Source organism: Phragmites australis, chromosome 4, assembly GCF_958298935.1.
Source record: "Phragmites australis chromosome 4, lpPhrAust1.1, whole genome shotgun sequence".
Lineage (NCBI taxonomy): Eukaryota > Viridiplantae > Streptophyta > Magnoliopsida > Poales > Poaceae > Phragmites > Phragmites australis.
The window spans coordinates 14,653,239-14,714,186 of record NC_084924.1 but is presented as its reverse complement, the minus strand read 5'-3'; the positions used below and the strand labels follow the sequence as shown (position 1 = coordinate 14,714,186).

The 60,948-nt window shown below is 41.2% G+C and overlaps 2 protein-coding genes across 2 annotated transcripts; one reads left to right on the top strand and one right to left on the bottom strand.

Annotated features, from left to right (window-relative positions):
* The first annotated feature begins 16,642 nt into the window (after positions 1–16,642).
* LOC133915792 (uncharacterized) lies at positions 16,643–21,658 on the top strand. The gene is made up of 9 exons (XM_062359097.1): positions 16,643–16,944; positions 17,030–17,090; positions 17,193–17,325; positions 18,048–18,171; positions 19,239–19,295; positions 19,384–19,480; positions 19,937–20,144; positions 20,978–21,038; positions 21,158–21,658. Exons 1-9 carry the CDS (start codon positions 16,681–16,683, stop codon positions 21,209–21,211), a joined length of 1,059 nt encoding a protein of 352 aa, XP_062215081.1. The 5' UTR covers positions 16,643–16,680; the 3' UTR covers positions 21,212–21,658.
* Positions 21,659–22,533: 875 nt separating this feature from the next.
* On the bottom strand, positions 22,534–27,715 carry LOC133915791 (uncharacterized). Its single transcript, XM_062359096.1, has 4 exons — positions 27,008–27,715; positions 26,125–26,277; positions 25,357–26,037; positions 22,534–24,367 (listed from the first exon to the last, which is right to left on the bottom strand). The coding sequence occupies exons 1-4, from the start codon at positions 27,362–27,364 to the stop codon at positions 23,282–23,284; spliced, it is 2,277 nt and encodes a 758-aa protein (XP_062215080.1). The 5' UTR covers positions 27,365–27,715; the 3' UTR covers positions 22,534–23,281.
* Positions 27,716–60,948: the final 33,233 nt, after the last annotated feature.

The window sequence follows — 60,948 nt, the reverse complement described above, 5'->3', positions numbered from 1 at the left end:
AACATCCCGCATGACATCCTCGATCACCACGACCTCAGTTCCTTCTGAACCTAGTCGCCGAACATCAGTTCCTCCCTGAACTTAGTTCGTCAATTCGTCATCGATCACGTTCGCCTTCGAGCAACACCTGCACGAATCAAACAACAATTGAGTACGAGCAGAAGTCCTTCCTAACTTGACTCAATATCAGTTCACGTAACACCACGCGAACTCTAAGCAAAACCAACATGCTAACATAAGCATACCCAACTAATTATAACACATCAAACCAACTATGTTATCCAAGCATATCTTAGCAACTCATGAATATCAACCAAATGTCATTATGCTAAATCACTTTGCTCTGCCAATTTTATCAAATAAACCAATTTTTTATCACATGATCTCACACAAACTATTGCAAAAATTGAAAATTCAGGTGTTACAACGAAGAAGAAGAAGGGCATGGCCGGCATGGGGAAAAAGAGGCACGCGGAGGATAGCGGTGGAGGGAGGAATGACAACAGTGGCGATGAGGCGATTAGGAGGTGGGAACGCGGGGTAAGGCGGTGTTGGTGCTTGGGGGTGGCGATGATGCTAATAGAATCATGAATGGATGAGTACGATTAGAGTTAGGAATCATATATTAGGTGGAGATTGATCTGGGATGCTGGAATTGTGAGTGGATGAGTACGATTAGGGTTAGGAATTGTATATTAGGTGGAGATCGATCTGGGACGCTGGATGAAGATTGAATAGAAAGATTTGGTTAGGAAAATATGTTAGATGGAAAATAGATATACTCAAAAAATTATTACAATGAATTGTACCTAGACATCACCTACAATCCTAGGAATGTTATTACACCAAGTTGCACAAATAGATAGACTAAGGGTCTATTTGTTTTAGCTTTAGATTATGAGAATCCAGTCCAGTCTGTAAAATCTGTAGAACCTCATTCCCATTAGACTATGGATTGTGAGATTTTCTAGTATAACTTGGCTTGTTGATTGTTTTTTCTTTTGCTTTTGCTTTTGGGCTAGAATCCATAATCAGAATAAAAAAACAAATAGGATCTAAGAAAGTTATATCAAGACATTATTGACGATGAATAATAGATAGTGATGTATAATGGATAATTATCATACCCGTGCACCCTAGGATTTCTCGTAATTCTCAGGACATATCTTTATCTCTGAGAAGGGATCCTTAGAAGAAAGGAAACTACTCGCAAGCACCTAAGGCGTCCTGTAACCGGGAATGTCTATCTCCAAGAATAAGAAAAAAGAGTCCATAGGACATACGACACCCCGTACGTATATGGAACCAAGGGGCCCTACTGAGGAGGGAGAGTCCAACTCAAACCAGAGCACCACAAGCCAACAAAAACAAAGGCAGAAGTCACCGATTAGGTTTAGATTCATTTTGGCTAGCTACACCCCCTTTGTAACAGACTCAAATCTATATAAGACAAATAGAACATAGGGTTATTATCCCAGAGAGGCCCAAACCTATCTAAAAGCTCATGCGTGTTCCCCTTGTGATTCGTCTGCTCAAAGCATTTCCCTATTCTTCAACAAGTTTATTAGATCGGTGATTTACCAATCGTTGACAACTGGGATCATAATAAAAGGCGTTGAAGAGTCTACACATGACATGACATCGACATTGCCCAAAGCTTTGTCAAAAACTGGGTTTTCGGATGAGGGGTTATACGACAATTTTACCTCTGTTCCCCAAAAACCGGTGATCGATCAGGTATATTTTGGTGATGAACTTTCTGGCGATGATTTAAGCGATGAGGTAAGCCGATTTATGGATCAATGCACCAAACATTACAATATCAAGTTCGAACCACTCGGTTGCCAAGACAACTATGGATGTCCGATTCACACCAAGTCGGGATCAATCCCCGTAACTTCTGACAACATAGATTATCAAGATACCAATCCGAAGCAATCCGATGAAGCATCTATGATGGATTTAGACATCTCCTCCAGCTGAGGTTACCCTTGAGATGTTTTTGCCATAAAAAATGGGGGGTGATGATCTGGATCATTATGACGACGACTGTGTAAACGCTCGGGGTCCTCCAGCCCCAGCGGCAGGTAATGGTCAGCCTCATGTGGATACATCATCTCTAGCCCTTATCGGGGCCCCGGCATACAGTCTCCTCATCATCAACAGGGGGCTAACCATTTTAAATCCGCAATTGCAAAGATGATCCTCCTTCTATAAGAGGCCCTCATGCGCCCTCTGACCATAGATCTGGCTACCCCAGCTGGTAAGGATTAGGTAAACGCGACAGTTAACTTGACAAAGGAGATCATGCTCCAGGCCGAGAACTCTCATCTGGCCATGGCTGGAAATAGTACTAACCAAGGCAGGCCAAGCAATCCTTCATAGCATTTGACCCAAAGAGGTGTAACCCTAGGAATAGGGCTTCCTGAGATGACAATTAGGTAAATAATCACTGCCGTACCTCACTGGTCAATGGTTATCTGATCAATAACTTGCGTTAGTTAATTGACAACCAGTGAAGATGCTCGGGGGCTTCTGAGGAGGCTTCTTCTACCCCTCATCGATTTAACCGAGAATCGTCCCAACATTGATCAAATTGGGACAGGTCTCCGATCACTGTGGAAAATACTCCCAGGGGTTCTGGAACCAAGCAAGGCGCCATCAATGATTGCTTGGTCTTCTCTCTAGATCTATAGAACGTAAGCTGGCCAGCAAGGTTCCACATCAGGATGATCGAGAAATACAATAGAAGCATAAATCATATTGAATTTCTCCAGATATATACTACGACCATCCAAGTAGTTGGTGGAAACGAGAAGGTAATGGCAAATTACCTCCCCATGATCCTTGAAGGGGCAATCAGGACATGGTTGACCAATCTATCGCCAGGAATAATCTACTCATGAGAGCAACTCTGTGACGTGTTCCGAGCTAACTTCCAGGGTACGTATGTTCACCCTGGCACAAAAAATGATCTCCATCATTGTGAACAGATGGCGAACAAAACCTTGCGCGAGTTCGTGTGATGCTTTAGCAACACCCAAAATGATGTCATCCAAACGTTCACTCAAAGGGTTAAGAGCCGGCGTTGTGTTAAATATATCGCTAGAAAGGAGGTTGAAACAGTTAAGGAGATCATGCAGATAGTAGACAAGTTTGTTAGGGCCGAGGATGCGCTCCTCTACATTAAAGAAAAAACTCAGGGCAGCAATCATCCTCAACCCGGGCTCGATAACGACAAGGTCTAGAACAAGCGCAAGAAGAACACTAAGGGAGGTAAGGGCAAGAAAGCTAAATATAGTGAGGTTCTTGCAGATATGCCCGATGTTCATCCCGACCAGCGCTGTAGCTCTTCTCGGAGCAGAAGCTTTACACTAAGCTCCAGCGAATATGACAGGAAGCCTTGGTGCGACTTCCACCAAATCGATAACCACGACATCTATGAGTACCACCTCTGGAAAAAGCTAGTCAAGGCGGAAGTCAAAAAAGCAGCTAAGGGAAAGAAGGCCTAGGTTGTGACTCAAAGTAGGGACTCTGATTCGGATGGCAGCGGGGATGACGAGCCTTTTTCAATATATCTGGTCTTGACCAAATATTCCTTCTAGTTTAGTCAGAGTCGAAAGAATAAGGTGCTACGTTACCGTTTTGGATCTTCTTAGGTCATGTAATCGTGCTGGGTAGGAGTCCAGGTTATGTATGCCTCTCTCCACGGCTACACAACCCTAGGGCGACTTCCTCACACCCCTCCCCATATATACACAATAGTTGTTGTAGTTTAGGCTTAGATTTTGCTTAGATTATTCTGTTTTAGACAGTTTTGTCATTTATCAGTTTGTAGAACCCCAAACTCGACTACTTCATTGATAATCAGTAATATTCATATTGCATCTACATGTTCTTGCTTGTGTTCTTGATTTACTTATAGGAAAAGTCTTCTTGGCAAGCTCAACTGCGTCTTGGCACGGTTGATAACCATGGAATAGTGGTGTAGTGGTTGTGAGGGTTCTCGATCTGTTCTGGTCGGAGCCTTTAGATCATCAACATTGAAACTCCACCAAATTGACTTATCATATTACCTTTGGAAGATCGGACAAACCCACATCACCACACATGCATGCTGGACGAACTTGAGCCTAGCCACAGAAACATCACATCGTCCTTTGTTGCCAGGGTTCATAATTAAAACAATTGAGGAGGAGTACAAGTACACTATCAGCTACAACAATGCATGGAGGGTGAAGAGTAATGCAATTATGATGAGGTTTGTGACCTACAAAGCATCATATGACCATCTTTCACGCTTGCTGCATATCATTTCTCAAAGGAATCCATGGACGTACTACGATATTAATAAGTACCCATTGCTATTTCAACCTGGCACATATGTCCTGAAGCGATTTTTTTTTTTTGCATTAGGACCATGTATCAAAGCTTTTGAGCATTGTCAGCCTATTCCCTGCAACAACAGTACTTTTCTTACCAGCATGTATAAGAGACACATCCTAATTGCTATTAGGGTTGATAGAAACAACCAAGTGTCACGGTTGGTCTTTGCATTTGTTGAGAGTAAAAACACCAGTAGTTGGTTTTGGTTCCTGAATCGTGTCAAGAAGATAATTATGGATGCTCGTCCGGATGTGTGCCTTCTACATGACCGGCTTGCAGGAATACTAAAGGCTATTCAAGATATGCAGAAAGGTACGGAGGATGGCGTGATGGGTCCTATGTGGCTAGATCTGTAGAGTAGATGGTGTATGAGGCATTTGAGTGTAAACTTCTTTCACCAATTCAATAATAAGAATCTCATGAATATGTTCAAGAGGTTGTGCGGTCACAACCAACAACAGAAGTTTAATGTTCTTTGAAAGACACTGGATAAGTTAATGAAAAAGCAAACACAAGAGCGTGCGCGTAGGCCCGTGAGGGGACCGGAGGATGAACCCATATCTCTTAAGTCCATGCTAATGGACAATGAACCTAGCATAACGCGGACAACTGGATCATCTACCAGGTCATTTAGCGAGTGGATTGAGAATGAGCCGATAGAGAAGTGGGCTCTATTCTATGACACAAACATGATAATGTATGATATTATGACTACAAATTTAACTGAGGTGTACAACTGGGTAATGAAATGTGTGAGGGGCTTGTCGCTGGTGGGGATTATAGAGATCATACTTCAAGGAACCTACAAGTATTTCAGGGACCATTATGGATTAGCACACCCGACGCTAAATGATGCTTATCTGATTTATGGGATGAAGATAACTAAATACATGGAAGACAAGATGGAGAATGCAAAGATACACCGGGTGAAGACCATGGGAATTGCACAACACATATATAAAATTCTTTGGAGGGACAAAGGAATGAGGGGGGGGGGGGGGGCAAGCGTGAGAGAGTTATCCAAGAGTGCACCGTCTTCGATGATATGTGCGTTTGTAGCTACTACAAGCTGATGCTACTGCATAAGCCATGCTCACATGTGATTACCATGTGTGCTGTGATAGGCATGAGAACTCGGAGGTACATCTTTGACTACTTCAAAAAGGAAGCCTTGTTCAACACCTGGAACCATGAAGTCTACGATTTTAGGATTTATGGTTCTTTCACGAAGGATCCTAGGCCCGATTGTGTATTCATCCCTGATCCCAAGAAGATGAAGCTGAAGAAGGGACAACATAGGACGAGGAGGTTCCATAATGACATGGACGAATAGAAGCCAGTCATCGCGTGAAATGGTGTAGCAAGTGCAATGGAACATGGTACACTTACAAGAAATGCATCGTTGGTGTGCCAAGTGCCAACCCTGCGAAAGCAGATCCTTCTGGCTCAGCTGCAGATGGGAGACATCCTTGTGCTCATCGATCATTGGCTTTGTCAAATCATTGAGTTTGATTAATGTTGTAATTCATGTTGTGATGTATATTCATATGTGCAACATTGTAGTTTGCTATTGTAGTACTGAGACTGTCACTAAGTTTGAGGTTGTAACATGTTAAGTTGTGATTCGTTAACATATTTGTGTACACTTTGAGCAATATATTCTCTCATGTGATATGTTGCATACTTATTTGTTACTCTGTATTTGTTTTGCTTATCAAACTGTAAATAACTTATGAACATGCAAGTATGACACAACTGGAGTTGCTTGACCTTCAGCTCGACGTGAGACACCGTTCATACCGCATTAGCGTGCATGCTGAGGAGTTCCTGGTACTACTATCTTGTGTGTCAGATGAGATCATGAGGGTTGACGGTCGCTGGATCACGAGGTTTGTACCATTTCAATGTAACATTGTCTACGACTTGTTGTCATAATGGTTAGCTAATTGTATTTTGTTTGCAAGTTGCGTGTTGCTGGGCTTCTTCCATTGTGTCGGATGGTGGAGGTGGGTGCATTGGCAGTACAAATGTGAAAGTCACAATGTATAATGTTTTAAAAAAGGATACAGATGGTCATGGTGATCTAGTTCTCACCCTCCCGATAGGACATCGGAAGAATCGACGCCCCCTATGAATGCTCCCATCATACATTTAAACAACACAGTCATAGCCATGTGAGCACTTGGTCTAGGGCTCATTTGAGTGCTCGTAAATCCTTAGGTGACTTAGATGACAAAAAGCACGCATATCCAACAAAGGTAAGTTGTAGAGAGGCTTGTCATACTCAGTTGGACCAAACGAATCCTCCTATCTCACCGCTAGTTGCCCCCCCCCCCTTCAACCTTGCCCCCTCCTACCCTTAGCCTCCATTGATCGTTGTGGCTTCAATTTGAAAATACATGAGCCTTTTATATATGCTTGGTAGCACCATAGCTCCTTTTACCGTGACTTAATAGTTTTCATTGCATCATATACAACTTATCTTTAAATCTGAAAGGACTTCGCATACTGCAACTATTTTTGGTATCGCATAATCCATCATTTTGCTTCATAATTGTCTAATCTTTCCGCCTCAAATAGGTCGTCATGGATTCTTGGAGGAACCACCCAATAGGAGTGCCACAATAGCATGAGTGTCCATTGTGATGGTATGGTGACCAAGCTCGAATGTCTATGCCCTTCGAGGTTGAGACTTTTGGTAGGAGGTTCTTCATATGTTCGGAGCTTGACGACAATTTCATTGCACGTCTCTCTCTCTCTCTCTCTCTCTCTCTCTCTCTCTCTCTCTCTCTGCCTTTGTCCACACCTCCCAGCTATACATCGAGTATATTACTTCTAACTCTGGGTTTATTGTCCTAAGCCTTGTCGTTGCAAGGAATGGATCGACCTTGTCGGACCACCATACGGTGGGGAATACATCAGAGATCCTGAAACCAAACATGATTACGAGATTAGGATGGAGGAAGCACGGCTGCAGCAGGTTGCATGGCACGAGCGCCAACAAGAACGTCAACACCGAGAACAAGAATGCAAGCGACATGCCAAGGAACTTCAGATGCGTGAGGAGGAACATCATCTCTGACAGGACATTCTAAGGAGGCAGGAGGCCAAGCTTCAAAGGTGTGAGGAAGACCTACAAAGGCGTGAAGCATTCCTGCACTGCAAGAAGAGGTTGAGCATGAAGTAGCACACCAATGAAAGGGGAGACATCCACAGTCCACCCAGTAGAAATATTTTTCTGTCCACATCAATGCAATATTACTGTTAACTTTGTTTTACCTGCACGTATGCAATTGTCATAATAAAATTGACGACTTATACTAGAATTGGTCACCTTAGTAAATATGTATTTCATTTTACAGACCTAGCCTTCTCAGATCTAGCCATTTTGGACCTAGCCTTTTTAGAATTAAACTTTTTAGAATTAGCCTTTTCAAACATAGCCTTTTCTAAAGTAGTCTTTTCAGATGTAGCTTTTTTAGAAGTACGTTTTTCATAAGTCGGTTTTTCATAATTAGCCTTTTTAGTTGATACGACCAATCCTTACTGCAGAATGAACTGCTTTTGTCCGCTGTATAAATAGATGATCTTCTGGCCACATGTAGAACCAAACCACTAGTCTCAACCTCCACAACTCCGATGAAAATGGCGTCCGATCCTTTCCCCAAGAAATAAATACCGGATACTATGGCTGATAGGGTCAAAGTACTCATGTGCTGGTGTGGAGATCTTTGTAGGGTGATGAAGTCATCCGAGTTCTCCTACACCTACGGATGGAGGTTCTTTATGTGCTGCAACTACAAGTACGATCTACCCAAGGAAAGCACCAATGTTGGCTCTCGCCGCTAGGTAAAAACTTATGAGCATACTACTCTAAAAACAATTAAGATTTACCACTTAACATTTTAGTCTTCTTTGTAGTTGCCGCCACTACTATGTAACTTCTTACAGTGGATGGATACTGAGCAGTAAAAAATGGATGTGTTTCTCCTTCACACTTAGCACCATGCTACTAGGAGACGCTTCAATGAGATGAAAGTCAACGAGAGGAGGGAGGCTATGCGCAAGCACATTCAGGAGGAGTAGTAGAAGATGAGGGAGCAGTATAACTGGATGATGGCTGAGGCCCATGAGGCGGAGAGAGAGGGGAAGTGCAAGAGGGCACGTCGGATGCGTGAGACAGGACGAAAGCAACGAGGAAGGGAAAGTACACACAGTGCACTTAGTAAAATAGATGTTGTAATTAGTTGTTTATATTCCATAAGGCATGTTAGGTTTACACGCGGTACATATTTGATCGTGCATCGTACATGCCACCGTATATGTCACAGCTCCTATTAAAATTACCGTGTTCAACTTTCTGTTTCCCTCAAATCCAGATATCCAAAATATTGTACAAACATCTAATGACACTGGACAACTCCATAACAAAAAATGACGGCGCACAGAAGCCTATTCTGCCATAAACAAAATTGAATTCAGACACAACAAGACGTCTCCCGTTCATTGGGTTGTTGCCCTAAGATTAGGCAAGACCAGAAAAGTGTCGCCCCACTGGCATGCCATGTCAAGGTATGCTCATTCATAGAATGAGATCTTACTCTCGTTTAACAAACGAGTGACGATAAAACGAACATGTAATTTTGTAAATATTATATATATATATTAAAAAATTGCAAGGACGGTAGGTGACGGTTGCTTTTTTTTTTTGGTCAAGTAGGATTCGATAATGGCTTTGAGTCAGTGATTCGGAAATTGACTGAGTCAGTGCCAACATAGGCAAGCTCGTCCGTGGCTAGATAAAAGTGTAGTTTTTTTTTTCACCTTGAAAAGCCCTTCAAAAAGTGAATCCTACGTTTCAAACAAAGTTTCATCCCAATAATTGCCTATCAACATGGTATTTAGGATTAAATGAAGCTCCTAATTAAAATGTTGTCCCCTTAAAAATAGCTTTGAAAATATGATATTACAGTATGTCCCAAGGAAAGAGATTGGTACCAATATTTTTACCCTAGAGAACTAACAAAAATCAACTTCTTTTATGAGACCTAACCAAAAATTTAATTTATCGGCTAAACGATAATATTTGTAAGGGACTAAATGGCTACGCCCTCTGATTTTTTATTTATATTTTAAATAAAAAATTATAAATATATGTGACCATTTTGAAGGACCATGCAAGTCAAGATTTACAATATTTTAAAACGGACGCATATAATTACTAATTTTTAGTTTAAAACATATAAAAATACAAAAGAAATCGGTGCCTTTTCTCTAGAGTTTTTTTATTTTATATTTTTTCGATTAAAAAATTAAATAAATATATTTCTCGTGAAATTTTTTGCAAAACTAGGCGCCTGCAGCCCCCTAAGAGAGCGGTTAGGCCTCCTTACAACACTCTGAGATGGCAGGTGGCCTAACCACCCCCTCAGAGAGTGGCTAAAGCCTGCTCGCCCGCGCCGACCCCTTACCGCTCCCGAGAGGGCGGTTAGGGCCCCTTGACGGCCTCTCAAGGGGCGGTAAGGAGGCTGTCTCGTCCGCCTCCCCCCTCCCCTTGTCTATAAAGGAGAAAAAATTGAGGGTAAATCCTCATTTTAATCCGAAAAAAGAGAAAGCTCTGAAGAGGGAGGAGAGGAGAAGAGAGGAGGGGAGAGGAAGAGAGCACGGCGAAGCCCTGCTGCATTTGATCCACAGATTTGAAGATCACTTTTCGGTAAGTTCTTGTATACTTTTATTATTGTTAATTAGTACAGTAGCATTGTATGACATAGCGTTTCGACATGTATGATCTAGGGTTTAGAAAATACTGTATTTAGTAGAAAATTTTCAATATTACTTACGACATGGTAGGATAGCAATTAAATACAGAATATTATTTGTAGTATGGTAGTTTTGAATATGTAGATTGTACAGAGTAATAATTATATGGTAGCATTGTGTGACATAGGAATTAGCACTGTATGATAACGGTATGACCTAGGATTTCGTGTTTAGAAAATGGTAGTATACTGTGAATATTAATTCCAACATGGTAGGATAGCTTTTAAATGTAGATTGTATAGAGTAATATTTCTAGGTAAGTTTGGTTAGGGGTATTATTGAAGAACCTATTGTTAGGTATAAATCGGTATCGGTAAATTTTTTTAGTTCCGATACTGAGAAATATAGTTCGTCGATCTTAACATTGGTTATATTTGCAGATGTTTCCAGGGATGGCAGATAAATTAATTTTTCAGATATATTATGGTGAGGGTGAAATTAGGTATGGTCCTAACGTTATAGATCTGTCTGGATTTCGTCATGTCATGAAGGGTCTTAGTAAAGCTAATGAGAGAACCATTGCAGGTGTGTGCAAGTGGTTGATGCGGTTTTTCCAACTGAATCCGCAGCAACATGATCTTAAACTGAAAGCTGTCCTTAGTCGTGCTAGTTAGGGATACTTTGGCGAGCTTGTTCCGATTGAAGCCACATCAACTTGGAGGCAGTATATAGATATATCTTGTGAACGTAGTCTGCCTCTGATTTTGTTAGCTGAGGCATACCTGAAAGATCAAACAGAGGTGAACTCTGCAGAAACAGTAGTGGGACCAAGTGATGCAGTGGAAGATGAATCGGACCCGGTAAATGTCGGGACCAAGGCAGATGTTGGGGATATTCCTGATATGCAACCGATGGGTGTAGCCGATGAGGGGGAGCATATCCCTAGCATAATTGAAGAGATGGAGTTGGAGGATCAAGAGCTGGAGGAAGCCGTTGCCGATGAGGATTCATCCGACGAGGAGGGTAATGCTCCAGTGCCTGTAGAGTGGAGGGATCATGAATTTTCAAAGCTGCTGGTTAGCGAGGCTGATCAGACACCATGGCAGTACCATAAGAACGATGTGTCCCATAGTGCTATGTACGCTACAAAGGAGGCTGTTATTGATCCAGTTAAGTTCTGGTCGCTGTCTCTTCGGAGGTAATTCAAGGTTGTTAAATCCAGTAAAAGGGAGTATGATGTGAAGTGTTTGGTGCCTCAATGTCCTTGGCGGGTGCACGCATTCAGAGGAAAATTGGTAGACTACTGGCAATGCTCAATAGTCAAGGAATATAATTGTCACATTGAGGAAATAGAGTTTTCCCGCCGGAACCTGTCATCTGTCTTTATTGCTAATGTTATGTATGGGGAGATTGTGGACAACCTAAGGTATGAGCCACGATCAATAATCCGTGCTATTGAGCAAAGGTTCCAGTACACAATGAAACAGGTCACACGTACAAGTATTGTCCTAAAAATGCACCTGTTGTGTAGGTGAGTATTACGACGCGTTCTAGTGTGATTGTATTTAGCGTAGCTTGCTATCTTAATTGTACTTTGCTGTTTAGCATTTGAACCTTTCATTTGTAAGTACATGTCACAATATATTCATGTTGCATATAGTTGTAAAGTGAATTTGCATTCAATATATATTGTTCTTGTCTACATGTTGCAATGTATTAATGTCCATGTCGTTCAAATGCAGATATGGCGGACCCTGCGACCCCCGAGCTTCTCAACCCTGCAGTGGACAAGAGGCACCGCAGCTTCTTGTCCGCCGAGCACCAGACGGAGTTAGGAGTGTCCCGTCCACGTGGACCTGGAGAGCTACTTACGATCGACGATCGGTGGAAGCACATGTACTTCGATACTTTCATACGCATTTGCCATTTCATTCATGTATTGCATTCCCTAGTTTATTTATGTTCCTAATGGTGTAGGTTGGCAGCAACGGGACTCCTACCGCTTGGCCGTTTGGTTGAGGCACAATCGACGGAGAACCCCGAGGCAGCGGCGCATCGTTTCTATTTTGACCGCTCGCTGATAGCAGCACTGGTTGACCAATGAAGGCTGGAGACACATACGTTCCACCTCCCCTGCGGTGAGATGACCCCGACCTTGCAGAACGTAGCCTACCTCTTAGGCTTACCCTACGCGGGAGCTGCGGTTGGGGTCATCAACATGGATGCTGACTGGATCATCATCATGGATCAACGCTTTGGCCCAGTTGAGCGGACGAACGACGCACCCCCTACGTGCCTGAGTTCTTGTCCGATGCACAAGGGCCAGCGAAGAAGTGGATTCTACAGTTCCAGGTACCGTACAATGCAACCTCTCATTTAGTATTCGAGTATCTAGTTATGATCCTTATTACCACCTGTCATACTTGCAGCCGGCATACATGCACCCGCTGGCCAATGCGTACTCGGTGTCCAGGCATTTGGAGGCCTATCTGCTTTGGCTGTTTGGCTGGGTTATGTTCACCAGTGGTCAAGGCCACCTAGTTGCGAGGACCCTTGTGTCGTACGCCAGGTTGATAGCGGATGCTGATGGCAAGGAGGTATCGTAGTTCAGTTGGGCTTCTGCTATCACTGCTACGACTTATCGGGCGCTGTGCGACGCGTGCACGAAGAAGGAGCCACTTGCCACTTTTGCTGGGTGCCCACTTCTTCTGCAGCTGTGGTCCTACAAGCAGTTCGCCATAGGCTGGCCAGTGGTGGATCGCTCCCCATACCACTTCTTTTGCAGCCCGAGGAGGACGCGCCTACCATGGCCTCGCTTTGGTGTCGACGCCGGGTACGTACTTTTTTTAACACTTTAATTGTCACATGTTATTTCTAATGAATTCTAACGATGTTTGTGACACAGCCACACTGGGCGCATGAGTAGCATCGCAACGCTTATGAGCATTTTCGGTCGTAGTTCGACTGGCTTCGTCCGGACGACGTGATATGGCAGCCATACAGCTTCTTGGCCGTCCAAGGCCGTACGGGTTTGGGTCTGTCGCTGTTGTGTACCTGAGACGATGTGTATTGGCTTACGAAGACAGCGCTTGTCTTCGACATCTACGTCGAGGAGTACTCACCGCACCGCGTCATGTGGTAGTTTGGCCGCCACCAGGCTTTCCCTCTCGTCCACATTCGCACTATTCTAGTGCACATCCACAGGTAAATATAAAGAATTCAATAATTCATAACATTCGTCTTATTGTCAATTATATTTAACATGGTTCACTTGTAGGTATACACGCAAGGGCCAGCCAGCTAGCAACCTCTGGTCAGATCGCTTGGCCCCGTACGTCTCAGCATGGGCCCAAGCGCTTCAGGATGTCGTGGAGGAGGCGCGTCACTTCGACGCACGGAGCTTCAAAGACTACCTACGGTGGTACGTGCCACGTACACGCACACGGGTCACCTATACCCCAGAGTGTGTTCGGCCCCACGTCGCGTCGACTACGGAGACGTACCCGATCCATTGGGACGAGGACGCTGCATTGGCAGTATTTGTAACTTTCAAGTCATTTCAGTACTCCATACTCGCGTAACAATGACTGTAAATTAAAATTGTTATTCTTGTTTGTTTCCACAGGCCAATATCATTATGATATCTATAGGGACGTAGCTGGTACCATGGACTATCTTAGGTAAGGGATGCACCTCAGTGCGTCGGATGTCGCGGGGTTCGTCAAGCAGGTTTTCGACAAGACCGCGTGGGTCTTGAAGATTACCTCATGCCGATCCACCACAGATGTCATTGGAGCGCCTCCCAGGTCTAGTGGGGTCCACGCCGAGTCATCCAGGAGGTATGATGTGCACCGTCGTTCATCGGTGTCGGCACCCGCACGACCCCTTTTACCACGCCATGCAGACTCGGACCAAATAGGTACGGATTTTTTATTCGCACGGCGTTTATATATATTCGTTTCTTACTGGTGCATTGATTTTAAATAAATATTAGGTGCACCCACACACGCCTCGACGCAACCACGTAGACCCAGCCCTATGCCTCCACCCTCAGGTACTGTGCGACACTACAAACCCGTGTTCAATATATTTAGCAATATATCTAATGTTATCCATAGGTTATTTCAGTGATGAGGCCGGCCCATCTTCAGCTGCCCCGTGACCAATCCCACCATCACCATTCGAGCCCTACTACGGCACGCCCGCCTGGCCATCTTCTGCTGCACCGGTATACCCCACAGGTACAATTGTGCATTTTGTACAACTACTTTCATTTCCACATTTTCCATATGTAATACAATTATTTGTTCGTAGGCCCCTCCAGCCAGTACACCTGGACTCCAATGGATCCTTCGCAGTCTTCGTATCCTAGTCAGGAGGATGAGGCTGGCCCGGATCCCGCGTACGACCTCGTTCGGGACTTCTTCGGGGGCACACCAGACTACGACGTCTTCCAACGGTCCCAGGTACCAAGTGCTCCATTTCGGACTAGCCTACGCAGGATGAGTCCTCGACACCGGTGCTCCCTACTAGGCCAACTAGGCAGGTCGGTCCACCCGACCCCCTCACCTACTCTAGGGGCCACGTGAGGGTCAACCAACGGCACCGGCAGCGGACCATGATGGGGGGAACGGCCGACGGCAGCGGGGGAGACAGTAGTAGGATTGCACATTTGTTTTTGTAACTTACATATGCATATTCGATTCGCGATATACTCTTACGTATTCAGACGCTTGTAATCTTTATGGTCCACTTACCATGTCGTAACTGTGTTTCTTATTCCAATGTGATGGCGCGCTAATTGCATTTCTTAATCCAACATGACCACACGCTACTTTCTATCATCCTCACCCATGTATGAATCGTTCACGATAGACCTAGAAAAGTATATCTTACAAAGCTACTTATACACGAAGTGACCGCTCGATAACTCTGTCGGGAGTCTAACTTTAATCACGAAGTGACCACACTACTGAACTTCAACCATTAAACGACATCACCTCTTTCCTGGCATAATCTGTAGAAACCATATGACCTCTCAACTTTAACCATGAAATGACAACACATGTCTCCTTGCGTAAGCTTTAGACAAGAAGTGACAACACGAGATAGCTTGTACCAAAAAATAAATAACAACACATGTTTCAATACACATGGAATCTCTGTCCAGCATCAATGCCACAACTTTCCCATCCTTCAAGATGAAATCCAATGCTCTTGCCACCCTCTAAACCCTTCCATTCACTCCTTTCTTCAAGATGGAATCTAATGCTCCTGCCTTCCTCCACCATAAATAGCCCAACCTTCATACATTAATGCATCACTCATTTCTCAGATCTCTCAAGTGCAATATCTTCCTCAGCTCCACCAAACCCATCAAAGAAACATTGGGGGATTTTCATCCCTCAAGGGATCAAACCCCCGATGTGCTTCTGTGGTGACCGTTACAGGCTTCGCGAGTCGCAGGATATCTTATACACCTATGGGCTGCGCTTCTTCATGTGTGTCAACTACCAAATATAACAAGCTTCAACATGGAACATATGAGTATCTACTGGTATAGTAACAAATATCAGCCACATCTTTGCCTATTTCACACCCTCTTTTACTAACCTCTCATCTTGTTCTATTTGTTCAGTCCCCTCTACCGCTCTGTGATTTTATTCAATGGCTCGACATTGAGCAAAATGAGGAACAGAAACAGTGGGTCGACATGACCATGAGGTGGAGAAGGGAAGCTTACGCACGTCGGAAGTACGAGCAACAGCAAGAAAAATTTCGCCTGAAGCGGTAGAAAGAAGAGTGCATGAGGAAGGAGACGCATGACCATACCGCGGCTTAGGCTCAGGAGGCTGAGAGGGTAAGGAAGCGGGAGAGAGCCCGCCGTGCTAAGGCGGCAGGTCCCGATGCCCTACGAAAGGGAAAATATTCTAGATGCACTCAGTAGAGAGTATTTAATGTAACCCGACATATTTTCACTCCCTAAGGAATGTTATGATTAGGAGCAACGCACTAATAAGTAGGTCTTTGTGCGAACCGTACATGCCACCTTTTTATTCTCGTCGTGGTTACAATCTCATGTAATGTTTTTCACCATATATTTAATCTTATGTTTGTCGCCGTTCGTAACCTCATACCCGCATAGTATGCTGCGAGTGCTTCACATATATAATTTATTCACAAATATTGATTTTTTATCCTCCGAATATTACGCATAATCTACTCCAAATTCTCGCTTCCTCAATATACCGTTTTCAGTACTCTTTAACTCTTCAGTACTCTTCAATATTACGTAATTCCAAATTTTGCAAAATCCGTATTTCAAATTTTGATCAAATACACTAAATTTTGCAACTTTTACAAAATAATATGCCATAACCGCCCCTTGAGAGGGCGGCAAGGCTGCTAGTTTTGTAATTTTTTTCACGAGGAATCTATTTATTTAAATTTTTAATCGAAAAGATATAAAAATAAAAAACTCTTTTCACGACGCCCTCTTGGTCCACCGACTGAGCCCCAGCCCACCATTCGGAAATGCGGCCCATGACGAGCCCGCTCCTGCTCTCGCCGTCCCCGTGCCCTCTACTCCTCCGTCTCCTTCGCCTAACCCGCGCCCCTCGCCGCCGGAACCCTACCGCTGCGCCGCCCCCTCCTCCCTCCCTCCGCCGCCTCCTCATCGTCCCCGCCGCCATGTCCTCCTCTTTCACCACCACCACCCCCGACTCCGTCGTCGCCGACCCCGTCGCCCTCGCCCGCAAGGCCGCCGCCATCCGCGCGGCCGGCCCCACCAAGCTCCAGGCAGGCACCCCTTTCGTGCTTAATACCTGTGGTATATGGCTTCTTTGAGCTGCGAAAGCGTGACTAGGCGTTGCCATTTGCGCAGGTCATCGCCGACTTCGACGGCACGCTCACGCGGTACTGGTACGACGGCGCCCGCGGCCAGAGTATGCTGTCGTTTCTATCAACTTAGTTTCCCTAGGAAATTAGTTTTTTCAGGGTTCTTGGGATGTTGAGAGGCGTATCTATGTCTCTATGTGTGGTGGTAGCTAGCCATGGGCTGCTGAGGCAGGCGAACGAGGAGTACGACGCCAAGAGGGAGGCGCTGTACGAACACTACCACCCCATCGAGATCTGCCCCGACATTCCGCTCCAGGAGAAGGCCAAGCTCATGGAAGAATGGTGAGTAGTAGTACGAGCATTTCTTCTGCAATGTGTGTTAGGCAGTTGCTGATAGCAATTGTAGTTTTACTTCACAATGCGGCCCAGGAATCCCATTCTGTTAAGTAGAAACGAACATCTTCTTGCAGTTTGGCTGGCATGCATGTTGGGGTCGAGTGAGTGAAGTGTAAGCTGACTGTTTGCCGCGTAGGTTCTTGTTGATAATAAAATGTTCTCCGTTGGTCGAGCTGTATGGATAGCATTTTTAGGGGTTTGCATGGCTGAAGCATTTGAAATTTGAAATGCTTAGTGCTTGGCTTGGGGGTACAGTAACATGGATACAAGATTGTCTAATGCAGAAGTCTGGACTCTGGTGTTGTCAAGCGATGGTGAATCTTCATTGGTCATTCTTTAATGTCTTCTAGCTTTGTGACCCACATGGTTCTAGGCATCATAAGCCTATTATTTATATTTTCATTATTGATCATTTGGGATTCTGTATCTCGCAACAACCAAACAGAAGTTGAATCATGGGCTTTTGATGTGCATGGTACCTGAACTTTTACAACAGAAGTGAAAAGTTTTCTGCAAACTAGTAGTTTTCTGGATCAGCTTGTAGCTTGTGCCATCAGAGGTCTGTCACCTGGTTTAACTTTTGAATGCAACATGAAGTCATGAATCCTAAATTCCTGGTTAGATGTTCAACGTCGATAGCTAACACTTGAAGTTGTTACATGATATAGGTGGGAGAAGACTCATGGTCTCCTTATTGAAGGTGGTCTTACATACGAAGCTATAAGGAAATCTGTGGCTGATGCTGCAATTACATTCAGAGATGGTGTGGTGGAGCTCTTTGAGTTCTTGGAGGTTCGGTTTCCACTTCTCATGCCCTCATTATAGGTACTTTGGATATTGTTTAGTAAACTCCTCTGGAACATGCCTAGAGATCCATTATTTGCGTTTGGTACGAGATAATATCAGTAATAACTTTAAATATGCTACTATAGTAATAGAACTAACTGTTAAGCCGCTATATAAAAAGTTTGAAACATGCACAACCTTCTCTTTCTCCCTCTTTCTTATTTTTCTTTTGACGCTGCTTTAAACATTTCTGATTTCTGTGTTGTCCTGTTTGTTTTAACTTGATTTTCATTTCCATTTCTATCGCTGCTATCAGTTTGTCGAATGAAAAGGCTCCAAATTTGTGGTGCTCCCATTTGCAAAGTATTTTTTGTGATAGTTTTGAATGTTTGTTTTGTAGAATTTGTTAGCAGATAGTTTTGGATGTTTGTTTTGTAGAATTTGTTAGCACATGTATCAGCAAGCATACTGGTATTGATTGAAGTTTGCTAAGTTTTTACCTGTCTTTCTACAGATTTTTTCTTGCTACCATGTTTAAGTGAGTTTTGTTACGCCTATGAAAAAGTAAGCTAGTTGGGATCTCAACTTTCGATGTGTCATTATGTTCCAGGCATTTATGTAATCCGGTGAGCGAGAGTATATTTCTATAATATTATAGTATATGCATGAGACTAAAAAAGTAGTCTTGTTCCTTTTCCATTGTTTGATTCTTGTTTTTTTGTCTTCATTTTGTGTTATCAGATGATTTCCCTACTTTGTAACTGTTATGAATCTGGACATGTAGACTCATTTTGTTAATTCGATGGAATGCACCACATTTCGGATATGCTTCATGATCATGTTGTGTATGTCTCATTCTAGGCTGACAAATAATATATGTCTAGTGATCTGATCATAATTCCTGCGATGCATATTTCTTTTTCATCCTTTGTTTCCTATTTGTAGTTGATAATGTGATATTATGACTAGATCAAATCGGACTTACCTTCAATGACAATATGTTTGAGGAGATGGAGAAGAACTAATTGTTATTTAGGTGACAGTCTAATAAAGACTTTCAAATGTAATTTCAGGAGAGAGATATTCCAGTGCTAGTATTTTCTGCTGGACTTGCAGACATAATTGAAGAGGTAAACTATGAAAAAGAATGACTCCACATATGATGTGATGAACTTAATTGCTGACTGACACTTGTCACACATCCCGCTGTTTCCTTAGGTCTTTCGGCAAAAACTACCCCGATCGTTCAAGAACATCAAGATTGTCTCCAACAGGATGGTCTTTAACGAAGAAGGTTGTCTTGTAGCATTTAAAGGTGATATTTTCTTATCATGAACTCTTATTGCAGTGATGTTCATTCATCATGAATTGTATGTAGCAACGCATGATTTTTTATAAAAGAAATCAGTGCCTTTTCTTATTTCATGCAGTTGCCCTACACTAGGGAAATTCTTGGCCTTGCTGTTAAATGAATTGCATGTACCAACGCATGATTTTTTATAAAAGAAATCAGTGCCTTTTCCTGTTTCATGCAGTTGCCCTACACTTAGGGAAATTCTTGGCCTTATTGTTACTTGATTGTAACATGAATCTCATGCGTAAGATTTACTTTTAATTGGTATATATCTGTCCATGTGGTTGGGTGGGTCCCTTTTCATTTACTATCTATTGCAACTGAAGCTATAAGTAACTGATTGCTTGTTTACATCATCAGATAAAAGTGTGTGTCACTGCCTATCTTCTCATAGAAACTAACAATAGTCTAATGCAGGGAAAACAATTCACGTCCTAAACAAAAATGAGCATGCCTTGGACATGGCAGCTCCAGTACATGACAATCTGGGGGATCCAAATGGATCTATTGATGACTATTCATTGGTGAAGAAAAGGACCAATGTGCTGCTACTTGGCGATCACATTGGGGACTTGGGCATGTCTGACGGTTTGAACTATGAAAACAGGATTGCTGTTGGATTCCTGTTAGTAAATTTTCCATCCCCTTGCTTCATTCAAAGTAGCAGTGATGTTACCATCTTGAGAACTGCTATTTTTAATTCTGCTCACGCCAACAGTCAAGAGTCAACTAAGTTGATTATCGCTCTTTTGATGTACAGCGCAATTGCTTGAAAATCGTAGGCACAATTCTTAATAACAGTGAAATATCATTAGTTATTGCAATTATATATTACTAAATGACACAAAGATACGATGTTTCTCTTTTCTCTCTTTTTTTTAATCTAATTTCTGTCTACTGTAAGGTCCTAAGAAAAAGTTCTGAGCATGAAAAATCTTTCCTTTCTCGGTTCTTTATACCATCTAAGTAGCTTATTTTGTTGACTGAAATGTGACTAGACATGTTAATTTCATAACTCTGCATTGCTAGCAATACTGTATGCAAGTTTAGGTAAAGATATGCTTCATGTAAAAAGAGAGTTTCTTTGGTTCCAGAACATGGTTGGACAATCACAGGAAGTTCATGTTTCTATTGTACTAGTTTTCCTTCTATCAATGCAAAGCAATTTTTGAAACACATGCATCATCTATGTGACTATTCCAGACTAAAATGAACCAGAGAACCCAAGGAAATCTGGATATTTTTTATTGTCATGCTGCAGCTGAAAATCATTTCTAAAACCTCAATTGATGCTGCTGAACTGTACATAGACCAGGAAGTTTTCATTCGATTCTCATTTTATAGATGTAAATGATATGATTCTTTCCATGTTGCACTGTTCCCTCACATAATCTACCACACATTACTTTTATGTCCATACAGATTTATGCATCAAGTAATGCAGACTTGGTTTTACAGGAATAGCAACATTGAGAAATCTCTGAAGGATTACTCCAAGGCATTTGACATTGTGTACCTGGTGAGATATGGCGTAGCACATTGCAATTGTGACTGTTTCCTCCACTTTATCGTGACTTTGCACCTTATTCAATGTCTGCTTTTTACATGATCTGCTTTTGACAATTCAATTAAATGCAGAATGATGCTCCAATGCGGGGAGTTGTTGAGTTTGTCTCTGAATTATGTCCGTAATCAAATGACTTTTCACTACCCTTCAGAAAAGGAAATCTTTTCCTGAATTTGGCAGCTGCCGCAATCCGCTCACCTGGAAATCTGGGGATTTCGCTCCCTCAACTTGCTAACCATCCAAGCTTGCTTCATAAGAAGCAGTTGTACAGGCTAGAACATCACGAGTCCAAAGAGCCCTTGGATCAATGATCATGTGTGATCATGTGCACAATGAAATTTCAACATTGTTCTTGCAAGCTTTTTGCTGTCATTTTTCTATCTCCAGTGATGACTTATTGATCCTTGTTTTTTTAAAAAGTAACTTCGTGGGTGAAGCAATGCTGTGATTAGTTGGCGAGAAAAATAGCTGCAGATGGAGGTAAGATATATTGAAGGCACTGAATCCATATTCTTCCTGAACCTACTTTACGTTAATGAGAATCCATTGTTCTATCTCGGTGCACTCATAACGCTCTGGTTATTTGGTGCGCTATTTCCATACGACTTTCGTTTTCTGGTCAAGTATTTTACACCTTGCAAGAATAATGAGATCACATGAACTCGTATATCATGCAAACGACTCGTACATCACAAGATGCGTCAAATGATATCATGTACCTGCTGATTATCCTGGTACTCAATTTTATGGATTTTGCCTTATGATCTGGTAAGGGCTAAAGACACATTTAAAGAATCTGATGGTTCTTCATGCTCATGTCACATGACAAAATGGTCGGAGTCGCCAAGGAACAATGATTGCCAGCTCAACTCATGATATTTAAAGATTACAATAGGAACATTTGGCCAAAATGGCAATATTAAATATTATATTCCTAGTCCAACGCATGACGAGCACTGATTGGATTCTGTTTGGCTCCACAATGCGTGCCTTGATGGTTACATCCTAGATGAACTAATCATATTCTGACCAACAGCTTTGAACATGTATACTACCAAAGTATCCAGCATTCTTTTATAACTGTTTCTCCTTAACAATTTACCTGCCAACGCTTTTTGGTATAAAAAAATCATCTGCGCTTTAGAAACATCAACGGTTAGAATTCGGCACCTGAAAGCTACTGATCAGAAGTTGAAGAGGTGCAAATAACCATCATGATGCATCGTAAACCCAGCTCGTGATATCACACGTCAATCCCTCAAAAGAAAAATGGATATCGTGTGTTGTTCATCAGACATCAGGCAGCAGGTCCTGTATCGCTAGCATTCGCTGAAAATGTACTTCTCGTTGCCACAGATTGGTTCAGATAATGAAACACCTTTTATGTGCTCAAATTTTACAGATTTTGACCCAAAAAAAAAATGTAGAATGAAAAAGAGACTAACAATTAACAGCATAACAGTCAAACTTTTGGCCAAAATAGATTCAGTTATGTCCAGAGACAGCATCACAGCTCTGAGAAACACGTTAAATCAAAATATGTGAACATATGCTGCTTCCAAATAGCAGATTCAAAATGCCAGCTCGATGTTTGTGGGGAACATATCGACAGGTTAGGCTAGTCCCAACAGATTCCTTTCGGAGACCAAAATCCCATCGTGAAGAGATTTTCATTCCCTTAACGCTCCAACGATTTCTCTTCACGGTTCCCTTCACGACGGAATTCTCAGAGTCATTCCCTTCGAGATAAAATTCTCTCTCCTTTTGTTTCACAATTCCTCTCGAAAGGAAGCTGTTGGAGATAAAAGAAAATAAAGAGAATAGGAACGAAAAAGGGAATTGAGAAGAGAACGAAATGAAGGGAATATAGTTAGAGATGATCTTACATATATAAATAAACAGGACCTGTAGCTAATTATAACACAGGTACATTCCTCATTAACTAGTCATACAAGGGTCCAAAAGATTACAACCCAGCAGATGAGAGAAGATAGGAGCATACACCTCTACAAAAACCAGGCAGAAGGCTCCAATGATACTATATGCCTGGGAGGAAGACCTATAGTAGTCAGTTCATATTAGACAGTAAATCTTCATCTCGGTTTCCCTTCATGCGGTGGCCCAAGGAAAAAGAGGATCTTCGTGTTAAACATCAGGGCAGATTGTCATCGTGTCTCAGCCACCGTGGTAGCAAGTTATACAACAGAGACAGCAGGTGTTAGTGAAAATTCCATTGTTGGTGGTGGCTCAGGCCATGAGAACTCAAAAGGGGCATCGACAGTAAGGAGATGAGGGGGTGATGCAATCTCTTTCGGGGATGATTGGGTGTAGTGGAACTCAATTTGTAGGCGGTGGTGCAATGGGGTTGATACCATCAGTCCTTTCTTGATGTCCACCTGTAGTTCCCGGATTGGTATGGCTGCCAAAAAACTCTTGATGTATTCTTTGCATGATTCCTTGCCCTTCGACACAAGTATGTTCTCTTTGATGCCATTCTCACTGTCCGGCTCGGTTGAATAGCTCTCTGAACCTGAAGAATCCTTTAACGGTCCACTTGAGTCAGGGCTTGATGGTTTCTTTTTGGCAGGTACCTTGTGAATCGTGGTGTTGTTGTCAAACCTCAAAATGTATGCCTGGCTGCACCCTTCGTAGAACCTTTCTCCAAGGGTATCGATAATGTAATATGCATCACGCTCAACCTTGAGGAGAAAAAAGTGGTCATTCCAGCTCACTATGTATAGATTAGGGTTATCACTAGATGCGAACTCTGCTGCCTTGTTAATCTCATCCCAGATGTTATCAAATGACATGGTGCCATTAAGAAAGTCAAAACCGCTCACGTCTTCGTCGCCTTCAGGCTGGAAGAATCCAATAAAAGATTTGCTGGGGGAAACTGTGAGTGGGCGGATCTTGGCAAGAAGGACAGTTTCAAGATCAAAATGCTTGTCAGGAAAACACTCACGATATGTCTCATTCTCGCAAAGGTTTCTCCACTCTAGTGATCCTTCATGAATAAGGCTGTCAAATTGTGACTGAATAGGCATCATATTCTGATTTGCTTGGAACCAGTCTGCAATAACAGCCACAAGTGCTGTACATGCACTCTCTCCGGCAGCTCGCTCACTTCTCTGGTCTATTGATGCAAAGAACACCTGGGAAGAAAGCTTCATATGGCCATCACGGCTAAGTATCTCCTTCGACTCCCAATTCCCCACAACAAAATTGTCATCGCCAAATTCTGACACCATGCCATTAGCTGATCCATCTTTGCCTCTTGATCCCTGCAATTGAAATATGCAGTTAAAATAAGTATCATGAACATTCTGAAACTGCTCTATTATCTAACAAAAAAGCTGTTGTTTGAGTATATTCCTGAAATATGCTGATATTTTGCTTTAAAAAGAATTAGCAAGGTGGCCTACGCTAATAGTGTGGCTAGCCTCGCTGTAATATTTTGTTACAATAATCTTTAGATAAAAATTAGTCTCTTTAGTTTTTTACGAAGTTAGTGTCATTTAGTTACAAAACACATAAAATTAGAAAAAAAATTATGTTAGTGGAAAATAAAACTATTTATGCTCCAAACTTGTATCTGAATCATATACACACATTGGTTCGATTCGTATACGTTTTAATCAACTGTCAAAATCGTATATCAGGTGTAGACAACCTAACCAAAATAAGAATATATTTGCCTTGCCTGCTGCCTACTTAATGTGACAACCTTAAGCTACACAGTATTTCTTAATCTATCATTTTAGTAAGTATTTTGAAAAAATAATTATTTTTTATTATGAATTTTAGCTATTGATTAATTGTATTTTACATGGACACTTTATTTAGGTATTTGGTTTTTATAATAATTTGTTTTTTATAAGACTCTGATATGGATCCTTATTTTTTCTATTCTAACCCCAATTTTAATTATTATTAATTTTATTTTACTTGAACTCTTTATTTAGATATTTTGCTTCCCAAACCGTATGAAAAATCGAACTGCTAATTTTTCATAATTTTTAATTCCGAATTTAGGTATTTATTAATCGTATTTGATATAGACTCTTTGGTTTCCAAATTTAGCTATTTATTAATCGTATTTGATATAGGCTTTTTGGTTTAATCTAGACCGTTAGATGTTCATAACAATAAGTGGTCTAGATCCTTTTCTTTTTTTGGATTAACGTGGTAATTTTGTGACCGTGAAAGCGAATGTGGTGACTTCTTTTTCATCTCAAATAATAATATAATAGATAGATGAGGGAAGACCTACCTCTGAAATAGATTCATCAGAAGACGTTAGCAGGCGTCGATCATAGTCAATATCATCACCTCCCTCTTCTCCATAAGCCTTTTTTAACAGAGGTTCACCTTTAGCCTTCAGTGATCGTAAACTCAACTTCCTCTTTCTCCAATGAAGGATACTCCGTTTTGCACTTGGCAACACAGTTTCCTCTGCGGTCGATGACAAAACTTCCTCTACATGAGAACCAACATCAGATTTCCGGTGACTATAATAGATCCAGTCCTCATGCTCTCCATCAATCTTTGCATGGGCATAAACTAGGCCACCAACATAACTGGAAGATTGCAATGAGCCGTAACTGAAGGACTTTCTGATAGTTGAATCCCCAATTTCATCTTCATGTGCTCTGTCATCCAGATCTTCATCGAGAGACTCAGTATCACAGGGATATTCAGCAACATCACTGTTAACACAGCACTTATCTTCACTGCCTTCATCATCTTGGCAAGTCTTCTTGGACCTTCGTGTCGACACTAGATCTGTGAGAATTTTCACCTTTCTCAGCCCTGCTTTAATAACAGAAACCTCATCTTTTCCTCCTGGAAGAGAAGCACTGGATGATGGGGACAATGGCAAGGTTGCAGCAGGTCGTTGTGATGCATCGGATGTTTCATGAAAAGCTCTTAGCTCCACCATACTCAGAGTGAGCTGCACAAAAATAAGGCATGAAGGTCTCACCAGATGGGAATTCAAAGGAGAATTGTTAACCAGAACTTTTTCACATTGCAAACTCACATGAAGCGATGGGGCCAGTTCACGTGCACCTTCAGGCACAGACAACGGGAGAATTATCTCGATCTCCTCCTCAGCTGCTGATGCATAATCTGCTAGGTTAAGAGAAGCAGTTCCCAGAATTGATGGTTTATTCTTTGTGCCTTTGCTCACATCCTGTGTTGAGGGAAATAAAAAGAAGGAAGGTCAGACTCGCTTGCAGAAATCAAACAAGCTACCTGGATAAGCGAACATGCTAAGGGATGATACATCCAAAGCTAGCATATGAAACGAAATGTTTCTTATTGCCTTGACAAAGAACTATCTTGTCCAAACTGTTGTACAGATCACCATAATACTTAGCTTCACAAGGAACAATGTTACTATCGAGAAGCTGAAGTTGCTCCATATTAACAGGAATATGGTTACACACAGGTTCCTTTCCTATGATCAATCAACTGACATCCGGAAACTACTCATATATTAATTCTTCTGAAATTTAAGTGTACTATTTATCCTTTTCTACAAGGGAAGTAAAACACATATAATAAACAGGATAGTCCTAGCAAGTGAAAAACATCAATCACCCCGGAGAAAAGATAACTCAACAACAGATCGGAAAAATTAAATGGACTAAACAAAAATCACAATATCAATTGCAAAAAGGGCAAAGAAGAACAAAAATAAAAAAGTAGAATGGAAATGGATGAGCAAAATACCTTTCATCAGAATTTCTTAAAAAGTAGGGGCATGTTTGGATATGGGGATAGGAACCCAAAACATCTTAGGATTTAGCTCAATATTGAACTAAAGCTCAAAAAGTAATAGCGCAATTCTCTATTTCCAAACAGACCATAAGAGGAAAAAAAAAAAGTAAAACCAACTCTAATAAGGAGGAGATGCTCACGCTGAACACGCAGAAGGCGAGCTCCCAGGGCTGGAACGCGGCACCCTCCCGTTGCGACGCGGCCACGAGCGTCACGACGCTCTCAAACTCCTCCTCCCACGCGGCCGCCTCCTCCGCCCGCGTGCGGTTGCGCCTGACCGCGCTGCGCCGCAGCGAGCCCAGCGCCGACGCCCTGGCCCCCTTCCACCTCACCTCCGCCGCGACGACCCTCGACGGCTTGCAGCCCGCCGCCTCCTGGTCTGGCGAGGACGGCTCCACCGCGGGCGGCGGCAGCCCCTCGGCCCGCCGCACCACCAGCCGAACGCGGAACTTGCGCGCTGCCGGGGGCCGCGGCCACCGCATCATCCTCGCCACCATCAGCGGCGCCCAGTTATCGCGCACGAACGGCCAAGAATCTCGCAGAGATCGGCCAAAACCCGAGCTTTGCTCCAAGAAACTGCCGAATGTGGAGCAGAGACCACGCCCACAGCTCCAAGAACCGCTCAAGACCGGGATTTGGTGGCAAAAATCGACGACCAAGAAGGCAAGAAACAGACAAGAAATCCTTAAGGACGCGGTTTCGGAGTCAAATCAGCCTGGGAGCGAGGAGACGGCGGCGAGGTCGGATTCTGAGGGCGAGCTGCGAACTGGGATTGGGATTTGAGCGTTCGGGGGAGAGGCGGACTGGGGGCGCGGATGCACGAGGGGAGAGAAGTAGAGCGCCGAAATAAATAGGGAGGTGAACGTTAGGTCGCGGGAGGGAGCTGTTTCTAGTCGTCGTCTTGGTTTGTGTTTTCTCTCTTTTTTTTTCACCCGGAGATTAAAAACAGCTACAGATTATAGATAGTCAAAAGTTAAATTATAAAAATTAAATTGTAAAAAATTTAAATTACAGATTTTAAAAAATTTAATAGATAGTTTAGTAAATTGGCTTTTCACAACATGTGAAAAGTTAAGGAAAACTAGTTTTTTTTTTAATTCTCACAATTTAACAAGCGAATTGTAAAAAATTATGGTAAAAAGTATCTATTTATTTCAATTTTTTATTGTAAAAGGTGAAAGCATAATTTAAAATCTAAACAAAGGTGCCCTTAATCCCCTTCCACCTTATTGTTAGATTTCAAGATAGGGCCCACTACTGAAATTTCTAATCATTTTATTATTATATCTTTTCTTTAAAAGTCCATTTTATTCTTGTCTGGATAAACATCTTGACATTTCTTCTCACTTTTATTTCTGAAATCTGAACTATTAAAACCGAACCACTTCATTCCCTAATGATATTATCTGGTTTTTTTATACAAAAGTTGTTTGTAAGTTGAAATTATGTAGTAAGACTTCGTACCCTAGGTTATGAAATACTTTAACAAATTTGTTCGGTTATATGTATTCTATTTTCATATCTCGAGGGCTATACCTGTCTCAGACGCTCCTGACTAGTGCTGGGCCACGACACTACCTATAAGGCATCGTGTCGGGCCACCCTAAGCATGACCAAGGCACAACGGGGTGAGGCGGTAGCAGAGCGGCGTGGCAAGGCACGGTGGGCCCGTGTTAAGGCCTTAGCCCAGACACGGCCTGGCTTATCGGGTCGTGTTGACCCGATCCATGTACTATCGTGCTGTGCCTTGTTTGGACTAGGCCAAAAACCTCGTATCTCGTACCGACCTATTTTACTTGACTCATTTGATCAGCACTACTCCCAACCTATGTAACTAGTTATAAAAATTCTAAATATATTTTTTAAGCATAGGTGATGCCATCTTCTACAAATTTTCAGCTCAAAACATAGCTTGTGTATGTAGAAACAAAAATGACAAATGACATCCCTGGATTGAAGTGACCCAATTTTAGTAGTTTAAGGGTTAAGTGAGAAAAAAGTTTAGGGGTTCGCTGAACAACAGAAAAATATTAGAGTAAAATGACTTTTTTTTCTAGTTTTCTGAAGACGTAGGTTGTCTTTGTAAAGCCTTTCCTTTTGAACATATGGCGTACTAGAAGTTGACACCGTACTGCTACTTGGGAAAAGCCAATTTTCTACCAAAACTATTTTACTATTAAGTTTGTTCACTTAACCCTCTATATTTTTTTTTGTCTCATTTAACCCGAACGATTTAAACTAGGTTAGTTCATGCTCTGATGAAAATTGTCTTTTTTCTTCTTCTTTAGCGTTTTAAGTTCAAACCCCATGTTAGAAAAATAATAATTAAATTTATAAATATCTATGCTATGGAAATATTTTTCCTGATATATTGAGTGATAGTATTTTAATATGGTCAATGCAAATATGTTTTCAAGTTAATAGACACCGTAACAAAATTTTTACTGTGCATTATTAACAGACGCGCGGCACTTTATCTAGGTTTCTCCAAAATTACCTTGTGACTTATGTATTTTGTGATGGCCAATGGCCATGCATGTAGAGGTGGGAGTGCGTGGCGTGATTTTACTATGCATGTGAAAGTTGCAAGGTTGTAGCGTTGAAAAGAAGTGCATGCCTGCCTGCCTGCCTGCGACCGCGTGCGTTTCTCTATGCCGCGTCGTGTTGTTTGAGAGAACAAATTTTACAGGATGTGGTTTTTTAAAAGACTTTTTTTTATGAAATAAATAAGATCTCACAACCCAGAAGTCCTGGTTTCGCTTGCAAGACGGTGTGGCGTTCGCCTTGCTAGCGTGCTCCGTGGTCGCCGAAAGCCGTGGCCACCGCCGGAGACTTTATTTTAAGGTACCGTTTTCATTCATCCATAAGTTTGTTCATTACAGATAATGATCCTGATCTCATCAGAAGACTCATTAAAACAACAGGACCTAACATCATGTTCTGCTGATTTAGCAAGAATATGAGCTGTCTCATTACATGAGCGAAACACATGCATAAAGAAACAAGACACAAACTTTGTAGCCCAACACTTAATATCATGAACTATGGCTCCAATAGGAGATCTATCCAAAGCTGAATCCTTCACCTTATTAATCAGTGATAAATAGTCTGAAGTCACAATAATCTTCTACACACCTACATCTTAAGCGAGGATCAAAGCCTGACATAATGCAAGGGCTTTTGCAATTTCAGGACATCAAACTCGATCCCAACGGCTTGCCGCTTGCACTCTCCCCTGGTGATCACAAACCACCACACCAAATCCTGATCTTTTAGATTGGGTAAAGATCGCTACGTCAACATTTACAAGTATTGACCCCTCCGGTGGTGGAGACCATCTTCAAGTTGAGCTCAAGGTCTCATGTCTGGTGGAGTTAGTCAAACTAAAAAGATGCAGATTGATAAACTCAATATAAGCCTTAATCTTTCCCACAACACGAAAAGGGTGGGACATAACCTCCCCATTACGGCAGCCATTTTTGTTTTCCCATATGTACCAAATAGCAATTGCCAGGACCATGAAATGAAAATCTGAAGCTTCTGCTATCTAGCCCAAAAGCCATTGCCTGATGTGAGTAAAGCCTTTTAGATTTAGGCAAATCCCATAATCATTTTTCAATTCCTTCCAGATTTCTTTCACATATTGACAAAGGAGAAAATAGTGTTCAATATTTTCCTCCCTATTAAAAAAGAGCAATCATACCTTGTGGGGATTGACTCACTTGAAGTTGAGTTCATGTAGGAAGGCAATTATGAGCTATTCTCCATAATATCACCTTCATTTTATTAGGACACTGTATTGCTCACAATTTTTTTCAAATATTCTCCATAGATTTCTATTCTGATGTAGTTCCTTTGCCTAGAGCACTACGATCATGAGATGTGTTACTTCGGTGAAATACGCTGTCAAAGTCAATGGTGACTTAACAGAGCCTTTTAAACTCACTAGAGGTATTCGACAGGGGACCCATTAAGTCCTTATCTACTTTTATTATGCACTAAAGGCTTGTCTCGCTCATTGCAGAAAAAAGAAGCATCTGGTGATTAAAAGGAACTCGAAATGACAAAAAAGGTCCCTCCATCTCCCATCTTCCATTTGCAGATGATAGTGTTTTCCACCGCCGGAGACTTGGGCAGAGGCAGTCTTGCATTTTTTTACTCGCCGCACGAACCGGCCGGCTACGACGAATTTTAACGGTTACGAAAATTTTGGTTCAATTACGATTCAGCTCAATTTTGAACCAACCTCAAATTGTTTTATCTTCTCCTTCTAAAACAGTCTCCTGTTTGAGACACTTTAATTTGTTAATCCAGGACCAAGCAACCTCCGGGTAGAATATTACACAAGAATACGATTGATCCAGCAGCTCACAAACCGGCCGCAAACACATTTCATCTCCAGCTGGAACGAGGAGGACAGCTCGTGTTATTATTCCTTCGGATCGGAATAGATGCCTCCGAATTTATAAAACCGCGATTCCATCCAAGCACAACAAAGACATTCCACTTGTCTCGATCACAGCAACATTAAGCATGCTACACAAGAAGATCCCTTGGATAAGATAACATGTACTGATAATTCACCCATTATATGTCGATTAAATATATATATAGATGTAATGTAGTTTATTGTTGCATCACTCTCAAGTTACGACTAGAAAAATAGTCGATTACAATGGTATAGATAGTTGAGTTACAATCACATGACAAAAAGTATATAATTACAAGGTATACTGTAATTTACTATTGCGCCAACCCAGTTACGACTAAGAAAATAATCAATTACGATGGTGCAGATAGTTGAGTTACAATCACATGACAAAAAGTCAGTTACGATCATAACTATACTATATTTGGGATCGTAACTGGGAGTGTGAGCAGAAGCGAACAAATTAATCACATGATAAAAGTGCAGAATTATGACTAGAGAAAGTACCGAATTATGACTATATATATTTATAGTAACTAACCTATTTTGTGGATAGTAACTCTACTATTTTTGGATCGTAACTGGGATTATACGTAGAGGTGAATAAGTTACGATCACATGATAAAAAATATATAATTACGATAGAGAAGATACCGAGTTACATAAAAAAATATATAATTATAATTAGAAAAGGTATCCAATTACAACCATATATATTTATAATAATAACTGACTTATCTTATAAATTACAACTATGCTATTTTTAGAATCGTAACTAGAGATAAATATATAGTGAACTATATTGCGCTGGGCATATAATATATATAACTTCCAAGAAGGAGGAGAAGGACAATTTATTTTTTAAGAAGCTGGACACCTTGTCACATGGAAGAAGACAAAATTGAAGATTTATTAGTTAGCCACTTGGATTCATATGCATGAACATGATTGGTTAGATTCATGTCTTCTTAGCTTGTGAGGGTTCCAAGGGTGACCGACCGACCACACATAACCCAAGAAGATTCCATATGATTGTAAACTGGTTCCAAGTGTGTTTGTTTGTGCTCGTTTCTCAACGGTGCATCTTGTCCAGATATATTTGCTTGATGCATTTTATAATTAAATAGGTTGATCGGGGTGATATACACACAATTATGACTTTTATCTTATCGAACTTAAACCGCTAAATGTATCATCCAGGTCTAAAATTCCGAAAATACATCGACGTTGACGAGACATCACCCAACACGCATCCCCCACCCTATACGAGCTGAGTTGAAGCTGCCTTGAACAATACCTACATGCCAATGAAACCATGTCACTCTTACTCACTGTCTTGTCCTCCTCTCGTGGTGGACATGTCAACTCCTAAGAGTCAAACTCGCACTACCACGAGTCTACTAGCCTAGCTCTGTCACAACATTGTCCTTCGACTCACTGTGTATGCGACCAAACTCCGACCATTAGTGATGGATGTATGTATGCACACGCGCGTGTGTTGATAACTTATTTGCTGGCTAAACACGTAAGCCTCCTCCTTTCTTCTTTTTCTGAAAAACGCAAATAACTGTGCAAGAGCTTGAAATATCGAGAGCGACATGTCTTGGAAATACACTTTTCTTGGTAACTTCTCTTCTCTATAGACGGTCCATTTCTTCACTACGCACTACGGACCTCCACAGGTAGGACACGCAGATGCTACAGTATTTCGGGTGAAAGTAAAGTATATTTGCAGTTTTCACTGTAGCGCTAGTAGCGAGAATACTGTAGTACGCAGCACTGTAGCATTCCTGATTTTGCATGACAGAGGATACGAATCCCCACTGGTGCTGCCCCACGTACGAAATAAGCACGCACAAAACTCAAATCTTTGGTGAGATTTTTTGTGGGTTATGAGCACGGACACTCGGACAGCACATATATATAGTAGTGTTCCACTAAGCTAAGCTGTCCGCCCAGACCCACTCGATCGTATCGGTCCTGGCCGGAGACAACTCATGCATTATTTGAGCTAGGAGCTAGGTTTGGTCCTTGTTAAAGCTAGCTCTACCAAGAGTCAAGTCCTTTCAGACAAACCGACATTTTCTTTGACAGACCTCTTGTGCAGTTGTGCGTCACCAGCCACATATGTACAGCCGGCATCCATCTAGCTACTTATTGATGTCCAATCACGCACTCACCAAAAAGTCTCGTAGCTTCTGCTGCTATATATACTAGCTAGATTTAGGGATTCTTAGAAATTAGAACCTGAATTAAAGATATTAAATAGATCGTATCTACTGGGTTGATCCGAAGCACAATACTGTAGGTACGGTCTAAGTACGGCCTGGCATGAGGTCTCGGACCATGCCTGAGTTGAACGCGCGGCACGACGTGCCGGTATGACCCGACCCGTATTTTTCGACCCGGCATGCACGGCTTAGCCCGGGTAAGCATGAGCATGGCCCGAACCGGTTCGAACACGCAGCGGCTCAGGAGGCACCGAGGCACGGCCGGTCCGGCACAGCACGCGGCTACCCAGGCGGCATGGCGTGGCACGGCGCAGCGGACACGCCTGGATCAGCTGTAGCCGTTGTGCGTGTGCCCAGTATGCGGAGGCACGCGGGGGCAAGCGGGTTTAAAGGGAACGGCCCATTTAACCTATTAACCTAGTATTTTTGAATTTTTACAGCCGTTTTATGACCGTTTGAGCTCAAAAAATTCAAAAAAATTGCAAAAATGAGTGCTTTCCACTATAAATAGAGGATCACCCTGCCCTTCCATTGCACACCAGTAACACTATTTGCTCTCTTATTTCCTCATCTCATTCTTGTCTCAAAATTCTTGAGAAATAACGATAATTTGGCAAAATTAGTTTGAATTGTTGCCAAAAATCCGAGTAATTCCAAAATCATCATCCTGTTATCTTGACGTTGAAGAAATCTTAGTGATTTTTTTCATCGTTGTTCATTCGTATTTTATTATTAGTTTTATTAATTGATTATTTCTAATTCTGAATATTTGCATTTTTTAGTGCCATTCGACATTGATCATGGATGTCGGTGATCATGATCATAATACATCCATCGATCATGATTTTTTCCTCCAAGGACGTACAGAGAATTATGGCTCCTTTGACCAGTGCTGCAGGTGATGATAGACCTGATGGTGAACCTTCCGTTGGTTCACATGCAGGTGATGCAGCAGCATCTCTATCATCAGGCTCTACAAGTTCACACATATCAGCAAGCACTGACACTAAAAGGTTAAGAGTCGGTACTTCCGAAGTTTGGCAAGACTTTGAAAGGTTCTATAGAGAGGAAGATGGGGTAAGTGTCAGGTATGCTAGGTGTTATATTTATAAACATGGTTTATCTGCAAAGCCCTAAGGTGGAACGAGAGAAGAGGCATGCCACAACTTGCAAGCGAAAGAGTGGAGCGACCATGAAGCAGACAGTGTTGCAGTACAACCCTGATAGCTCTGTTCGTTATTGGGAGTATGACTCTACCAATGCTTAAAAAGAGTTATGCTGCTTTATTGCAAGAGCGGATCTACCACTCAATATTGGTGAATCTCCTGCATTTAAAGATTACATTAAGCAAGCTCATAATTCTAGGTTCACGCATGTTTTTAAACAGACAACTAGTAGGAATATGGTAAAATACTACAATGAGTGTCATAGCAAGCTTAAAAAAAATGCTCAGACATATGGGCAGGTAAGATTAGAGAGGATTATCTTAGTGTTGTTACTCATTTTGTTAATAATGAATGGGAATTAGAAAAGAGAATAATAGGTTTCAGGTTGATTGACAACGCGCATACCGGTGAAAATATTGCTAAAAAAGTATCTCAGGTAGTTGAAAACTTTGGTCTGACAAATAAAATATTTTCTATCACTTTAGATAATACCGGTGCAAACTTTAGAGCCATAGATATTCTTACTCTGTTGTTTAGTATATCTGTTGAATCTTTCTTGTTACATCAACGATGTGCTTGTCATATTATCAATCTTATAGTAAAATTCGGTTTGAAGAGATTGTCGCAATACCTAGATGCTTTTTATACAGCAATATCTTTTGTAAACTCCTCTAACCAATGAATTGTAGCATATAAGCAATGTTGTGTTGCAATGAGTGTGCATTCATGTAAGTTTGTTGTGGATATATCGATAAGATGGAACTATACTTTCATGATGCTTAAAAATATTGTACCATATAAGAGCATATTTAGTGTGTTTATTCATTCACACTATCATCAGCATGGGGTAACTTTAGTCATGGAAGCGCATTGGTATGTTGCTGAAAGGATACTAGAGTTTTTTGAATTTTTTTTATGATTCAACTGTATATTTATCAAGAGTTTATTATCCAACATCTTGTTTAGTAGTGTATAATATTGTTAAAATTGCTACTTATTTAAACATACATGAAAATAACAATATTCTAAGAGATTGTGTAGTTCCTATGAAATCTAAAATTTTAAAATATTAGAAAGAAATTCCTTTATTGTATGCATTTGCCTTTATTTTAGATCCTAGAGCTAAAATTGTAGGTTTTTCTAGAGTTCTCACAATTGTAGGTGATGCTCTTGGTCATGATTATTCTACTTATTATACTAATATTCGTACTAAATTATTCGATGTTTATAGTAAATATGAAACAAAGTATGCTGGAGTTCGTTTGCAACGACCTCCACTAGCACCCACAACTAGTAAGAAGACGACAACGTGGGGAAAAATATTTGATGGAGATTCTTCATCAAGAAGTTCAGAATCTTTGTCACGATCGTCTACGACTACAAGTGCTGGAATTCCAACATCCAGAGGGGAGCTAACTACCTTCATCGATAGCGACGTTATCAGCTATGAACAAAAAAATTTCAACATACTGCAATGGTGGCATGAGCAGAAGACGAATTATCCAGTACTTTCACTGTTAGCATGAGATTTGTTAACGGTTCCAGTATCTACAGTTCCTTCTCAGGCTGCCTTTAGTCTTACTAGAAGGATGCAACATACTGTAGAGAGCACTGAGCTTGAAGCTTCATTCGAAAATTTGTATTTAGATGTTGTTGACACTTGAGAACGTGTAATTTCTAAATTTTTGAGCTAGGTTGTACTCTTTTTTCCTTTACTAAAAAGGTTTTTAATACCTATCTATAAAGCTCATTTTTAGAATTAATTATGTCTTCCTATTATTTTTGAATTTTTTTTATGATTTTTGTTTATTTTTTATTTTTTCCTATTCTCGAAGTGTTGTTGGGCTGACGTAGCCCAACCGTGTTATTCAGACCACCCATGCCTCCGGACCGTAATCATGTCTGAGTCGGCCCGGCAAAGCATGGTGACCGACGGGCCGTGTCATGGGTTGAGGGGGAGGCACGTGGCCCAACACAGCATGACCCGTTAGAGTAGTCGGGCCGTTCGGGCCGTGCCGAGCTGGGACTGTGCTGGGCCGGCCCGAACGACCCAATTGACCATCTTTGCTGTAAATGGACTCTCTCTCTCTGTCTCTGTGTGCGTGCGTGTGTGTGTGTCTATATATATATATATATATATATATATATATATATATATATATATGCTATGTAGAATAGTTATTCTACGTCCTATTTCGCAGATGGTTTTGATTTATACAGATTTTTTTCACAGACGGTTAAAAAAAATGTCCCGCATAAGGTTTTCGAACCATCTGTATAAATCATTTTTCTACTAATGATAGCTAGCTAGGTTTATGTGTTCTGAATAATATGTGATCTGCATATGTGTGATATTCTTAACATTTGTGATATATATGTAAATGCTTGTATTTTATGTTCTAAATAATGTGTGATCGATGTTCTAAATAATATGTTAATGTGTTTAATTTAAGAATTATAAAGTATATCTGTATGACCATTTCCCTCTATCAGAAAACAAATTTGCTTATAAAGGTGAAAGTGAGGCACATACGTTTTTTTAAATCAACTGATAATAAACATAGATGGATTCAAACAAAACATAAATATGACTCTTAGCAATCACAGACGGATTTAAACAAACACCGTCTATGACTCTTACTACGCTATATGGTTGTTTAAAAAACCGTATGTGCATAACTATATTGCAGACGATTCATAAACCACCTGTAACAAGTTCAATATCACATACACTTTTTACTAAAATGAAATGTATAATTATTTATGACAGAATTTAAAATCTATGAGTAAATATCTATTGTGAGTAGTGCTCAAGAGAACCACACAAGTCGAACGAGCTAATCTTGTCATCTTCAGGGCCTTGCCTCATGCACATCATTGCACGTATGGTACAGTTCTCAAGTGATGAGATGACTTACACCTCAATTACAATGGGCAGAGGGCCGGGACAGGTAAACGTACAGCTTCTGAAGTTGTGATGATATCACTGGCAATGGAGATTAGTGGAGAGTTATTTCATAATCCAGCTAAAGATTTAGTTAGTAGGTGTATTACCTAGATATAGGAAAGTTTGCTTTCTCATGTGCCTACCATGCATAAAGAAGTAGTTACTGAATAGATGTTGCATTTGATACTAACATATGAAAATCTTGGCCATATATGTTACGCAGACGAATCCTCTGGTATTGTGCTTCAATGTCAGTGGCATATAGTAACATAAGTCTACTGACAGTACAAAACAGTGCCTCTCACGGTATTGGTCACGAAGTATGGTGGAAAGTTACTGCACATTAAAATACTGTATATATTTACTGTACATCCAGTTACTGTAGCGCCACATCTGATCCATCGCTCCTCAATGGCACGGCTGAGATGGAGCTCAGTAAATGGATATTACTCAGCTTGACCGACTATCTATAATCCCATCTTAAAAAATACTATCCATGTCACATACATGTGTAGGCTTATATACCGGTTTTTTAAAAAAAACATCTTTGGAAAAACTCCGAGTAGTGTCTTGCCGATGTCATCGAGAACTACCAACAGTAATAGCGTATCATTATATTCTCTGGGCCCACAGGAGAAGAAAAGCTTCAGGCTCTGTTGAGTAGTAAAAGAGACTATCTAGCACCAAAGGAGAGATCTTCCGTACTGCAAAATCACATCCCACCTCGTCATGATTGAAGCCTGCCGTCACGTTCGTCAGAAATTAATCCGCAATTGTGGAGCTAACATGGGGATGGCAAAGCTGTTGGCGTGAAATTTAGTAATCCTGTGCAACATATAAATCCGTTCTAAATAAATATCGTTTTTCACAATGATATGTGATTTATTTAGAGTAAATAAGAAATTTTTTTTATCGGCAATCACAAGAGCCACCACCGAACGATTTACAAGCAAATCAGCAAAGAACTACCATTAAACTCACGTGAATTCGAAGTAACAGCGAGAAATTAACCCTAAACTGCCCTAATATGTAGGAAAGAATAGAAAAATGAAAGTAGATGTAATTTTTGCGATTAACTGATATGTTGCAATCGGCTTCCACCCTTGAACTATTTATATGGGCGATTAGACTTGGTCCTTATAGAATACGACCATAACCCTAGTCTACATGCGTCATGTTCGGCCGAAAACACGAAAAGAATCCTAACATATCTAAAATTACAAGTCGACTCGGACTTGGACTAGATGCTGAATGTTGTGCTGAGAATAAAAATGTGAACATCAGACCATCCGATGAGTTCAATCAGACAATAAACCCAAATTCTATTTAATGAACATTGGATGGTCTGACATTATAAATGAACTCACCGGAGGTTTCCATCAGAACAATTTTTTCGAGAACAACTTCTTTGCAAGAACTTCCTTTGAACGCGTCAAATAATTCGGCAATTGCCAGGTGACTCGCGAGACTAGTTTTTTCAGAGAGCAAAACTTTCTGTAAGATTTTGAGCTATACTCATCAGATGGTTTGGCATTTCACCAAATACATCACCAGAACAATTTTTTAAGAGAGCAAAACTTTCTATAAGATTTGTGCTATACTCACCAGATGATCCGGCGTTTCATCAAATGCATCACCAACGTAATTTTTCCAGAGAAATCCTTTCTGTACAAACTCTACCATTCCAGACACTTGATAGCTCAGCGATGACACGACCTAGAATACCGGACTATCTGACGTGTAAAAAAATTTGGTTATGTCATTTTTCGCTATCAACACATGCTCCCTTATTTTTTTTTAAAGCTTGCATACCAAAAATACTTTAATACATCATAATCATGAAAAAAATCACTATGTATTTTTGGTTATGCATGTATATGCTTAGGACAACGATAAACCTTATCGGCCATGTGTAGTTATATGTCTTAGGGTGATGTCAAACTACATCGGCTAAGTATGGTCATGTATCTCTTCTATGTATCTTTTCACACACTAGGATAATACTTTTTCAAATATTTCCTATTAAGAGCTTTAGGTAACTTATCTCCTTGTAAATATTGTAATATATATGAATTTCCAGTACAATTTCTACAACTTTATAAGGACCTTTCTAGCTAGGAGACCACTTCCCTTCATTTTCTTGTGTGAGGATAACATCTATCACCGTATCTTGTGCAACAACATATAGCCAAAACAGGATCCCGGCTTTAGGCGTCCTAAGTACGGGGGAGTCGATAAATATTTTTTGATCTCCTCAAAGGCTTGTTGCTGTTCTGCCCCTAAGTAAAATCGACTTCTTTCTTTAACTGAAGTATATGAGTAAATGAATTAACCTTGCTGGACAAATTAGATATAAACCACCTCAAGTAATTAACTTTTCCTATCAACTTTTGAACATCTCTTTTTGATTGTGGCACCCCTAACTTGTCTATAGCTACTATCTTTGTAGGATCTATCTTTATGCCTCTCTTATGTATTATAAAACCTAAAAATTTACCCACCGATACACCAAAAACGTATTTAAGTGGGTTCATCTTTAAACCATACCGACACATCATTTCAAAAGTTAAGCGCAAATCGGCGAAATGATTATCCATAGCATCCGATTTGACAATAATATCATCAATGTATATCTCTAAGATAACACTAAACAAATCATGAAAGATTAAATTCATAGATCTTTGATAAATAGCACAGGTATTTTTTAATTCAAATATCATGACAACCCATTCAAATAAACTAACAAACCCGGACAACGAAATACCATTTAGACATATCTTTCTCGGCCATAAAAAATTGATCGCATTGCTATTCAAAAAATTAATGACTCTATGACCCGAAACATCATTAATCAACATATCGGCAATAGGCATAGGATATTCATCTTTAGGAGTAGGTTTATTCAAATCTCTAAAATCAATGCATACTCTCAACTTACCACTACTTTTCTTCTCAATTGGGATAATACTAGATATTCATTCAGCATATCTACAAAGACGAATATACCCCGCAATGAGCAACCGGCTTATTTCTTCCTTGATTCTCCCATACATACTAGGATTAAACTTTCTAGCCAGTTGTTTGTGAGATCTAAAACCAGATTTTATATGAAGCCGATACTCCACAAACTCACGATTAAGTCCCGACATTTCATGATACTCCCAAGTAAAACAATCCATATATTCTTTGAGCAATGCAATCATTTTAATCGTAAAATCAGCATGCATGTTTCTATTAATAAATGCCGGCCTTGGTGCAATTCCATCACCAATATCAATCTTATCTAATGGGTTGGCTGACGAAAAACCTTGTCCTAACTTCTGTGTCTCATCAAAATCATCAATAGTCTCACACGTTGTTGCAACCAATCTAAATTACTTTGTTTATCTATTTATAACATTACATTACCATGTCGAGATGTAGAAATTGGCTATAAATACACGGGTACAAAACTATCTCTAGTAATACTAAGAAAATCATAACTTGAAAGGTCTTGACCAGATAGACATTGTACATTCCCATGTTAGCAATCTACCGAAGCATCGGCTAAAGTAACAAAAGCCGATGTGTCCGCATGGACAATCTCTACTTCATCATCTAACCATTGAATTAAGAACTGATGCAAGTTAGAAGGTACACAATGGTTTGTATGAATCCAATCATGACCTAATAATATGTTGTAGTTACCTTGCACATCGATGACAAAGAAAGCCGTAGGCCTCGTCTTGCTCCCAATAGACAACTCCATAGAAATCATGCCCTTGGCCTCCGTGGGATCGTTGGTGAAGCCATTAAGCACTAAGTTTGTCTTCATTGGCTCGCTTCTTTTCCTAATTTCTTGAAAACTGAATATGGCATTAAATTCAACGTAGCTCCACCATCTACTAACATCTTAGAAATCATCCTTCCATCAATATGGCCTTTAACATACAATGGTTTCAAGTGTTGGATCGATTCTTTAGGCTTTTCAAATATAGCTTCATTCCAACCAAGATTCAATTGAGCAACCTCCTCATCAATAGCTAAAAATTCTGAATGTAAGACAAAAACCATATGGACCATTATGAGACAGAGAATAATCTCTAATCACCTGAGAGTCATATAATGTGTCATCCTCATTACCACTAGGTGACACGACATGTACTTCAACTTATTTGACTCTCCATTCTTTCTGAATAGGCATCATCGGCTTAATTTCATTGGAAGCTTCATCTCTCATCTTTTTAGCTTGTGTTTCTCCCAATTCTTGCTTGCGTAACCTTTGTAGCCATCTCTTTTGGGAGTGTGAGAGACCTCGAGGACACCATCGGAGCTATGGTTTAGTTCCGGGTAGCAAGGTCACCTTCCTTTCAACCTTCTGTTGCCCAAATTACCGATCGGCTTGACACTAGAAGTAGTTTCTTCAACTTTTGGCACCATGGACTGCTGCACCAACGTAGGGGTGCCAACTTAGTCCCAAGATCAGTACTAACCACCTATATAACTCTCTATTAGTTGATTATTTTTGTACTTTGTCTTCATCAACAACTGGTTGTTTTCCCTTCTGTTCTAGATTTGATTTTTCAGTAGAAACACCCACATTCTTCACATGATACACCTTTTTACTTTCCCTTCTATCCCTCCAATCATTTGACCGGTATTGTTTAGGATGAGATAGCCTGTCGAATGCCGAATGTTTAGGTGCTGTCCATCCTAGATGGAATGGTGCAAACGACATAGGAGGTGGCACCCAAGGTCTAAATCAACCCCACGGCGAACAGGATGGACACATCATAGGAGGAAGCCCCTACATCATAGGCATTAGCGTCCCAAATGGAGGAAAATGACCTGCTGTAATATTACTCTCCCATTGCCTTTTCCTCCCTCCAAACTCATGCTTCAGAGGTGACCTTGAATGCTTAAGAGTATTTGGCCGGTTGCCTCCCTTTTGGCTGGTCTTGCTACTCTCATACTTAGCCAAAAGTGCACTGAATGTGGGTTTCAGCTTTTCAAGCTTCTTAGTAGCTTTGTTTTTGTTTTCATTCACTTTCCAACGATCAATCTCCAGGCTTTTAGGCTTGATCATCTTTGGTTGCACATTATCCTCACCAACAACATCCTTGCATTTAGTCGACTCGGCTTGAGATGGTTGAATCAAGACTTTGTTGCCTTCAAAATTGGCCTTGTTGACAGGGAATGGATCACTATCTAGCTTTATATTAGAATTTTCAGCAAATTTCAATCATCCTTCATTAATGGCCGATTCAGCCTATCGACGGAATATATTGCAATCATTAGTAGCATGAGAATAAGAATTATACCATTTGTAATATGCATGCTTTTTAAGCTTTTCAAATAATGGAACAACATGATTATGAGGCAAACTAATCTAATTTTCCTGTAACAAAAGATCAAATATCTTATCACACTTAGTAACAGCACATGTGAATTTTATCTCTTATTGCCGATTTTTTATGGAGTCGGCTTCAAAGCGGAGCATACAAATGGTTTAGATTTAGATTTCCATGCCCACTCAGCTATACACATATCAACACTATCCTCATCCGATGAATCGTCCTCATATTTGACTACATTAACACCCAAACGATCCACTTTGTTCTTCTCACTAAATTTTTGGACTTTTCTATACTCTTTGGTACAACTTTCTTGAGTTAGAGCCCGCTACAAGACTTAGTTCACATCTGAAAATTTGCCCCTCTAACATTTCTTTTATGTGTGCGTGTAAACCAGCAAAAGCTAATTCTGCAAGATCTCTATTTGATAGTGCTACATTAAACATCGGTTTTTAGTATCTCTAAACCTTCTAATATATACATAGACGAATTCATTATAGTTTTGTCTAACCGATGTTAAATGAATCAACCTCAATTTCGTATCTCTAGTATATAAATACTCATGAAAGTTTTGCTCAATTTATGCCCATGTATGAATAGAATTAGGTGCAAGCGAAGTAAACAAAGTAAATACATTGCTGGAAAGTGATAAAGGAAATAAACACAAGCTTAAAGCATCACTACCCCCACCTTCGCCATATTGTGCAAGAAATTGTCATATATGTTCCATTGTGGTTTTACCATCCCCCTATTAAACTGAATGTCCACCCGGTTTTAACGGATAAAACCAAGTGCGGTTTATGTGTGCCTAAAGAAGTTTAACACACATAAGGACATCATAGGTGGAGTAATAAACGCAATACTTCAACTTACAAATATTTAACTCTTACACAAAGACCTCACCTAAACAACTCTACTAACCAAACTATAGCTTCTAAATAACAGCAGCGGAACAAAAGCATCGGCGACCACATCAACTCCACATGCATCGACTGGGGAACACACTCCTAGTATTCCGAGTCATCGTCTTGAAAGTCTTCCACTGAGCAACATATATATTGGGGGAGATAACAAGGGTGAGCACATGGAGTACTCAGCAAGTGGGGGAAATAAAATAATGATATGCATGCTTATAACAAAAGGAGGCTGACACAAGGTATATTTGCATAAATATGAGTAAAGAAAACAGTAATGTGATTGAAAGCTTTAAGTAGTTATTAAGTGATTATACCCATATGACCTAAACCATTATTACCCGAGAACAACCGCCTTGCAAACCATAACCAACTAACCAACACCAAACCATACCCATAACCACCTAATCATGTGAGGACCCAAGCCTCCCATAACCGTGAGCATAGCTGTTATAACAGTTTTATACTATGCAGAGGTTATCGAACTTTTAGCCATGAGTCATGACATCCATGTTCCCGTATTTGCAATACACTTAACACACTTCAGTGGTGTGCCGCCAGCAGATCACTACAAAGCATGGTCCATCAATTAGGTCCTGTTACTCCAACGAATGCGAGCCAGGTGTCTAACTGATATGCTAAGCCTTACCCATATTGGTCTCGTGTTTGAACGGTATTTCTTGGTTTGTCACTCAACGATCTAGTCCTTAATCAGGTTTCACATGTTTCACTTGTTTACACTTGAGCAAAGACTATCCAACGGGTAATAGCCATCAAATGTTAAAGGACATCCAGGACCTATACAAATATTAACGGACATCCAGAACCATAGCAAATGTTAAAGGACATCCAGAACCTATCATTATGCTTGGAACGTATCCACAAGCCCACCAACATTAACAAAACCATCTCTTTGCCCAAGTCCTAAGTTCCATGTTGCTATGTCATGTTTATCATCATAGTTGTATATGTCCATTAATCAATTATATGACACCTCCCAATATCCTGACAGCTTAGCTAAGCAATTTTACCCAAAAGACCCATATTAACTACCACTTAAGATTCAAGGAATGTAAAGGAAGAACTAGGTAAACCCTAACGTAGGTGACTGCCTATCAAGTTCACAGACATCGATGCAGTTTTATAAAAAACATTTAAAAAGATAGGTTCAATATGATGAAGGACACTTGCCTTCTCCTTGTTGTTGCTCAGTGAACTGTAGCTTTTGATCTTGATGCTCCTCAAACTGATCCGGGCGTTGACGTCTAATAGCACAATTACTGACAAAGCACACAAACAAAACACACTAAGAACGGAGCTCAAAACAAAAGAACAACAAGACAAAATTTGACTAGAAAGATAGATCTCTAAAAAAGGAATCTAAGGTGCAAGAATCGCTTAAAACGGAGCTATGACGAGAAAGTTATGATGGTTTTACTAAATGAGGGCTTTTCTGCAAAATTACCATTTCGGAATTATTAGATTTATTTCTATACTGGAAATCCTAACTATTACACAAAGATGATGTCAGCACCTCTACTGTTCGATGAACCGACACTATGGACTCGTGGATCGGACCTCTGACCATGGTCCATGGTCCACGATGGACTGTTCATAACCCGAAGGGGTATGATCTAAACTCGGCCCTTGGATCTAAATCCGATGGTGAGAGAGGGAGTAGGGAGGTTGATGGCCAACGACAAAAGCAGGGATGACAGAGGGGCTTTGGTGCGGTGGCATGTGGCTAGGATTTCGCTGGAACGGCGCTCCAGCGGGCTGGGGACTCCGGCTAGCTGTGGTTCACGTAGAGGGGAGTAGGGGGAACTCACCTAGGGCGTCAGCAAGGGCGATGGAGCACCGGAGTGGCTTGGTGACATGCGATGATGGCTTTGTATAGCGGGGCTTCGGTGAGACGCTCTCCGGCATCAGAAACTCGTCGAGGAGTTGGGGAAAACTTGCGGTGTGCCCCAGGGAGGACGCCTAGGCATCTATTTATAGGAGGGGGAGCTCGAGGAGACCGGGGCAAGTCCGACTAGGGTTCGGCGGTGGCGGGTGCAAAACGAGCTTAGTTTTCCTTATTTCAACATGGTTCATTGGGGATAGGGCCGGTAAGAGATAAAGGGGATCCCGGGGATTTGATCAGGCAAGTTTCTATAAGGTCTTTGGTTTGGGTTAGGCTTGGATTTGGATGGAATGTGGCGGCTGGCACATGTTCGAGCTCGAGTCGGAATCCGACTAGAGGTAGGAGATGGGCTCGACATGTGGGGTTCACATGTCGGTGGCTCAGGGTGAAAGCGGCATGAGGGAAGGCATGTTCAGGAGGGAGAGGTGGCAAGTGTGCCAGGCGCGGGCTGCGGCTTGGCCTGCTGGGTTGAGCGGGCGTTGGCTGGGCTGATGCCCAAGTGGACAGGAGGAGAGGGATGGGGTAGGCAGAAGGCGGCTAGGCCGAAGGGAGAAAAGGGTAGCATGGGTAGAGTTTTTGGTTTTCCTTTTCTATTTTATGCTTCTCCAAATCAAACAAAGGCAAAACAAACCAAGCCAAATGCAACCCAACAAAAACCAAATAAACCCTAGAATGCCTATTTCTGCATGAATGCATTCAAACAAAATATAACCTAAGTCAAATTTTGAATTTGGTTTTAGAAATTAGGTTTTATCCAATTCTATTTGTTTGGATCTTAATTAATTCTAGGAAATTTTAAGAATTTGAGAAATTAAAAATCAGGGTGTTACAAACCTACCGCTCTTGGAATGAATCTTGCCCTCGAGATTCGGACGGATCGGAGAAAAGATAAGGAAACTCTGACTTCAGATTTTCTTCTCTTTCCCATGTTGCTTCATCCTGTGAGTGGTTAATCCATTGCACTTTGCACATTGGTATCACTTTGGTTTTGACAACCCTTTCTGATCTTTCAATGATCTTTACTGGATACTCTTTATAAAAGAGATCTTCTTGAACATCCAACTCTTCCATTGACAACTGTTCTTCGGGCACTCGAAGAAACTTCTTCAACTGAGACACATGAAAGACATCATGCACATCTACCACCTGAGGCGGAAACTTCAACCGATAAGCTACTTCTTCTCTTTTATCCAGTATCTTGAAAGGTCCAATGAATCTTGGTGATAACTTCCCATTAACCTTAAATCTACAAAGACCTTTTATGGGCGATACCTTGAGATAGACAAAATCTCTAATTTCAAAAACCAATTTTCTTCGTCTGTTGTCAGCATAACTTTTTTGTCTTGACTAAGCAATCCTTATGTTCTCTCGAATTATCTGAACTTGTTTTTCTGCATCTCGTAGATCTTCTAGTCCAAAAACTTGACTTCCACTAGTATCATTCCAGAACAACGGTATTCTACACTTTCTTCCATATAAGGCTTCAAACAAAGATATTTGAAGACTTGCCTGATAGCTATTATTGTATGAGAACTTTGCATATGACAAACTCTTATCCCAATTTTTACCATACTTTAGGGCACAAGCTCTTAACATATCCTCGAGTACCTGATTTACTCTCTCAGTCTGACCATTTTTTGGGGGTTTACACGCATAATTGAAATTCAGCTTCATGTCCATGGACTCATGTAGCTTCTACCAAAACTTGGAAGTAAACTGAGTTCCTCTATCCGAGACAATCTTCTTTGGCACATCGTGCAAACACACTATTCTCAACATATACAGCTCTGCTAGTCTAGCACCACTATATCCAGTCTTAATCGGGGTAAAGTGAGCGACTTTAGTCAGGCGATCAACTATAACCCATATCGAATCATATCCTCCTTGCGTACAAGGTAATCCAACAATAAAATCCATACCAATTTCCTCCCATTTCCATTCAGGTAAGTTTAAAGGTTGTAGAAATCCTGCTGGTCTCAGATGTTCTGCCTTAACTTTCTAGCAAGTATCACACAAAGCTACATACTCTGCTACATCTCTCTTCATTCCATTCCACCAGTAGCGATCCTTGAGATTTTGATACATCTTCATGCTTCCAGGGTGAATGGAATACGTTGAATCATGAGCTTCCTTTAGAATCAACTCTTTAATGGCCTTCTTATTTGGCATATAGATTCTCTTCTTGAACCATACAATACCTTGACTATCCTCTATACATCATGGTGCTTTATCATCCTTGATAAGCTGCTTGATTTCTTTGATCTTTTCATCTTCAAGTTGACCCTTATGAATGTCTTGTTCAAGTGTAAAATCAACTTCCATGGTAATTGCTTCCAAATTTGCCACAAATCCAAGGTTGAGCTTCTCAAACTCTTTCCATAACTCAGGTTGTCCTTCCTTAACATCATTGAGTTGCAGTAACTCTTTCGATTCAAGGCATCGGCTACTACATTCGCCTTTCCTTGGTGATAATGAATTCCAACATCATAATCCTTGATTAACTCTAGCCATCGGCACTGATGAGGGTTTAGATCCGGTTGGGTGAACATATATTTCAAACTCTTATGATCCGTATATATCTCACACCATTTTTCAATGAGGCAGTGTCTCTAAATCTTTAATGCATGAACCACAACTGCTAATTCCAGGTGCATAGGATAATGCTCCTCATGCTTCCTTAATTGCCTTGATGCATAGGCTACAACTTGACCTCGTTGCATAAGAACACATTCAAGTCCTTGTCGCGAAGCATCACAATAGATATCAAAGTTCTTGCTGATGTCTGGTAGAACTAGAACTGGGGTTGTAGTCAGTTTCCTCTTCAATTCTTCAAAACTTGCTTGACAATCTGGGCTCCATTTAGAAACCACATTTTTCTGTAGAAAAGAGGTAAGATGTTGAGCTATCTTAGAGAATCCTTTTATGAAGCAGTGATAATATCATGCTAAACCAAGGAAACTTCGGTTCTCTGACACATTGGTAGGCGGTAACCAATCCAATACATCCTTGACCTTGCTTGGATCTACTGCTACACCTCCAGCTATTATGACATGTCCTAGAGAAATGACTTGATCTAACCAAAAATCACACTTGCTAAGCTTGCTATACAGCTGATGCTCTCTGAGTGTCTGTAGCACAATTCTCAAATGTTCTTCGTGTTCTTCTTCACTCATAGAGAAAATTAGTATATCATCAATGAATACCACTACAAACTTGTTCAGATAATCCATACATACCTTATTCATGAAATTCATGAAATAGGCTGGTGCATTGGTCAATCCAAAATACATAACAATATACTCATATAGTCCATATAGTACTGAAGGCAGTCTTGGGTACATCTGACGATCAAATCTTCAACTGATAATATCCTGACCTTAGATTAATCTTAGATAACACTAGAGCTCCTCTCATCTGATCAAACAAATCCTCAATCTGAGGTAATGGGTACTTGTTCTTAATGGTCACATCATTGAGCGCTCTGTAGTCTACACACATTCTTCGAGTACCATCCTTCTTATCCACGAAAAGGACTGGGGCTCCTCATGGTGACGCACTTGGTCAAATAAAACCTTTACCTAATTATTTTTGGATTTGCTTCTTTAACTCAGCTCGGTCATTAGCAGACATTCTATATGGCCTTTTAGCTATCTGAGTCGTACCGGGTACCAATTCAATGACAAAGTCAATTTCTCAATCTGGTGGCATACCTGGCAATTCATCAGGAAAACATCGGGAAACTCACAAACAACTCTGATCTGCTCAATAGGTGTACCTTCAAGTGAATTGAGGGAACATTCTTCTGCTACTGGGACAGTGGTTACGAACTCAACTTTAGTTCCATTTCCATTGGTTAAGTGGACTACCCTTTCGGCACACTCCATAACTCTATCAAACTTGGCTAACCAATCTATTCCAAGATCACATCTATGCCTTTTTTAAAGACTCGTTCTATGACACATATATTGTGCCTTCAAATCTCCTCCAGGAGAACTAATATGCATAGGGTGTTTCATTATAACCATAGGCATACCATGCTTTACAACATACTGAGTAGCTACGAAGGATGGGAAGCTCCAGAATCAAACAAAACCTATGTGGGTTGAGAGTTGACAAAGAACATACCATATACCACATCCTGGGCATATTGAGCTTCTTCTGTGGTGACATGATTGATCTTCCCATGGATGAAGTTGCATGCTTGGGATTGAAACTGAGTAGTCTTTGGAGTGTTGGTGTTGACCTGATTTGGAAACTTCTTGGGACATCTATTCACAAAGTGTCCTTCTTATCCATAGTGTAAACATGCTTTGCTTGAGGCGGGAGTAGTTGGGTTATTCTTGACTTGAGGAGTGGCCAGTAGAGTAGGACGAGGTGTTTGAAAGTTGGAGCACTGGACAGGTGCTTGAGACTGTGTCCTATACTGATTGTTGGAACAGAACATGGGACCTTGTTGAGGTGCTTGAGTTGTCACATGAGGACGTGCGTTGCTTTCTTGCCCTTGGAATGACATCTTCCTTTTCTTTTCATCCAGTTGGCAACGCTTGTGTTCAACCACTAAAGCTTTGTTCACTAAAGCTTGGAAATTGGCAAACTCTTGAGGTAGTAGGGCATATTCAATAGCATCATTCAGGCCTTCCAAAAAGCGTTCCTGCTTCTTCTCATCCATGTCCACTTCACTTGGTGCATACCTAGACAGTTGAGTGAACTTGGTCACATACTCTCTTACAGACATTGGTCCTTGCTTCAAGCTCATGAATTCATTCTTCTTCAGACGAACATCTCCTGATGGCACATGGTGAGTGTGAAAACTGGCTTTGAATTCGATCCAGGTGATAGTTGAAGGGTTATCATGCACAACACAGTATGCTTCCCACCAGTACAAGGCTTGACCGACGAGTTGGTGCGAGGCATAAAGAATCATCTCTCTGTCAGTGCATTGTGCAACTTGTAGCTTCCTTTCTATGTCCTTTAGCCAATTATCTACATCCATAGGCTCACTGCATGACTAAAGACTGGGGCTGAGTTCTCTTAAATTCTCCAAGTCTTGATGGTTCATGGGGTTGAGGAACATGATTTGGCTGCTATTGCTGCATCTAAACCATCGTTTGGGCTAAAGCTTGCAAGATCTAGGTCTGCATATCCATTTATTGTTCCATAGTCATTGGAGGAGGCGGGGGTGGATTCTGGTTGTTGATATCATTCTCATTGTTACCACCGAGACTCCTTCTTGTGTTAACCATCTGATCGGGGTTGGAAAGAAAGATAGCAGAAAATAAGCAAGATTAGAAAAGATTTAACTAATGGAACCCAACTATATTATATTATATGATATATTAAAGATGCGACTGTGGACAAGGTGCCAAAGCATTCCACAGTTCACACTGACACTCAAACAAAAGATCCAAATAACACACTTAGCACCGTAACAATTCTCACACTAGCATTATTATCCTTAACAATTACAATGACGCTCGACTCTAACGACACTAAGACGATCTACTAAAAGACTATACTATTGGGAGTCCTCTCTAGTGTTGGATCCTGAGAAAGACTCGCTTGATCCTTTTTCTTCTATGGTGGGGGCATTGAGGTTGATCCTTTTGCATGGAGGTGAGTGGATAGACATGGTTTCTTCTTCTTCTTCTTTAGGTTCTTGATTGGCACGCTGTTCATCCTTGAGAAGTGAAGTGGCAAAAGTAAGGTGGCGTTGAACATCAACCAACTCCCATAGGGCATAATCTAGCTCATCTTCCAAGGCCATAGTGAACGCCACTTGTTCCCGTACCTTGGGGTTTTCTTTAAAGGTGTGCTTCACGAACGGCTCATCAATTCCACGAGTCCTTCGAGGGCAGTAGGCATAGGGAGAGTCAACAATCTTGCTATTGTATTGATCACGGACAGGAGATATGGCTTGACGTGCTGCATCTCGAACTCCAGTAGTGAAGGTTGCTCTTGGGGACATTGCAAAGTGAATGCCCACAACTCGATGAACGTCCATTCCTCCATCTTCGCTTTGCTCATAATCGTAGATGGTGAATTCTACCTTCCATTCCACATATCCAGTTCGCTGCTTCTTGACTCCTGGTAGATTGGCTTCCTTGAATGTCCAAGTCCAGAAAGTGTTCCCCACAGCAAGCGAGGAAGGTGTCCAGCATGAAGACCATCACTCATAAACATCAGGAACGGGATCCATATTGCGGAAAGTGGATCATCAATCTTCTCTTTGGTTGGAACATGTTGAAGAATGGGTGGACATCCTCCAGTTGACTTGCGAGCAATTTGATGCATCGGCATATCTTGTTGTAGAGGCATAGATGCCATGAATTGTGCCGGTGAACCAAAAGAAACTTGCTGAAATTTACTACCATTGTTCGAATTGGAAGTACTAGCATCATGTAACAAGGGCTGTTTTAGTGTATCTCTAGTACCTTGCACCTCTACAACTATATAATCAAAATGGCTATTGAGTGATTGATCTAAACCTTTATCTAACATGTCAAACTTGTTACTGATGGCAGCACATACGGATTGATCAACCATGTGCACGATTTGTTCTTGCACAACAAGAGAAGAATCACTTATATTGGGCTTTACCTTAGTTTTTACGTAGATGATCAGCGTTGGATCGCTCTTCTTGATCACCCTTTGTCTTGTCTTTTGGTAGCATGCAAGCATAATCCTCTCTACCTCCCGCTTTTGAGCTTCAATGCCTTGGTATGAGGAACCATCCAAATAGTATTCTAATTAATTATTAAGTTGATCATTTCCATAATCATGATTGCAATGATTAACCAGAATATCATTCCGGTAGTCCCGGCATATGTTTTATACCCAAGATCGAAACACACACCTTTCCAACATATATCGTCACGACAAAGCTTAATATAGATTGAGTAATAAAATTATATTACAAGTCTTTGAGTATTAACAATTTCTGACAATTTACAACCAAAGAGAGCTAGGAGGACAAAAAATAGATCATCACCTAACCAAAAGAGAAACTACGAAACAGAAGAAAACATCTATCAGCAACAAAAGGTAGGTGGGACCATATGCCCATAGGTTCCACCCCAAAATAACGCCATCCAAGTAGTTTGCACTACTCATCCCCGTCACCTACATCGATAGACGTAAAGTAGCCGAACACAACCTCTTCTGCGTCGTAGCACCTGAAAGAGTAACGTGAGTACGAAGGTACTCGCAAGACTTAATTCATAATAGGTATATATAAATAACCCGATTCTAAGGATTATGCATTTGGATGACTTAGCAAGGATTGGCCATAAGGTTAAGTAAAGTTCATATGCAAAAGCAGTTTTGACACAAATATGTGATCATATGTTCTTAACCACATGCGCCTTTCTACCCTGTAATCCTCAACATGAATCTATATGTAACTGGAACTATCATCAATATATCCGTAACAGAATCATCTCAGCCACATCCTAACATACCATACCACATTATCCCACATTCATGACTCTACGACTGTTGCAAATAGACAGAAGCATGCTCATGACTGAGAGCATAGCAATTCGTTTTGTTCTTACACCATGTAGGGGGTATATCTTTACCCACACGACTCGAGGACCATTCGGCTTGCGTGACCACGCAGGCCCACACAAAGGGGTACCTGTGTCAACCTTTCTCATACTCGAAACTGTCGACTTACACATGCCCCTATGGCACCGGGGTTAACGCGAGCGTGTTCTGGACACCTCTGACTCGCCGTCACCTTGCTTCTCCCTTTCTTTTTCTCTTACACGTCATAGGGCCACAAGGCAAGCATCAGCATAGCGTATGATAATCGGCTTATCTTACCATTAGATCGACATGTGGTTAGTACGGAAAGTGCTAGAGCCAACTGCAACAATGGTCGATGCTTAAACAATACAAGCGGTGTATGGCATCCGGGTTCCTCTCCCGACCTACTCCTAGCACCACCCATCGCCTCATCCTCACAACTCATCCACCCTAATGTCATTATCATTGTGAACCATAGGTGAGCCATAAGCTCGCGAGCAATGGTTGAACAACCACTTGACTTCTACCGAGGACCTATGCATTGCTAAGCATTTCGGTTAACCTTTGAAGTTAGAAATAAATATGATCATACCCAGGTTACAAGGATTAGGATCGACAACAATATCAAGGTTAAGGTAATGCATCAATATAGGTTCTACCCATATCACCCGACTCTAAAACGCTAATCATACAAAAATACATAAAGCATAATTTATCATATTAGACACAATCGATCCAAAGTACTTGCCTTCAACATTTGGACCGTCGACACGATACTCTCTAAACGAATCAAGAATGCATCACATAAATAAGTCAACGATGGAAAAATATGCAAATGATGCATGCTCGAACAACAAAAAAGCGCCATATTTCGAAAACATTTGCAAAGGAATGCTAAACAATCCAGGTTAGAAAAGGTTTGAAACTCAGATAAGACAACCTAAGTACATAAAGCTTGGAGTTACTAACAGTCAGACCGATGGTATAGTGGTGGTCAGACCAGTGGTATGCTGAGAGTTTAGGGCCTTGGTGGTCAAACCGACGGTACGACGGCGGTCAGACCAGCAACTGGTGGCAGTCTGACTCCTGACTATTGGGTTTTACTATAGTTTTGAACTAACTTACTGGAAGTCCGACTGGCCTAAGCGACAGCCAGACTGTGAGACTCTGCCGGTGCCACTTTGTGAGGCTGCCGGTGAAGGCTCCGGCGAAACCTTCGACTACGAAGGGTACCAAAGTACTCCACAAGATTAGGGGAATGTTTTTTATGATTGTTCGAACAACATACATGGTCCCATGTGAAACCCCATGGATGAGATCTAGATCTAGGTTTAACTTGGGTTTCTTGATTCAAATCAAAACGACAAGCGATTGGAGCTAGGAAATGATGAAAAATGACGTGGGAAGGTTTATGTCGACGTAGGAAACTTCCTATTGGATTGGTTCACCTCGGGGAAGCTCCAATTTGTGGATCGAGCCTCGAGGTGGTCGCTAAGCTTGAGATGAAGAAGCTCGGGGAAAAGCATCTCCGACGATGGAGAAGAGGGGGAAGAACTCGGGGAAGACTTCGAGTAGCTTGAGGAAGTCCCCACCGTCGATCTCCGGTCATTGGGGTCATCCTCTCCTTCTCTCTCTAAGGTTTGGGTGAGGGAGAGGGAGTGAGAGAGAAAAGAGAAAAGAGGGAGCAAGAGAGAGTGATCGGCTCACTTAAGTCGAGCCTCTGATCTCTGGCGGTCAGACCATGAAAGCTCCTGGTCGAACCACGAAAAGCCCACGTGGTAGCCCCTGGCGGTGAGACAGCTGGAACAGTCTTACGGTCTTTTCCCTTCTTCTGTTTTGCTTCTTCCTAAATGGCTTTTAGGGTCTTCCTATCTATTCCTAGACCATCTTTACTCGCAAAATTACTCAAACCAATAATTAAGCATGTGAAACATAGTGCCATGATGATTATGTGTGCTTAACTATGTAATTAATATTTTGGGATGCGACAAACCTCCCCTCTTAAAAAGAATATTGTCCCGAGATTCGGCAAATTTAGGGAGAGGTGACGGTGATGTAGTGCACTAGAATATTTTCATAATTGGAAAAGAACTATATCAAATTTCATCAATGGAACAAAAAGATAGCCACTAGATCTTTCTGTGCCATGGCGTTTAGACCATAGCTAAGCCCAGTCAGACCACAACATGGTTGGACCGCAGGTACTACGGTTAGACCAAAATCTATACATAGAGTTTTTGGTTCCAACCGTCAGACCACGAGCTGTGGGTGGTCAAATTGCGTGGGAGTGGAAACCAAAATGGCCTCTAGACACCTCTGGTGGTAAGATCGGCAGAGGCACGGTTGGACCGCCAGGAATATGTTCTCCCGGTTAAAATGGTTTCCATGTGCACTCCTTTGGGAATGAAATTTCCAACCAACATGATAATGAACCCTAGACATGTGAGATATTCAATATATTCATAATTGAAAACAATACTCACAAGTTTTCAAAAAGATCGGGAAACTTGGAGTGGATGCGATCCTCTTGCTCCCAAGTTGTCTCATCTTCCTAGTAATTGCTCCATTGCACTTTGATGAATTTTATAGAATGCCGCCAAGTCTTGCATTCCACTTCATTCAAAATTCGCATTGGCTGCTCACAATAAGATATATCTGGTTGCAACTCTTGATTTGCTATTTCAATGACTTCAGTTGGACCCGAAGATATTTCTTCAATTGTGAGACATGAAACACATTATGCACCGCAGAGAGGGATGGAGGCAAGTCCAACTGATAGGCCACCTCACCACACCGAGCAATGATTTGGAAAGGTCCCACATATCGACGTGCTAGCTTCCCTCTGACTTGCAAGTGTCGAATCCCCTTGAGAGGTGACACCTTGAGATATACAAAATCTCTAATGGTGAACACAAGCTCTCATCAAAGACGATCTGCATAACTTTTCAAATGAGATTGAGCCATGAGGAGACACTTGTGAATAGTCAGAACTTGCCCGTCTGCCTTTTTGACTAAATTCGGACCTAGAAAATCCCTTCCGCTGGATTCGGACCAATTCAACAGCGTTTGGTATTTTTGCCATAGAGTTCTTTGAATGGAGACATTCCAATGCTCGACTTATAGCTATTGTTGTAGGAGAACTCTACAAATGGCAAATAAATTTTTCACTTCTTCCCATATGTGAGAGCACAAGCTCGCAACATATCTTCTAAGATTTGATTCACCCTCTTAGTTTGACCATCGGCCTAAGGATGGTAGACGATGTTGTGGAAGAGCTTAGTTCCCATGGCTTCATGAAGGCTCTTCTAGAAATGTGAAGTGAATTGAGTACCTCGATCGGATATGATCTTCTTTAGAATTTTATGAAGGCAAACAATTTGAGTGAGGTATAGCTCCGCATATCTCTTGATTGAGTATGTGGTCTTGACAAGGAAGAAATGAGCTAAATTGGTCAATCAGTCCACGATGACCTAAATCGAATTATACCCTTGAGAGGTCTTGGGTAACCTAGTAATGAAATCCATACCGACCTCCTCCCACTTGATGCGCGTTTGCTCGGTCTTTCAAAGGTAATATGATAAGTCGATTAGTGAAGTTTCGACGTTGCTGATCCAAAGGCTTCGATCAGAACAGATCAAGAACCCTCGCAACCACTACACCACTACTCCGTGGTTATCAACCGTGCCAAGATGTGGTTGACCTTGCTAAGAAGGCATTTTTTGCAAGCGAATCGAGAACACAAGCAAGAATAGGTAGATGCAATCTGAATATTGCTAATTACCAATGAAGTACTCGAGTTTGGGGTTCAACAAACCGATAAACGATGAAACTGTGTTAAACAGAATAATCTAAGCTAAACCCAAGCCTAAACTATGATGACTACTATGTATATATAGGGGGTGTGAGGAGGTCGACCTAGGGTTGTGCAACCATGGAGAGAGGCGTGCACAACCTGGACTCCGACTCCGACACGATTACAAAACCTGGCAGGGTTCAAAATAGTGATACAACACCTTATTCCCTTGACTCTAACTAAACTATAAGGAATATTTGGTCGAGTTCATATCCATTAGAAAGGGCTCATCGTAAGCTTTTCAGAATATTTAAGATTGCCTAAAACGGACTTCGTATGAGAGAGTTATGCCCGTTTTACTGACGTGCTGTCCTAGAACTCGACTTTGACCATGACCACGACTTCGACCACGACCACGGCCACGACTAGAGCTCAACCTTGAGTCCGAGTAGACTTGGCCTTCGAGGAGTGACATCCGAGTAAGGTTGTGGTGCTTCTCCCACGTTCCTATGCCATAAAACATCACAAGAATTTAGTGGTAATCCATCCAAGGAAACACAAACAGTAAAGAACGAGTTCACCTGGTATTCTAATTGTCGTGCACGTGCTCTTGTAATTGGACATTGTATGATTTGAGGATTATTGATGGTATTGATCATATCCTAAGGAGTCATGGTCTCATCATCCTCCCCCTCTTGAATTGGAGTCGTCCTCGACTCAAGCTCACCTTCTTCTCCCAAATATGGCTTCAAATCTGAAATGTTAAATGTGGACTAACCCCAAAATCTGCAGGTAGGTCCAATTTGTATGCATTGTTATTGATTTTCTCAATTATCTTAAATGGTCCATCAGCTCTAGACATCAACTTTGATTTTCTTAGTTCTGGAAACCTATCCTTCCTCAAATGCAACCAAACTAAATCATCCGGTTCAAATTTTGTTTCCTTCATACCTTTACTTCTAGCAATCTTATACTTTTTAGTAATGCTCTCTATATTCTTTTTAGTTGTGTCATGCAACTTAAGAATAAACTCAACACATTTCTTAGCATCTAAATTAAGTCTTTCAAAAATAGGCAAATGTAGTAAATCAATAGAAGCACGGGGATTAAATCTATACACTTCCTGAAATGGACTTACCTTGGTGGTGGAGTGTACCGACCTATTTAAGAAAATTCAATATGCGGTAAACACTCTTCCCACATCCTAAAATTCTTCTTTAGAACTGCCCACAACATGGTCGATAATGTGTGGTTGACGACCTCTGTTTGACCATCAGTTTGGGGATGACACGTAGTAGAAAACAACAGTTTTGTCCCCAATTTATTCCAAAGTGATCTTCAAAAGTGACTCAAAAATTTTGTGTCACGATCCGAGATGATAGTATTAGGCACTCCATGTAGTCGAACGATTTCCCTGAAAAACAAATCAGCTATGTTTGTAGCATCATCGCTCTTGTGACAAGGTATAAAATGTGTCATTTTAGATAATCGATCCACAACTACAAATATGCTATCCCTCTCTCTCATTGTCTTAGGCAATCCTGAAACAAAATCCATGAAAATATCCTCCCAAGGTACACTAGGAACAGGAAGAGGCATGTAAAGGCTATGTGGATTTAAGCGAGACTTAGCTTTATTGCAAATGGTGTAACGTGACACGTAGCGCTCGACGTCACGTCTCATCTTTGGCCAAAAGAAATGAGTGGCCAGCACATCTTCAGTCTTCTTTGCTCCAAAATGTGCCATCAATCCTCCTCCATGCACCTTCTACAACAACAAAAGATGAACGAAGCCAGCTGGAATACATAGCTTGTTAGCACGATAGAGCAATCCGTCATTCAGCACATATTTATTCCATGCTTTCCCCTTCTGTACAATGTTCAAACACTTCTTTAAAGTCTAAATCAGCAGCATATAATTCCTTAATGGTATCTAAACCAAAAATCTTATGTGTAGGTTACTCTGTAGGATTGTCCTGTTTCCTGGCTGCATCCTGGAGCATAGCCAGGATTTGACAACCATCTTCTCCTTGCAAACAACAACAACATATCTAAATCCATATCGACAAACACACTTATAATAAGAACTCACTTTATCACATGATCGCAAAGGTAGCAAAGTTCCAATCAATTCATCACAGAATCACAAATGTTACAAAGTTCCAGCCAATTCATATTACATAAGAACTCACAATATATGGTTTCTATAGTGCAACTCGCCGTGTTGGTTGGTAACTTTAGACATCATGAACTCGGCGATCTATTGTCGAATCCCTGGGAGTGCACCATTGTCGAAAAAATAAGCTGAGAAATCCGGCATAATTTGACGCATAACCAATATCATATTATCATGAAATTAAACTAATTGAAATTAGTTATGAATAATCTTGTATTGAATTTATATTGGGGGATTTCATATCCTTTGCTCGGATCGTAAGGAGCATATTCCACGTGTCGAAGATTAGTTCCTGACAATATGTCCATAAATTGACTGGGTACCTTTGAGTGCAGGGATTAATCACGAGACGAGACAATTGATGTATACAGATTCGGGCCTCCTATTGGAGTAATACCCTACATCCTGTGGGGGTGTTGTTGCCGTATATTGATGATCTCGAGTACAAACAATGTGGCTAAAACTATTACAGAGAGTTGATCGGATCTAATCTAACTTAAGGCTAAAGTCACTGAATATCTTCTCTGCTAGGGTCTTAATGCTTGCCTTGAGTTCTCTTGTGTGTTTCGTGTTGTTGTGTCCCTCCTTTTCCTCCCCAGCCTTTCTTCCTTATGTAGGGGTGAGGTATCGACTCTTATCCAGCTGTAGTCGATAAGGAGTTGTCTTCCTTGATGTCCAAGTAAATAAATCTGTTTTGAATAATGACCATATCGGGTTGGGTAATCAATCAAAACCCTTCATGATATGTACTTCCTTAATTCCGGGTATATTAGGTACCGCTGATTCAGTTCTGTGATATCTAAACCTTTCAATGTGTGTTTTATGTACCTTGTCTGTGTGTGATATACTCCTTATGCGCACATACCCCATAGTTGGATATTCGACAATAGCCCCCTAACTCTATTCCGGAGGAGAGGATTCCATAAGCACTTACTCAAGCACTGCCAAGTTTAAGCTTGGTCGAGTAAAGTAGTTCGAACTTATGGTCGAAAGAGTCGACTATGGACGAATCATTTCCCGAGTATCGAGTGGAAGCTAAGTTTGAAACGACGGGTATGGGCGCATTTAATACAGGTAGAAGGGTGTGCAGAGATTCGCACATCATCATCATTCCTTTTTTTGCACCGATTGAGGCGTTGCAAAGGCGGGAGTGGTTGAAATGGCGGTAACTTTTCGATTTTTTACCCATATGACCCGGACTTGTGGTGGCCATTCCTCATTATTGCCACCAGTCTTCCTGCACAAGCCTTTCAGCTTTCTTTGTTCCAGCACTCACCACCACCAAAAAGAACTCTTAGATCTATGGATCCCAACTCTCCCCCCTCGCCGGAGAAGCAGTCGGATGTAGCAGTTGCCAGTACCTCGCCCGGTCAGTATGATGAGGTGAGGTTTATGATCGAGGCCTGGAAAACCTCGACAATGCAAGAATCTCGGCTGGTGGAACTTGAAGCGGAAGAAGTGGTGCCACCACGTAGCCTGGTTGAATGGAGGACGGCATCCGGTGAGAGATTCCCTTCCTGCAAGATTGAGCACGAGTTTGTAGTTTTCGAGTCCTTCCATTGCGGTTTTAACATTCCACCTTCCTAGTTTCTTCTCAATGTGCTTGATCGGTATCAAATTGAGCTTCACCACCTGAATCCCAACTCCATCACCATGCTTAGTA

Coding starts and splice junctions, on each gene's coding strand:
- LOC133915792 (XM_062359097.1), top strand. CDS start 16,681: ATGCGGCCCATGACGAGCCCGCTCCTGCTCTCGCCGTCCCCGTGCCCT. Junction 17,091..17,192: donor CGACGGCGCCCGCGGCCAGA/GTATGCTGTCGT, acceptor GTGTGGTGGTAG/CTAGCCATGGGCTGCTGAGG. Junction 21,039..21,157: donor CATTTGACATTGTGTACCTG/GTGAGATATGGC, acceptor AATTAAATGCAG/AATGATGCTCCAATGCGGGG.
- LOC133915791 (XM_062359096.1), bottom strand. CDS start 27,364: ATGGTGGCGAGGATGATGCGGTGGCCGCGGCCCCCGGCAGCGCGCAAG. Junction 26,278..27,007: donor TCGCCTTCTGCGTGTTCAGC/GTGAGCATCTCC, acceptor CCCTCAACACAG/GATGTGAGCAAAGGCACAAA. Junction 26,038..26,124: donor AACTGGCCCCATCGCTTCAT/GTGAGTTTGCAA, acceptor ATTTTTGTGCAG/CTCACTCTGAGTATGGTGGA.